The 60,948-nt window shown below is 42.0% G+C and overlaps 4 protein-coding genes across 10 annotated transcripts in view; 1 reads left to right on the top strand and 3 right to left on the bottom strand.

The window, feature by feature from the left end:
* Positions 1 to 1,663: 1,663 nt before the first annotated feature.
* mat2ab (methionine adenosyltransferase II, alpha b) lies at positions 1,664 to 6,771 on the bottom strand. The gene is made up of 9 exons (XM_037777741.1): positions 6,503 to 6,771; positions 5,785 to 5,862; positions 5,305 to 5,427; positions 5,097 to 5,209; positions 4,825 to 4,968; positions 4,515 to 4,733; positions 4,251 to 4,433; positions 4,011 to 4,144; positions 1,664 to 3,435 (listed from the first exon to the last, which is right to left on the bottom strand). Exons 1-9 carry the CDS (start codon positions 6,591 to 6,593, stop codon positions 3,333 to 3,335), a joined length of 1,188 nt encoding a protein of 395 aa, XP_037633669.1. The 5' UTR covers positions 6,594 to 6,771; the 3' UTR covers positions 1,664 to 3,332.
* Positions 6,772 to 12,190: 5,419 nt separating this feature from the next.
* inpp5jb (inositol polyphosphate-5-phosphatase Jb) lies at positions 12,191 to 32,576 on the bottom strand. 2 transcript variants are annotated; one of them, XM_037777723.1, is made up of 13 exons: positions 31,950 to 32,576; positions 25,513 to 26,048; positions 23,205 to 23,312; positions 22,868 to 22,976; positions 20,365 to 20,481; positions 18,334 to 18,509; positions 18,065 to 18,176; positions 17,494 to 17,603; positions 17,078 to 17,285; positions 15,843 to 15,980; positions 15,649 to 15,732; positions 15,454 to 15,558; positions 12,191 to 15,259 (listed from the first exon to the last, which is right to left on the bottom strand). In XM_037777723.1, the coding sequence occupies exons 2-13, from the start codon at positions 26,034 to 26,036 to the stop codon at positions 14,906 to 14,908; spliced, it is 2,145 nt and encodes a 714-aa protein (XP_037633651.1). In that variant the 5' UTR covers positions 26,037 to 26,048; positions 31,950 to 32,576; the 3' UTR covers positions 12,191 to 14,905. The 2 variants fall into 2 exon arrangements, with proteins under 2 accessions (XP_037633651.1, XP_037633649.1); XM_037777721.1 differs by having other exon boundaries at positions 31,959 to 32,573.
* A 5,340-nt stretch (positions 32,577 to 37,916) lies between these two features.
* On the top strand, positions 37,917 to 42,251 carry selenom (selenoprotein M). The gene is made up of 5 exons (XM_037777775.1): positions 37,917 to 38,176; positions 39,468 to 39,503; positions 39,699 to 39,733; positions 39,861 to 39,939; positions 41,472 to 42,251. The coding sequence occupies exons 1-5, from the start codon at positions 38,081 to 38,083 to the stop codon at positions 41,700 to 41,702; spliced, it is 477 nt and encodes a 158-aa protein (XP_037633703.1). The 5' UTR covers positions 37,917 to 38,080; the 3' UTR covers positions 41,703 to 42,251.
* A 171-nt stretch (positions 42,252 to 42,422) lies between these two features.
* Positions 42,423 to 60,948, bottom strand: part of smtnb (smoothelin b) — a 53,128-nt gene continuing 34,602 nt past the window's right edge. For 2 of the 6 annotated variants that reach the window (XM_037777700.1, XM_037777705.1), the window contains 12 exons: positions 58,977 to 59,588; positions 56,686 to 56,759; positions 49,760 to 49,945; positions 49,406 to 49,481; positions 49,132 to 49,164; positions 48,160 to 48,339; positions 47,869 to 47,931; positions 47,680 to 47,764; positions 47,419 to 47,595; positions 47,199 to 47,325; positions 46,866 to 47,017; positions 42,423 to 44,104 (listed from right to left, as the gene is read on the bottom strand). In XM_037777700.1, the coding sequence (XP_037633628.1) occupies positions 43,951 to 44,104; positions 46,866 to 47,017; positions 47,199 to 47,325; positions 47,419 to 47,595; positions 47,680 to 47,764; positions 47,869 to 47,931; positions 48,160 to 48,339; positions 49,132 to 49,164; positions 49,406 to 49,481; positions 49,760 to 49,945; positions 56,686 to 56,759; positions 58,977 to 59,588 (1,919 nt within the window). In that variant the 3' untranslated portion in view covers positions 42,423 to 43,950. The other 4 variants (XM_037777701.1, XM_037777703.1, XM_037777704.1 and 1 more) reach the window with 4 other exon arrangements.

Raw genomic sequence — 60,948 nt, 5'->3', positions numbered from 1 at the left:
ATGGCTTTGTAACCTTTTCCAGACTGATAGATGTCAATGACTTTGTTTCTCATCTGTTCTTGAATTTCTTTCGATCGCGGCATGATGTGCTGCTTTTTGAGATCTTTTAGCCAACTTCATTTTGTCAGACAGGTTCTATTTAAGTGATTTCTTGATTGAACAGTGATTGGCTAGTGAAATTGAACTCAGCTTTCCAAAACATGTGGTTGATCACAGTTAATTCATGATTTAACAAGGGGGGGCAATTACTTTTTCACATAGGGCCAGGTAGGTTTTGATAGCTTTTTCCCCCTAATAAATGAAATCATTATTTAAAAACTGCATTTTGTGTTTACTTGGGTTATTTTTGTCTTACATTAAAATTTCTTTAATGATCTGAAACATTTAAGTGTGACAAATATGCAAATAAGTAAGAAATCAGGAAGGGGGCAAATACTTTTTCACGGCACTGTATGTGATCATCTTGATTTCTTGCCAGGTACAACAGACACTGGTTTCCTGATTTATTTTACAGACCCACATTTATGTCTTTGTCAAGTAACCTAAAGATACAAAGACAGTATTTGTTTGCCCATTACTTACAGATAAGGGATAATGTTAAGAAGGACACCACAATATTCTCCAATCAAAGTATGTCATGCAGAGACAGTATTTCATATTACAGGTGGGCAAATCTATATGCTGTTTCCACTACAAAATGGGAAAAGGAAGTTAAGGGGAACACCACCTAAATTAAAAATTCCAATAGGTTACTCCCATGACCTAGTAAAGCTCAATCAATATTTGTGAACATGAGTTGCTCTCTCTCAAAGCCAGAAACCAGAGAAGTTTAAAACTTGTGATGTCATAGGGTATGAAGCGTGGAGCTGCTCCATAGACAATGAATGGGAGACTGATTTTGTGGACCCACAGAAAGTTTCATATGTATACCCGAATTAGCTTTATAATATTGTAGTTGTGAAACAGATGTTCCCATATACTCAGAACATTCCCCTGGGTGCTCTCAGTGTCATCTGTAACATTTTTCCCATTCATTGTCTATGGAGCAGCTCCACACTTTAAACCCTATGACATCACAAGTTTGAGTTTCTAGCACTCTAGTTTTTGGATTTGGGAAAGATTTGTTCATGCTTACTAATATTTTTTGGACCATCTCTTAACATGTATGAATTTCGAAAATGAGCATAGCTCCCCTTTAATATCTAGTACAGATGAGATGATAAATGGGATGATGCCTGGGATTGCAGGAAACTTAAGCATCTGCAATAGCAATAACAAAAACTATTCAACTCAAGATTTTACAAAGGTCTTACGTTTCCCCTTTCTAACGCCATAAGTTTGATGCCTCTTCTGTCTCAAATACGAAATAGAGACAGGTAATCTCACACATTGCCTGTGATCTTGCTGGGAAATACAGAGGTTTTGGCATATTATAGGGGAGGGCATTAACACAATCTAGGCCATAAACTATAAAGTGATCCAATACGCATGCTACCTAGGATACCAAATGGTCTTATTACTGATGAATAGAGGGAAACTTAATTAAATGTCAACATTGAACAAAGTGCATACTCCTAAATCGGATAACAAAGTTTCAACAAAATGTGTGCGTTTTGCTGTGAAAAATTAATATACACGTCTTTCACAAAAACAATGACAAGCATTTGAAAGGAGTAGTTGTTTATTACAGAGCATAAGGAAACTACCCAGTCTAGACATGAAGCACAATACAGTATGAACTACTTGTTCCTCTGGAAGTTGAGCGCATGTTGGAAGGAGGAGGGGAGAAAAGCAAAAGGGGAGTAGAGGAAATAGAAAAGGCACTCTTACACTTACTGTAGCCAACGGGATGACTTCGAGTGGTAAAAGGGAACAAAACCAAAACTGGAACCTAACCCACACATGGAATAGCCGTGTAAACAAGGCTGGTTTCTCTGTACTACACCAACCAAATGTTGCCATTCCATGGAGGATAGGTAAGAGCTAAAGAATTGCGTCAGACATTTCAATGGGATTTCAAAACCAACCCACTTAAAAATATGATCTATAGTCCAAAAATAAAAAAGGTTTTAATATTAGTCATCATTAACAGTAGCCAGTGACACTTTCTCGTTGAGGCGGACCAAAGCTTTTCTGTAAGACACTCTGGAGCCTCAAGCCAAACACTGAAAACTGGTCAAGTCAAAAGGAATTCAAGATTCAATAGCCAAGTGTGTTTAAAGCTGCCTTCTGAAACCTCAGCTTCTCTGTATCCACGCTGAGTTTCAGAGAACAAATAAATAGTGTTAAGGTTTGACTTCAAGCCAATAAGACTCTGTGGCAAAGAACGCACTCCTTTAAGAGTAAAGACGGGGATCAGGTTTCTCTGTAGCTACACCTGCCATCAATACACTTAAGGGAGTAAAAGGACCGTTAGTCACTTCAAACCATAAAAAAGCAAGTCAAACTACATTTAAAAAGGACTCATTTAAAATTGAATTTCAATGCATAAACAATCCAATTTTTGCCATTATCATCAAGTATAACAAATACCCCTGCAGACCAGAGCAGTGGCATAGCAGCTTCTGACTTTTCTGTAGTACGTCAGAAAACAGCAAAGGTCTGTCGGGGCATCGGAGGCTTCATGCTCACTTGAGAGCTTGAATAATTAGGATTTGGCTCGCCCATTAGCCTGCAATGCATAGCATTTTTTGTGAAGACAGCAACAACCCTAAAATTTTTAATTGTGCCATTCTAGCATCCTCCACAAAGATGTGGGAATAAAGCTAACAAAAAGGATAAAAACACTGACCGGGCCAGGGAATACTTTTACCAGACTGACAAAGGGGAGGAATGTTTAGAAAGACACTAAACCTGTTTGGGAAGGTGCCAGACCAGACGACCCTCGGACTATCAAATTATGCTTCTAAATGGATTTGAAAAATGTAGATGCCGCGCAGACTCCTTACATCAGTAGCACCAGTGAATTAAGAGGGGTATCGCATATAGCCTAATATGCCATCGCCATGACACCGAATAAAATATTGACGAGTGTGGAATGCCAAAAGGAGAACAACTGAACGTACTATGGAGTACTATGGTGCATGAGTTCATGGAACCCATCTAGTTCTTTAAACATCAAGTTTCCGAGGCATGCCTCCTATGACCCAGTATGATACTGCAACCAGCAGAAAACAGCAAGAAGACAAAGGAGGGAGTTTGAGTGAGGAAAGGGAGTCATGTGTTAAATGATACCATTAATATGAGAGAGATAAGGGCATTTCACCCCCGGTACCTTGGAGGCTTCTCTGTAGTATACACCAACAGGCCTGGGGGGGAAAAGCTTAACATGTTTAGTATTTGAGTTTTTTGGGCACCTCCCATGGGAAGGAGTCTCGGCCAAAGTGGCCATAGGCTGCGGTCTTCTGATACAAGGGCTTCTTCAGATCCAACTCCCTGGAATACATAATCAACATATTTAGCAGCAGTCATACCCAGCGACCTCAAATGCACACAATCATACTCACACAAGCATAACGCGCACATTAGCCGGTGGAGTGTCGAGAGCCAACCCCCCCCCAAAAAAAAAAATACAATCAGGTTTGTTAGGCCAGCTGGTAAAGAGAGAAACATGTGAAGCTTCGACACTTACCCTGACAACCAAACTCATCCCTGAGAGCAGTGTGGTGACTGCAGCTGGAAACCACTCTTTACAAGAGGACGCTTATCTAACTATGAGCTATAAGGCTTCATTACAAAAAAAGGTATCATACACATCTACCTCAATAAAATCTGACTTTTGCTCCCACATGTGTAATCTTTGATGCTATATAATTCAGTCGAATGAGATAAGACAATAATCCAAGCTTTTAATCACAGAAGCCACACAAAAGGCAAGCTGTAGCAAAAGGGAAAAAAAGAAAAAAAAGGTACTGGCTCTGCAGTTTCAAAATACATACAACTAAATAAAGAGACAAAACTAAGGCACAGGAATCACTGAGTAACAGGCAGCTTCAGAGGTTGTACATTACCTGACAATGACTCCAGGACGGAGATCAAAGTTCCTCTTCACAATGTCAAGCAGCTCCCTCTCACTCTTATGGGAGGTCCCATAGTGGAAGATAGAAATGGAAAGGGGATGGGCAACTCCAATGGCATAGGAAACCTAATACAACACACACATGTATTATATCAAGCATAAAAAAAAACTTTAGGTAGGAACCTCTTTCAGCCCCTCATTAAAAGGAAGACCGGTGGGTTCTTTTACACACCTGGACCAGCACTCTCCTGCAGAGCTTAGCCTTCACCAGAGACTTGGCCACCCAGCGTGCAGCATAAGCAGCAGAGCGGTCCACCTTTGTGTAATCCTTCCCGGAGAAGGCACCACCGCCGTGGGCTCCCCAGCCTCCATAAGTGTCAACTATGATCTTACGCCCCGTCAGACCAGCATCACCCTGTGATGAAGAACAGAGGTTACACAACTAAGTAACTCACAGGCTAAATATTTTCTGAAAGCCACACCCTCTGATATTTACCTGTGGGCCTCCGATAACAAATCGCCCGCTTGGCTGCAGATGGTAGACTGTGTCATCGTCCAAATAGATGCATGGAACAACAGCCTTGACAACCTTCTCCTTCAGGGTGTCTCTCATCTCCTCCAGGCAAATATCCTCGTCATGCTGAACAGAGACGACAACTGTGTGCACACGCACTGGAAGCATAGCACCACGGTCCTGGCGGTACTGAACAGTAACCTGCAAAAAGGTAAAAATATAAATGAGCTAAATGCCAACAATAAAAAGATCATGTAATAGTAGTTAATAACAGCAAGTATAACAGCTTTACCTGTGTCTTTGAGTCTGGCCTGAGCCATGGAAGGGTGCCATCGCGACGCAACTCAGCCATTTTAGCGTTCAGTTTGTGGGCGAGGACAATTGTGAGTGGCATACTCTCCTCGGTCTCATCAGTGGCATATCCAAACATCAAGCCCTGCAGAGCAAGAAACATTTACTCTGTGTTTAAAAAGCACACAATAAGAAAAAAGAGCAGTAATCTAATCTCAGAACACATGATGTCACATGTCACATTGACACAAAATGTCAATAGCCACTACTGACCTGGTCCCCTGCTCCAATGTCCTCCTCATTGCGGTCAATGTGAACACCCTGAGCGATGTCAGGAGACTGCTGCTCCAAGGCCACAAGAACATTGCAGGTTTTATAGTCAAAGCCTGTTAAAAGAGACAGACAGCAGCAGATCAAGACACAAACAACGACAGACAAGTCAGTGAAAAGCACAACCAAGAAATACAACAACATGCCACACCTTTGGAGGAGTCATCATATCCAATTTGGCGGATGGTGTCTCGGACAACTTTCTGGTAGTCCACCGTGGCAGTTGACGTCACCTCACCAGCCAACAGGATCATCCCAGTCTTGGCAACAGTCTCTGCACAAGGCAAGAAAGATGCAATAACAGTTAATAATCCAATGTAAGTGGAATTTCATTCATGTCATTCTCACTGTGCAATGTCATTTTCCACTTGTGCAATTTTGTTAATAGTCTGTTTATTGTCTATACTGTATATACTGCTCCTATTTTTATACTTCCTTCTATTTAAATGGTTCATATTTTGTTACACTTTGTTTAGCTCTTTTTTACTGTGTCAGCTGATGCATCTTGTTTTTTGCACTATCCACTTTGCTGCTGTACACTGCAAATGTCCCCACTGCGGGACTAATAAAGGAATATCTTATCTTAAACATGTCATTTGATAAACATAGAAAAAAGGAATTTGTTTCTTACCACATGCAACTTTAGCATCAGGATCCTGCTTGAGATGGGCATCCAGAACCGCATCACTGATCTGATCACAGATCTTGTCTGGAAAAAACAACAACAATGCATTTTTTTAAACACACTGCAGCAAAACCTATGTATGTATATAAAGTGTGGCACTGTTAGCACCAGCAGGCCGGTCTCACTATGCTCAGTGGGAGTGGCTCGGAGCCTCTTAACAGTCGCCATTTCAGCATGTGCACATGTGGTGGAGGAAAAGAGGGCGCGCAACTAGCCGGGGACCGGAAGCCAAGCATGATACACTACTAAACATTGAGCCAATTTCATCTGCAGAGGATAAGACGTTGTAAAAACACCCACTATTGTTCAGGCAATTCAAGTCATTGTGCCTCAGAAACAGCCCAGGAAAACGGTTTTACAATTAACACATATTAATATCATAATGAGAGGATTATTAAAGTCACATGTACAGTGAATGTGTGCTGAAGGTGTGTTTCTGTATGAAGATTAGCTAGATTAGCTAGCTAACTCGTGCTCTTGACAACCGGCCCAGCAACGCAATGATAGATGATATAGCGCTAAAAACGCAGTAAAAAAGATGTTTACTTCACATTTTTCTTATTAAAGTGAAGCTGGAAAATGTACAATATGTTGCCGTCCTAAAAATAGAGGTGTTCATTTAGCTATTTTCATGAGATAAGACTGAAAAGGATCGTTGTCTTACCGGGATGTCCTTCTCCGACCGACTCCGAGGTGAACAAGAAGCAGTCCTCGTCGATGAGGGAGTTATGGAAACCGTTCATCTGCCCGTTCATTGTCGCTCTTGTACGTCAAATGTTACGTTAATATCAAGCTAACTTTGTATGTCTTCTACTAACAGTGTCCTCTCTCCTAAAGGACAGTTCTTGTGAATGTATCTGTCGGTGTATTGATCCTCGAGTCTGAGCCTCATGGCGCAGAGCTCCACTATTTATGCTACGAAGTCAGACGCTCTGACGTCACCAGGAGGTGGACCGTACCATTGAGCCCATCGAGGGGGCTAGCCCGTTCTCTTAATGCATTACTTATGGGAATTACGGCTCTTTTTAGTGAGCCAAATCATTTGGCTCAGCTCACCAAGAAGAGTCGGCTCTTTCGGCTCCCAAACGGCTCTTCGTTTTACCACTTCTGCGTTTTTATAATTCAGCCAAATTCAGCTTTAGCTGTTTTGACCTATGATTAGTATGTGTGCACATATATCACTTAAATTATTCAATATAATTATAATAAACCTTATAATTTCCAGAATACCATAATTATTATGGCTTCCTTCTATTTTCTATTCTAAGCCATATTTCTTTCGCCAAGAAAACGTGTCAACAAGGCATCTACTAAATAAAGTTGCGCTCATTCATGGGTTTACTCACGGTTAGATGTCCTTTCTGTCATTGGATGCATATGATTGATTTGCAGCCTTTGTGTGTGTGTGCGTGTGTGTTAAACTACATAAACCAACCCAAACAACCCAAAACAGGATATGCCGCGGCAACCCAAAGTAAAGAAAAAAGATTAACTTAAACTTTGTCTTATTGAAATGAACAAACTATATTAAAGCCCGTTAAAAAACTATTTCGGCTCTTGGCGTCCTTAAACAGCTGCGCTCTCCACAGCTGATACTAAATCAGGATGATGGCAACAGGATGACGGCATCAACTGGTGCCAAATTTATAAACAATTCAATGCTGTGGTTGGCCACATGGGGCAAAAATACCAATTACTATCAACATAATGTTTCTCTTATAATAAGGAATTCAACTACTCCTTTCTTAATATTTGGCTCCTACAATAATTTTACATGCCGGTTCGTTTCCGACTGTCACTCATCTTGTCTGCTATTCGCGCACCACACTCTCTTTCTCTCCTCCTCTTCCTCCTGCTCTGTACCTATAGACCGTCAGCGTGCCGCACACCTCCACCCCTCCCTGCTTGATGGTATGATCCTCGTCTGTCATCACCTGATTGGTCGCATGGACATCATTAACACAACATTCAGTCACAGTCAGTGCATGGAGTGCACCTGGTGCGGAGAAAAGATCGTCCTATCATTCTGCTTTGAATTAATTAGAGAAAAAAGAAGAAAAAAAAGGCTCTTATCGTTCACTTAAAAGAGCCGGCTCTTTGAACCGGCTCGTCCGTGACCAACACATCACTATAGCATACTGCAACCAGCATGACTGTGTAACCATTGATGTGTGCTATCAAAACGTTACAGTGACACTGACACGAGAGCATTGCTCAATCAGCACCTTTTACCTCAATCACCTAAAGTCCGTGTGTGTGTGTGTGTGTGTGTGTGTGTGTGTGTGTGTGTCAAACTGAGGTATGAGATAAGAATGGTGATGTAATAATAGAGTTGGTTGCACCTTGTGTTGCGTTATCATTTACATGAGACTACAACCCTTTCCAAAAGAAAGTTTATTCAAGTGTGCTATTAGTATACACACAGTATAATGATCTTATACTGCACTATAACTTTTACTCTTGTGTGTTATACTTTTATAACACTTTTTAACACACTTTTATTTTTAGCTTGTTTTTATTTTCTAATCTTTAATGTTTTTATGTTTTTATAACTGTTTTAATTATGTCTTAATGTTCTTTTGCACTTTGTCGCAATGTTCTTGAATGTTTATGTAAAGCACTTTGAATTGCCCTGTTGCTGAAATGTGCTCTACAAATAAAGCTGCCTTGCCTTGCTTTGCCTAGTATACTTCTTTTGAACTTAAATTAAGAGAGTAGACTTTCAGTTTACTTTTTATGCACTTGTCAGAGATATACTTAACAAAAGTATACTTAAATATACTTGGCTCATACTGACAAGTATACTTAAAGTCAAAGTGCAGTATACTTGGCTTATACTGACAAGTATACTTAAAAGTCAAAGTATACTTGGCTCATACTGACAAGGATAAAGAAAAGTCTAAGTATACCCGTCTTAAAAGCCTACTTACTTAATCTTTTGATCAAGATATACATATAAGAAAAGTATAATTAGTTATTCTTGCCTTATGGGCCTACAGAAAAGAATATTTGGCTTGTAGCTGTGTGTGAGAGTTTGTAAAAGGATGTTTTGATATGAACTTACTTCAATTCATCAAGTTTTGGGATTATCACCTTAGAGGCATGCAAGAACAACACATCTTATTATTTTTTTAATCTTATCACAAATCATTAAGTCAAATAGCCAAAGAAGCAAGTCTCTTTATGTAATACATAAATCATTGGCTAAGCACTATAAGTTGAATAACACAAAGTATACTTTCATGAACTAAAAAGCAGAGATGCTCACAAGTTGCTCAAACTTTTTGTCCAAGTCAAGTTTCAAGTCTTAAACTAGAAACCCTACCAGTTGTTGAGTCATTGTTAGATCTGACTTGAAAACAGCTGGATTTGAATCATAAACTTCTCCACTACCATGCCACAATAGGCTGCACCCTCACACATTCTTCTTGTATTTCTTCATTCCCCAGCCTTGATACCATCAGTGCTACATGCCATACATTACCCAAACACAAACCTAATCTCCATATAAGATCAACATCAATCCTGAAACCTAAAATAGCTTATTTAAGAAGTTAGGACTGGTCAAGATGTCGCAACATACCTTTGCAACACAAAACAAGACAAAACAAGAGAGTGATTGATTCCTGCATAGATATGAGGATGTGGCCCGAATGTTTGACACTTGATGCCTCACAGGCTGACCATCCTTCCCTGTCCACTTCATGTCTTGTTTCACGTCCTGTTGTGTTTTAAGTAGGTGAAAGACAAGTAGAGCTGGCTGGCTGTCACACATTTTAATAGGCTAAAGTAAGCACAACCAGAAGCCAAGTATACCTTTCTGTTGGCCTATAAGGCAAGAATCCTTAATTATACTTTTCTTAAGCATATCTTGATCAAAAGATTAAGTAAGTAGGCCTGTAAGCCAAATATACTTAGACTTATCTGTATACTTGTCAGTATAAGCCAGGGATACTTAGACTTTTCTTTATAGGCCTACTTGTCAGTATAAGCTAAGTATACTTTGACCTTTAAGTATACCTGTAAGTATGAGCAAGTTATGAGCAGTATAAGCAGTATAAGCCAAGTATACTTAGACTTTTCTGTATTGTCAGTATGAACCAAGTATACCTAGACTTTTATGTACACTTGTCAGTATCAGCCAAGAATACTTAGACTTTTCTGTATACTTGTCAGTATAACCCAAGTGTACTTATGTATACTTTTTTTAAGTATATCTCTGATAAGTACATCAAAAGTAAACTGAAAGTATAATCTCTTATTTTAAGTTTAAAAGAAGTATACTAATAACACACTTGAATAAACTTGTTTTTGGTAAGGGTGTGCATACAGTTTAACATTCACTTTATTCGCTTTATAGCTTATAAAGGCCTAAAAAGTTCAGATGTTAGACGGTATTTGTTTTGTAAATTGAAATCCATAGCATGTGATTTCTATGTTCATGATGTTGTATAAAACTCTTACACTACTGTCTTTGTGTGTACCAGAAGTTTACCTCATAACATACTGTTTATATGTTTCCCAGAAACCATTATTTAAACCACCACTGGTATTTAATATGATAAATGACATTAATTTTAGCTATCACAAGAGCATCAGAACATGTGCTTCTCTGGTGAAACAACCAGATTCACCTGGAAATACATTTGCAAAGTAAAAACTGGACAGTGGAGAGAAGATCAGAGGCTGGGGAAATTATACCTCAACATAACTTGATTATTCTTTTCTCAAAAAGCTCCCCTCTCCTTCTTACCCTTCAGGCACGGCTATGTAATATAATCAAAAGCTCTGATTGTGAACATGATGTACCTTTGTAGAGAACAGATGGGTTTAATCAACGTCGCTACAAGGCCTGGTTTACCCAGGTTTTAGCTCCAAAGCAGGACCGTTTTATTCATTTGAGAAGAAGAGTATCTCTACTTTCAGTTCTGGCCAGAAAAGATAGATTCATCCAGAATCTGATGTTGAAATTGGGATATTGTGGTTTCAAAGTTTGTGACTCAGACCACTGCTCCACCAAAACATCTTTTTTCCTTGTCATTGTGAATATCTGAGATCATGCACCTATTAGTCGTCTCATTTCAAGATATTTTTAAATACGAATACATGGCTAGTCACAGTGACGATGCATTAATGAAGGGGTGGAGCACACAAACACAGTTGTGCTACAATGAAAGCCCAGAGAGACCTGATGTTCTAGATCTCACATACAGTGAGGAGATATAACATGTTCAAGGTGCTCAAACTGAAGTCAGTTGTCAGTCACTGTGAAGGTTATGTAACATAACAGAAGCAGTGACTGTTGGGTATTTTTATGATTAATGTGAGATAAAGAATAAAGGTACCATCAATATCCGGCAGTACTGATAAGGGTTATTCCACACACACACACACTGGCTCATAACACCAAAGGTCATAAAAGGTAAAAAATCAAAGTTTGCCCTCAGCACACACACATACTGATATTACAGTATATTATTATACACAGAAATTAGACCTTTCAATTTTGCAATTTTGATGGAAAATACAACAAAACAAACTCTTGACACTTATGGCATTACAGGGTCATTAGCATTGCCTGCTTGTACCCTTTTAGTCAGTTAATTTAATTATGTTATTATGCTGTTTATTGTCACTACACCAAACAACTCAATCCCTGACCAGTGTTGCATCAGGGCGGTACAGTCATTTGTCACCATGAATTTGCAGGGTGGACACTTTCTTTTCAAAGGGCAAACAGCATGATGCAAGATGCACCTGCTGTTGCCTTCTGCAGGATGTGATGTAGTGTCTGTTGGCCACATTTATTCAGAAAGTCTAAAATAGAAACCAACGTCTACTGCAAGGAATAATATATCACAAAGAGATGAATGGTTGTACAAAGATGAATGATAGTAGACTGGAAGTCCACTTTAATACTCACAATCATTGAAGTTCAAGATCAATTATTTGAAATAATTGAAGATAATGCATGTACAGCACTGTTGTTGCATTAATGACCTTTATAGTCATCATGTAAATATTACCTGCACTTATTTGAGTAAAGGTTTTAGCAGCACTGACTGCATTCTCTCTGGGAATTACATCTTTTATCTTCTTCTATCTTTTAAGGCCATCGCTCTTATTTACTTTGTAAACCCACATTATAAACTCAGTCACTGTTTCTGTATCTTTAGCGCTCTCTTTTACTCTCTCAGCAGAAAAACAAATAATATTTAACTCTACAGTATATTATGTTTTCACTTATTCTGATATATAAAAGTATCATACAAAACAATAGATTGCACTGTAATTAACCATTTTTCAAGCAATCACAATGAATATGAAGAGACTCAGGAAAAACACAGACAGCACAATTTAACGGGGAGTATATTATTTCTTTGGACAGTGTTGCACTCATTTTTGGGTTGGAGAACAAAACAAGCAACCCCTAAAAAACCTCCTCGCCTCACCGATCAGATGATTTCACAGAGATAAATCGTTCTCATAAGCCAACAATTAATATCTCACAGGCTTGCTATATATATATTTTTTGTCAATTTCATTCACAATTATACAAAGACCCGTAGACTAAACAATCTACACTTCAGACAATAAAAGCAACATCTGGATTTAAATGGAAACAAGAGAAATCAGACTCTCTCTTCATAGTTTTTCTAATAGAACAAGAAAATAATTATCAATATTCTGTAATATCCATTGAAATAATGCTCCCTCACTGGCCAGCAGAATTCAGGCTCATTTAACAGTTAAATAAGAAAATAAATACATAATTTAAGTAAAATAATCTTTGTGGCATAGATTGTCTCCTATTTTGTCTTTTATAACATACTTAATATTTGTCCTTTACATACATATTTCTTCTGTTTTAGCCACATAATTACAAAACAATAACATTCTGTAGACAGAGATTTTTTTTTTCAATAACATTTCACAATAGATAGTCACTGGTCATGACAGCAGAACCGACCATACTTATCTAAGTCACCTAAAGTAGGACAAAGTCGTACAATCTTAATGTTACTCTAAACAAAGGTCCATTAGATTTTTCATTTCAATGACAAGAAAATACATGAATGCACTATGAAATGATTGGAACAATTTCAGGTTGATGCAAGCATAACTGTCCTGCATTTTCTTCACCTAACACTTACACTGAAGTTAACTTTTTTTATACTGTCCTTACCAAGTTTTTCTAACAGTTTTCACATCCACGATTATAACAAAGAGGAGTCAAAAACAGCACTTTACGGCACAAAAATCACAGTACCGGAATGTACAGTATGTCCATCAACAAACCATGCAAACACAGCCACGCTCCATTCACTTTCACAGCGCTACACACACACACACACACACATTCAAACCACACACACGTCCATAAAAACACATACACACAGAAACTGATTACAGACACACACACACACTTACCTACAGCTACAACAGTATACACTGTCCTACGCTAACAGCCCAAAAGTACAAAGTGTCTAAGATGGTGCATCTGAGGTCACACGGTAACAATGCAACACGACTACTGTGACCATTGTCACGGTCATCTAACCACCAGAATCAGTACGGGGGGATCTGAGCAAGAGAAAACACAGGAACAGTGAACTGAAGAAAATCAAACAAAAAAAATAAAGCATTGGATAGGACCATTTCATCGATTTGAAATATCACATTATGATATTTCACAATAGAGGAGCTTTGTATCATACTACTTACAGTGTAATGCTAAGCGCTGTTGTAGCTCTACATAGTAGAGTTGCTGCTCACATTTGTCAGAGATATCCAGATTGATAATCAGAGTTTTACTTGCTTCTGTGTTGAAAACATCAAGCACAAACTTGTATTTAATACTTATTAAAAAATGGAATAAAACCTAATATGATTTTTTTTGATTTCTGGGTAAATTATTTCCAAAACTTTGCTGCTGTGAAAAGCAAGAGTTAGATAAGGCTCATTAACTCACATGAAAAGGTATGTGTGTCCAAGCAATATACTGTATATGTTACCTGGGTCAGATATTGCTGTAGATGTTACCACAAGCAGAGTTAGTGGCCAACAATTAATCAACTAGTTCTGGCAAGAACAGCTATGCTGTGTTAGCTGACAGCTATCCTCCCACACCCATCACATCCCACTGGCCCTCTATTTAAAGGCCTTTACGCTCACATTCACTTTCTAAGCTGACGTGTGCTGTGCTGCTGCCACGGCTGGTGGCCGAGCCCCCCTGAACCCCAGTTTCCAACCACTTTTCTGTTTTTTCATGCAGCCTGGAGGGACTTTATTCCCATTGGTGGATCATTTGAAATGCTCCCTGCGTGTTATGTATCATGTTACTGTGTAATGCACGCTGAATTTCCAAAGCAGGGAATGTCCACATGAGTAGGTCAATACCGCCAAAATGCATGGCTATCTCCATTTGCAGATTTGCAGAAGCTAATAATGTGAGTGATTTTTGACAGAGCTGGTGATGCTTATGTGGGATGTTTTGGGAATAAAAAGCCTTTTTTCACTATGTCTCTATGATCCTCTTGGTCTGATAGATAGAATAGATTGTTCCACAGCTAAAGCAAACTCTGTGAACTGTGAGAAATGTCTGTGTCAAGTATGTCATACTCCATGTCGTTTGCATGCAGTCTGCTGACATGACTGCTACGTCAGTGCAGAGTTTCAAATCATTGTCGGTATATGGAGAAGATGGTTTCTAAAAAGGTATTAAGTAACCACTCTTTTACTCTACATGACCAGAACATCCTTGAGTATTTCCTAATGCAAGGTGTCAGCTCCCTGTACTGTCCACACCTGAGAACGGACAAAGGTAGAAGAAACACAGGACAGAGTGAGAGGTTTACAAATAAAAAATATACAATGTGCACAGCTTAATAGAACAACTCAAGGCAAAGTAAGCCTTCTGGACAAACCAGTTGGCTGTTCCTGAAAAGGATGGCATCAGAAACTGCATATTTTCACTACAGAAAACATACAGTGTAGTGGATGTATTCAATAAAAGACACAACAGTTGGCTATGTGACCTGTGATAACAGCAGGACTCGGTTGTGTATCACACCCCTGAACCCTCCGTGTCTTTTTCTTCCTCCCCAGGAGCAGACACCTGGCTGCTGCTGCCCTCTGCTGGACGTCCTGTGGACTCACTCTCGGCTGTTGTGGTGGTGATGGATGGAGAACCATCAGCGACGTTGCGCACTTTGATTTTGGCCCGTGCGGGGCTGCCAGTGTGGCTGCCAGTGCGGCTGCCAGAGCGGCTGCGACTGCCACGGTTGTGGTGCTTGGCCTTGCGTGGACTGGGACTGCGGGACCTCGTCTTCACGAGGACAACAGTGCTGTCATCCTCTGAACTGAAGTCAGAGCTGTCTGAAGAACTGGCGTCCTCAAGACCTGTAGTGGGAAGCTGGATCTGAAGATGGATGAAACAGATGATAAGAGTGGGATGTAGGAGATTGGATATGGAGAAAGAGCAGCAAAATGTTGGTAAAGGTAACGAAAAGTGTTAAGATGCAAAAGGGAACACCTGCATTGATAGCATACAACAGATGTAATGTCCCTAATGCATTTAACCTCAAGAGAGCAGTGCCAGAGTGCCATGATTACCTGAAATGGCTCCGTGACGCCCACAAGGGTGCTCATGTTGTTGCTATAGTAACCCAAGATAAAGTCCCCTGAGCCTTTGGGCAATTCCTCCTCAGTAAAGGTTACCTGGAAAATGGTCAACAGCAGTTAGTCTAACATCTATTAAATGTGAAAGAAAATGATCTCTGGAGAGAGTTCAGCACGCAACCAGATCACCTGATGTTCTTGTCGAGTAAAGTCAGCTTCATCTTGCTTGGCCCAAACATATCCCACATAGTCCTTATGGTGCTTGAAACCCACCTGAGGGGGGGGTGAATTGGTAATGCACAGAAATATTTGTTAATATCTGATGACTTGCTGATTCTTCAGATGTAACACATTATTTGACCAGTAAAGGTGAGACTATTTACCTTGTACAGTCCGATCCAGTCCCAGGAGCTGCGAGGGTAGTTGGGCACCAGTTTGAATCTGGCTATGGCATCTTCAATACTATTCCACTCATCCTCCACCATGATAGTGACCAGGGGAACATCCACCTTGTACGGGAACTACAAAGAACAATTACCATAAACATGTAGTGCAGTGCAAAAATACTGTAAAGTGTCTTGATAAATGATAACGAGGGCTGATTATCGAACCTCAGCACTGATCGAAATGTGTCCACAGCATCAATTATCAAAAGCAGCTGAGAAGAAGTTTCCGGATTAAAATCATAACTTTGCTAACTTTAGACTTATTTTACTTTACTTTAGTTTTGAGTTTAAACGAGCAGTCTGTAGGATCTGGTGGCATCTAGTGGTGAGGTTGCAGATTGCAACCAACTGAAACTTCTCCCGTGGGCCAAGCGGAAAGGAGAACTACGGTGGTCGACACAAAAACGTGAAAACTAGGGCTGTCAAAGTTAACTCAATAATAATGCGTTAACGCAAATACGTTTTAACGCAACTAATTTCTTTTTGTAGCGGGCTCAGTTTTCAAGCTGGAGTGAAGATACTGGTATCATATGAAACTATAAAACCTAAGGAATCCATTAGTACCAACCATATCACCTTGCTGGTCATGAAGGAGGCTAAAAAATGCTCCAAACTTATGCTAAATTTTGGCGAGGAAAAACTGGCATGGCCATTTTCAAAGGGGTTCCTTGACCTCTGACCTCAAGATATGCGAATGAAAATGGGTTCTATGGGTACCCACGAGTCTCCCCTTTACAGACATGCCCACTTTATGATAATCACATGCAGTTTGGGGCAAGTCACAGTCAAGTCAGCACACTGACTTTGTCCCATGTTGATAAGAGTATTAAATACTTGACAAATCTCCCTTTAAGGTACATTTTGAACAGATAAAAAATGTGTGATTAATTTGAGATTCATCAAGATTAACTATGGACAATCATGCGATTAATCATAATTAAATATTTTAATCAATTGACAGCCCTAGTGAAAACACAAATGGCCCTAACCAGAACAGTGTTTGAATTGTCCGTTTTGTAGAAACATGGCGGCCGACTAGTATACTGAAACTAGTATTGTTTTGGTATTGTTATAGAAACTAAGTATTTAATTATTGTATTAGCATCAGTATCGAAAGATTTCAAAGATACAAGCCTTAAGTCATCTTTTCAAAGTACCCTGATGTGTCTCACCTGCATGGTAAAGATGGAGGAGACTGGTTTGTGGTCACTGACGGTGTATTCCATGTGACTTCGATAGTAGTGCTGCGTCACTTTGGTCCCACTGGTCAGCCCCGAATTGGAGCCACGCTTCCCTGCGCTGAGAGCAGCGCTGGCAGTAGCGGTGGCTCTCATGCGCCACAGGATCCGGTCGGTCCAAGCTGGTTTACGCTTCTTCCCACTGGGTGGGGAAAGGAAAGAGAGAGATGCAGCAAGAGAACAAAATACCAACTTGTTTAAAATCAGTACATGGAGAAAAAAGAGACACGATCATGCTCCCCCCGGCTAGTGAGGACCTTTCAGAGAGCGGAGTATACGTATTACTGAGCTGGGCTCTGAGTTATCTGGTCAGTGGCCTAGAAATTCACAACACCTCTGGCATTACCAACCTCGTGTCGTATGTATCCGTTCCAACATCAAACTTGTAGGTCGGAGGAAACTTCAGCGGCCCCTCTTGGAAACCCTCCAACACTGTCTCACTGTCTTTGGCCATATTGAGCTGTAACAGTGAGATTTAGTAGACATCACTCAATGGTTGGCACTGAATGACCTGACAACTCCTGTTGGAAGATAGTGTGTTTCTCTATTGCCCTCTAGTGGCATCACCTACACAGTAGGTGATGCACAGTCCACCAGACACAAGACAAGAGTTTTTATCACATACTTCATGACATTTTAACGCAATTTTAGCTATTGAAATGTCTTCATAAGAACTCTGATCTAAAGTTTTAGATTCAAATTCTTAGAAAGAAATATATATTTTATAAAGCACAGCTTTTTAGAAAATAAGTCTGGATAAGATTTCAATGTATAGACTAATTTTGTTCTTTATAAAATAAAAAATTAAATCAAACGTTGCTATGAATACAGAGGAGCTTGCCAGGAAGACCACATGCAGAGGAGTTCAATTTCACAGTCTTCTATCTTTACACAGTACATAAAACAACCTTTATCTTTTACCTGATCCTTTTCTAACAACACTAGATACTTGTTGTTATCGATGGCTGATTTCACCACTTGCATATCCAGGTCATCAATGCGAAAATTGAGATCTCCAAACCAGAACACCACACTGTGAAAAAATGAGTAATTTCATTTAAAGTGCAAGTACATAAGTACTTTTGTGATGCTGATTGTGACTCCATTTCCGTCATATAAAATGGAGAAAACCTATTCTTTGAGCTTGTTTGTCACAGATATATCAGAGTGCAAAGGTTGTGCTGACTTACTCATGGTCAAGAACCCCGGTGGCGGCCTGGCCCTCAAACTGCTGCTGCTGCAGGATGCTCTCGAAGTCCTCCATGCGCTGATCTGAGTTTTCCATGTGAGCCGGCAGGTGGCAGTTGAGGAAGCAGATGGTGTGGCCGAACGCTGACATGCGGGCGCTCACACCACCTTTATTCCCCTGTAACACCAACAAGCACAAGTCAGGTTAAATAAAAGAATAATAAGAGAGGAAGGCACACAAAGAGGAAGAAAGCTGTTGTATTAATTATCTCTGGAAGCAAAATTAAATGAATGACTTAAATGACTATCGTCAATAATTAAAAAAAAGTGCTTAAAGTCAGCGACTGGTCCGTCAGTCTTCTCACTGTATTGAGTGTTGCATGTGTCACAGACAAACAGCAAGTTTACTCATTAATGACCGGTGAAGAACGTCATCCATATTTAATGCTACCAGTAAAGTGCACAGCATGGGGACAGGATGAGTCTGCAAATTTCTTCCCGCTGTTCTCCCGACTGCTTTGACTCACTAAAACACAAAAGATGTTTCAGTGTAAAATCTGCAGAATGTGCTGACGCCTGTCTGAGTTCATACACGGAGGATTTTACATAAAACTGAGTGCTACATAACTTTTCAGTGAACAGGATCTTAGTTTTGCGTTTGAGCATGTAATTTTCTTTTAGTAACATATCGTAGCAAACATCTTTTTTTACCTGTTGAACCCTCTGAGACCCATAACAGATCGTGTCTTTGTCTTTTTCAGGAGGGTACAGGGGGTCTTTAGGGGGAGATAGCAGGTCAACAGTAGATGTCACATAAAAGAAAGCTGGGAACCTGAAGATTAATTTGAGATGCAGCGCAGCACTGGGTGTCAAGTTGTTCTAGCCATAAATTAGAAATAAACATGAATTAATTAATTGATTAATCATGCTCACGTATGTCTCATAAGTTGTTACAGCAATTTTGGGGTTGATACAACTTGTTACACAGATTTGATGCTAAATTTAACAATTTTTTCCACTTGAGAATTGATAAAAATGATTAATAATCCTTCTTAAATACCACATTAAGACACCAAGACCTCGAGTACCATCATAGTAAAAGCCATGCTGTGATTTGGTATAAAAAAACTTTTGACATTCGGGAATTTCTGCAAGAATTATATTTTCCAGCAATTGGATGGTGAGCACTTCTGTTCTGGAAACTGCTCAGAAACCCCCTTATTGTTAATCTACCTAGTAAAAGCCACCCATCCTCTGAATGCTCTAGGTCACTAGTTTGTGGCTGTAAAGTTTCATGAGGCTGTGATTATCGTAGAGGTCACCACAGGTCATTTTATACAGTGAGGTCAAATTTCAAAGAATGGTCTCACTATATGAAATGGCCATTATGGGGACTAACATCATCACACATGAAAACAACTGGGCTCATTGGATCCATAAGAGTCTCAGCTTTAAAGTGACACCCAATTTATGCAACTCCAAGACTGTTTAGGGACCCCAGTATGCAGTTTTATTCAAATACACCTGAATAGAATAGGCAAAAATAACACATTTATACTGCATGCAAAAAACTGCATACAATTATCATAAAGTGGGCATGTCTGTAAAGGGGAGACTCGTGGGTACACATAGAACCCATTTTTCATTCACATATCTTGAGGTCAGAGGTCAAAGAACCCCTTTGAAAACGTCTGTGCCAGTTTTTCCTCGCCAAAAGTTAGCCAAACTTCGTAACGTTATTTAGCCTCCTTCCTGTACCTTCACTCTGTTCCTTTGAAAGACAGTCTGGCTCAGATGGTTAAAAGAGCACTGGTCTATATTCTCATAAAACTGGATGGAACAGCATTTGACTATCAAGTAACAAGACTGGATAAAAGCAAAAGAAGTGTGTTAGTCTCTATCAGGGTATCAGTAATGCAAATGTAGTCATTCCTACAGGGATGTCGTCCTATGTACAGCTAGGCTTCCATCATGTGTGAAATGTCCATGATAACACAGCGCTGATGACAGAATGGTGTCGGTAGCCATCTCACCCAGTAACCCCCCAGGCCGGTGCGGGTGGTCTCAGTCTGTACTCCGCGGAGGAAGGGCAGATGGAAGTATTTGGCGAAGACCAGCAACAGCAAACCTTGCATCCTCTGGGAGGTCACCTGAGGGACAGATAAGTGAAGAGAGACGGACAGGATGACATGAATAGAGTTATGAGGAGGCACTTTGAATAATTCTGAAGAGAAAGCAGCTATAAAGTTCAGGGTAATATCATAAATATCTTGCACTAAAATTTCAATAAACAAATTCTCTGAGCTGAGTCCGGCTTTGCTGTCCGTCCATTTCTGCCGCTCTGCTTCACTTCCACTCCGTCCTCTTTCTACCCTTTTGCATTTCCATTTCTGCCTGCAGGAGCCAGCAGCCCAGCTCTCCCACTACTTTACATGAAGCGCTGCACATTAAGGAGGCCATAGCTTGTGGTCTACCCTCGCTGTGGCAACAAACCACTCTGTGGCGGAAACGTGATGTACACGCTGTAGGCACTTGATGGTCAGACCTCTCCTTTCTCCAAGCCCTCCACCACCATCTCAAACGCACTTGTTCTGCTACATAATGAGATGCAGATTTTGACATTTGTGCACCACTGGTTTAAAAAAAGAAGTGCACTTATTTTTGTACAGCACAAGAATAAGACACGTGCATTGCGGAACAATGTCGAGCCCCTCACCAGATATTTATGTTCACCCCTCCCCCTCCCTTCCTCCAGTGGTCCACACATCCCAACCCCCAACTGTAGGCCGAAGAAGCACGATCACACCCCGCCTGAAATGCCCTGTGGGCAGTAATGGAGGCACACATCTTTGCACGTGACATAAGACCCGCTCGCTTGTATACTAACCGGCTATTGGAACAACTTTGTTGCGTAATGGATTCTAACTGAACCGTAACATGGACTGACTTTATTTTTGGTACGTGTGTGGACACAGACAATGAATGTGTGTATCTGTGTGTAACGTCTGAGTGAACACACCTTTGCCTGCACGCACTGTGGTTGAAAAAGCATTTCTTATCAACATCAGTGAACATTGGGAGAGCTCCTGAAGGCTGCCATGCTACATTTAGGCTTCCAAGAGAAAAGACATTTAAGCCCAAAGACAAGTGTGTGTGTGAGTGAGTGAGTGAGTGAGTGAGTGAGTGAGAGAGAGATAGAGAGTGCACAGCGGTGTATGTTTGACCTTGTGTAGCACACACATGACTAAAGACTGTTCATTACACAATATGTACATTAGACATCATTTGCTGGATTTTTAAAGAAACCTAAAGTTAGATTGATTTATTGACATATGGGCTTGCTTAACAAGTCTTTTAAATTACGTGGTAATTACTTAAACACTGTGGTAGGCAGTATATTTTCGGCATCATTGGGCAAAAATTCCATAATAACCCTTCAGCATATTGTAATTCAAGTGTTCTGAGAGAAAACTAGACTTCTGCATCTCCTCATGTCAGCCAGAAATAATGTCCTGTTGGCTCTGTCTTTCTGCAGTAAGCTTTCCTGTGATTGCAGCAGTTACAGTTTGAACCTGACAATGGTGAGCTGACTGTCTCGGAGCAGAAAGAACCGATGGGGTGTCTCGTTACTACGCGTCTGTCCACCATGTCATGACTAGACAGATTCTTACTGACAACACCACGCATCTCCCTCTGCTTAAGACAAACTCCAACTAACCTGTTCGCAGCATTAATATCCACATGAAGTACACAAAAAGGTCACGTGGAAATGATTTTAACGAGGTTTAAGCGAACGTAGCAGACCATGACGTAGCTGGGGGGCAGCATCAGTCTCACTGTCAGAGGCCCATCAACACTGACAACAACGTGGTCCAAAAATAAAACAGCATCCTGGGAGACATTTGTCTAGCTCTTTCAGCTCGACAGCTGATTCACGCTCTCTGGCTCACCATGCCAACAAAGCCAAGCATCGCTTCACATGCAGCCAGACGAACACCGACCACAGCTGCGGTATGCGCCCTAAAAAACATACAACCTGGAAGATACCAACACACACGACAGCTCTTGAGAATATAGACATTTGGCGATTTCTATTACCAGTTTTTAATGTGTTATGTATGGAATACATGTTAAGAAGTATTTGCTACATCCGATTCAATATGGGCATTACCTGAAACCTATTGTATTTCTTAGTATACTATGTTCCCATATATGTGGAGGCATTGTGAAATAGTAAGAAAGAGAAAAAGGGGAAGGTATGCAATCACTAAGGCCCACCGAAGGGAGACCGAGAGACAGTGAAAGCTGGACTTCGCGTTATGAGCTTGGCAGACAGCGGAAGACAGCAGATACACTGACATTACACGCCTGTTATGAATTATCACCCCATCCGTTGCTCAGGGAACAAAATGAGCCGAAACAGCAGCGGAGAAGCAGAGATCTCATCAGCGACCATGCAGTGCGCATGAATCTAAGCTGTTTAGCATTTTACTATGAGTGCGTGCATATGTGTTGATAATAAAAGCCATTACTGACCAGTACGTAACCGAAGGGGCTGAGTCTCTCCATGCAGACTTCGCTCCACTGGTCTGTGAAGAGGACATCTTTCAGCCTTTTGTTAATCATTGAGTTCACTTCCTGCAGCCTTGAAGAAAAATGACACACGGCAACACGCAGGGGTCAACAGCCGACAGAGATGTAAGAGGAACTGATGAGTGGGAGCTTTGATAATGTAATGGTGGATTAATAGATGGAGCCATAAGAAGAGAGACATCACTGTGGTTCAGAACTGACTGCTCATTAGTGACATTGTTTAAAGTGTCAATGTAGGAAAGAGCGTACTTAAATGGACACCGCATCACAAAACACTCACCCGATAATGTACATGTCTGTGTTTCCATCACCCACGTTTAGCCCCAGCAAGGAGGTGATGTCATCAGGTGGCGTGGCCGAACCCACGTTCCAAGTGATGATGTGCAGCCTGTTGGAAAAGCATGTTAGGTAATATCTCTTATAAACTCTCATCTCCTACACACTTCAGGGTCTTAACATCCAGACGCTGAGTGAGACAGCACAACCCTTGTATTAATAACCAGAATTACCCCCTCTTGGTTGTATGCCTCCGCCAACCAGTCAAGTTACAGTTTACATCCATTTCTGTCCAAAATGTCACCACGTCATCATTTTAACCTGTTAGACATTTGTGTGAAATTGTCATAATTAGCATATGAATTCTTGAGTTATGGCCAAAAACTTGAATTGTGAGGTTGCAATGACCTTGACCTATGACCTTTGAATCCAAGTGGATGTTTGTTCCTAACTTGAAGAAATTCCCTACAAGCGTTCCTGAGATATCGTGTTGACGAGAATGGACCAGATGGACCTACATACGTACGTCCGTACATACAGACATGGGTACGACAAAATGGGTTCTATGGGTACCAATGAGTCTCCTCTTTACAGACATGCCCACTTTATGATAATCACATGCAGTTTGGGGCAAGTCATAGTGAAGTCAGCACACTGACACACTGACAGCTGTTGTTGCCTGTTGGGCTTGAGGTTGCCATGTTGTGATTTAAGCATAATTTTTATGCTAAATGCAGTACCTGTGAGGGTTTCTGGACAATTGTTAATGGTTAATTGATTTCCAATAATAAATATATACATAAATTTGCATGAAGTAATAATATTTGCCCACTCCCATGTTGGTAAAAGTATTAAATACTTGACAAATCTCCCTTTAAGGTACATTTTGAACAGATAAAAAAAATGTGTGATTAATTTGAGATTCATCGCAATTAAATATTTTAATCGATTAACAGCCCTAAATGTAATTAATTAGGAGGACAATATTAATATTAAATAAAAACAACATACATTACAAAACTGAGTACAAACTGACTGTGTTGACTTCCAGCAGCTACTGTTTCCATTAGGTTAATTATCACCATTAATCAGGGCAGACAGTATCGGTGCAAACCAGAGGTTGTATAAGGAATTGTATTCACACCTTGTATGTTTTTAATTCATGCAATGTGATTTTATATATTGGGCAGTTCAGCAGTTAAAAATGTCACTTAAAAAAAAGAAGTCCTGGCTTCAAATCCGCTGGCTCTGAAAGCCAAGCTGACTCTGGACCAGTCTGAAGACATGTAAGTTAGGTAAATTCTAAATCAGCCATATAAGTGTGAACATGAGGGTGTGTTTGTCTGTATAAATACAGTATGTTGGCTCTCTGATAAACCTGTCAGTGTTTATCACTGGGACAGGCTCCAGCCACCTGCAACCCTGAACGGGACAAGCAGTTCAGAAAATGGATGGAATTAAATTCTGTGCAGTAGTTATAATGTATTTGCGGGGAAGCTATTGAATAATTCCCCAAATGAAACATGTGAATGAACACGAAGCTCCTCTCTATTTACTGGCCAAAGGCACAGGACATTTAAGGGCCGATGTCACAGTTGTTCCAGAGCACTTGAGGTTCAGCTCCCAAGACAATTCCAAAAATGTTCTATAAAAAGCAGAGAGCTCACTATGCGCGCAGTGTTATCGTTAACCTTCCACTTCCAGCAGACCCTTCTCACAGCCACGGCATGCTGTAGCTGATACAACTGCATACATGGTATTTAGGTTTGCAAGTTTTCTTGTTGATTAACAGTACATGACATTAAATCACAGTTCAATCATTCAAGTTTCCTGTGCTGCGACACAAAAAGGTTCCCATTATTTTGCAACCTAATCAGTTCCAGGAATCCAGTTTACTTTACAGTGATTCACTACCTACTAAGCAAGGGAGTGGTTAGAGACACACCCAGAGAAAAGAGGGAACCTCCAGTAGGAAAGAAAGACACAAACCTTACACAGGCCATTTAACTGAAAACATGGAAGCGTAATAGTCCCTAAAATGGATCAGATTATGTAATTTAGAAATACACTAAATGCAACCCATGTATCCTGACATCAATTGGGATATTGATATTATTACGAAATAATTACTTGACTTAGACTTAGCCACAATGTGGCTACATGCTCACTCTAATCATGTAGCCTTGCAGTGACTGTCAGTGTACGTTAATAAATGCTATGTGTGCCAAGCTTGTTTCTCTCAGCTGTGTGGGAATGAAAGGCGAAGACATGCTGAGACATGAACGTTGGGACACACGGATGCGGGAACTTGCCTGAAGTCTTCCACAGCCTGGGCCGGCGTGTCGGCTGTACCTGCTACAGAGAGGGCTCTCTGTGACTGAGGGTTCAGGTGAGGAGCCATAGGCCTGCTGGCAGGCGCGTGGGGGACTGAAGCAGCCCTGACCGGGTGGTGGCCCGATCCTTTAGGACCAGCCTTAATGCTGGGCCCGGTGCATTCTCCTAAGGGTTTGACTGCTCCGGGGCGCGAGGGTTTGGGGCGACTGGCCACAGCGCCATCAGGAGTGCACTGGTCCTGGGGAGCCACTGGGGCGGGTTCAGCTCTGGGCTCAGCTCTGGGCTCAGCTCTGGGTTCGGAGATGTCTACAGAGCCCTCTACCCTGGCACTCCTCTGGGGCCGTCGAGGCCTGGAAGGAGCTGCAGGCTGGCCAGCGGTGGGATCTGTGGCTGGAGCCGCTGGATCTGATGGCAGAGCTGGAGTTGTTGTTGTTAAAGCTTCTGATGCTCCCTTTGGGTCGTCTTCTTGTGTCTGGCTTTGGTTCGGATTACCTCCGTCCATTTCTTAAGATTTCTGTGACAAAGAAAAAGAATAGAAATGTTTCCACTTGCAAGATGCACATTATGTTTGCATTTCAAGGAATTTAACTCATACTTATCCAGAGCATTAATTAGGGATGCACCGATACCAATACTGGATCTGATATCGGGCCGATACTGACTCAAATAGCTTGATCGGATATCGGTGACAATGGGGCCGATCTATTCACTTCAATTATTTGAATGCCGTTTTGACCAATTAGTTCCCGCATTCAAAAATTTTACACTTGAATTGTAATTACTGTTAGTTTTGAAGATTTTTTTTGCCAAGTTGCTGGTGTACGATTTATTATTTTAATAATAAATAACAATTCACTAAATGTATATCTATGTATTTATTTGTTATATTTTGTTTTACAAAGTTAAGTCAAACCTGTTGTTGCCTTAAACATAAAAGAATGATCCCAGTCACTTCCACACAGTGAGGCATACACTGCATTTAAACACTGGTATGGGATTGATACTCGGTATCGGCTGATAACCAAAGCCCAGTTATCGATATCTGTATCAATATTGGGACTGAAAAAGTTGGATCGGTGCATCCCTAGCATCGGTACAAAACTAAACTAACCCTGAAGATAACATTCTTGTGTAGCATCAGAATTATATGGAGGGATTCATGTCAGGACCTCTGTGGCTATAAAAATAGGACAAAATGTATTAGGAAAATGAATTAAAAAAGTAGCTAAGAAGGTACAGAGAAGATTTCTACCACTGAAACACTGGACAGCACGACATGCAGCCTCTTTCATAAATAACAAGTCAATTCAGCTGATGAGTGCAGGACTGTCATAAGACCCTATTGACCCAGCAGGACAACGGAGTGAGTCATCCAGGCTCCCACCATCGTGATGTTTCAATTACCTGCCTCCTCATGGCCTTGAAAACAGATGAATACAGCTGCACGTATTAATAGAAGAAAGCATTTGAAAAACCAGAATACAAAAAAATATCATCTAGAGAGCAGGAAAAGACAAGGAGAGACGTATTCTCCTGCTGTCGTAACCTCTTAGAGCTTTTGGATGGGAGATTTGGCGAAAAACAAGCCCGGACACAGTTTATCATCCTCTCTACTAAGCAGCCCGCCAGTCCTCCAGTAACCAGGGAGATGCTCAGTCAGTTCATATCAGCTCAGAGCACCTGCCACACACTAACACGAGGAACCGCTGCACGGTCCAGAACAGCAAAAGTCAACAGCACGGAAATAAACAACAACACAGAGAGAGGGAGCTGCAAAGAGATCAGACAGACACAAAGAGCAGAGGAGGACAGAAATAAAGGAGCAATTTAAACCCAATCCTTTCAAGTATTGCGTGAATAAATGACTGCTTTGCTTTTCTCTATTGCTGATTGATAGTACACAACAGCAATTTAAGATACCCAGTTACATTTAAAAACGTCTGATCTAAATGCAAAACATGTGAAGCATTTTACATCAGAGGCAACTGCGTCAATGAACTGGTCAAAAATTAGAGTGCCACTTCAAATTCAAACTTCCATGGAAAAATATGGCCATACAATTAATGGAAAAAAATAGGACTGAACAATTTTGAAAAAATATCTAATTGCGATTATTTTGACTGATACTGCAATTGCGATATGATTTGCAAAACTAGAGGGAATGATGATTTTTGATGATGATGAAAGTAGACTTCTGCACCTCCTCATGGCTCTGTTTTCAGGCTTTAAATAATCTAGCCCGTGATGTGAGACTTTGGCCAATCACAGGTCATTTCAGAGAGAGCGTTCCTATTGGCTGAGGCAGCTGTCAATCACTCACAAACTTCAACCAAACGGTCAAACTAGGCAGCGCTGATCAAATATGAATCAATATTCTGTTACTGCAATGCCTATTTCTCGCCTCAGATGTTTCCAGAAACATCTTGTAGTGTACTGTTTAGCTGTAAAATGAGAAAGTTTACTCCGGCTGGTGGGCGGTGCTTGGTATTTCCTCAACTTATCTCAACATGGCTTTATCATTTTACAGCTAAACAATCAATATGATAAGTTAAGTTTAATAAAAATGACTTTTTTTTATCATATTGGCTCCAATCTCACCTACTTCAGCTTTAATTTTGCAGTCCTAAAAATATATATATATATTAGTCACACTATAGTTCATAAATTGTTCATCACCAAAGATGACACCAAAATAAAAACAAGCCAAGACTGCTCGAATGTTAAAACAAAAACAAAAAAACAGCCACATATAGTAGATGGGGACATGGTCTTGTGCTTGTGGTCATATCTGATCCTCAAAAAGAGCTGATTTGGGCACAAAACTGTGTCAGCCCGACCCAGATCCATCCGTCAGTGATGGTAGGAGTAAAACACGTGAGAAAGGACCGAAAAAATGTCTCACTCTTTTATGAGGGTGAAAGGACACATAGTATTTCGTTATCAGGTGGTGCACAGCCAAATCATGGCAGCCATTAACCCATTATATTCTCTACATGCTTGAAATGAGGTCCTGTACGTTAGGGACATATTTTTGGTCAGTAGGGAGACAGAGTTATCTGCTCTGGGGACAGAGAAACAACAGAGCTCTCTCGTAATTATTCACATGACCTTGAAGAGACGGGAGGCCGTGATTTACACGCCGAGAGGAGGGCCGCCACATGTGCCCAGAAACATGCTGGTCTCTCAGTCCACCAATGACCTGGAGCCTGGCTGGGCATAATGTATTCCTATGGTCCATGTATGGCATTTAGCGGGGGGAGTGTTGGAGGAGGATGGAAGGGGAACACGTGGGAGTGGGTGGGTGCAAAACGAGCCAAGGGAGAGCCGAGCGAGACAGCCCATTCAGCGCCCAACACTGTGTCTCTTTGCAGAATGTCTCTAAATTGATCCTCTCACACTTCCCTCTGGCACTGTCTATTTTTCCAAGCTTTAATCCCCCCTCTCTTTCTCTTATCGTCCTGTTTCTCTAATCCTTTCTCTCTCCTCATCTTCTCCCAGACTCTGTTGTTCCAGCTTCACTGCATGGCCATTGAATTGCTACACCACCACCACCGTCAATTTCCCATCCTATATTTTTCCTTTCACATCAAGCTGAGCGCCTACACACTATTCCCGACCTAAAATCTCTCCATTCCTTTCCTCTTTTATTCCACCCCCTGCGCTCCGAGGTGACACTTGTGCTCCTCCAGCGACGTGCTCTGTATTGTTTCCATCAGCCAACCACCTCACAGTCACTATCAATGACGTCAACACGCCACAGTCCCAGCGGCCATAACAACCGGACATTGATCATAATCAGTGATAATGTGCTCGGGAACATGGGGAAAAAAAAACTGAACATGTTCAAACCATGTATGAGAAAAATAGCAGAACTTAGCGGAGATGATAATGAAAGAAGGAAATACTAAAACATGAGATGGAAATGGCACATGCAGAGACAGTTTTACACCAAAAAAAATGTTAATTTTCTTAATGTATGACAGAGCAAGAGTTAATTTTTTGTCATTACGAGAACAGTGACGACAGACTACCGCTTTTTATTCCACTCACGTTCACCGAGGAGAGACTGGAATGATTTGATAACAACAAATGTGTCATGGTGTTTACATGTGCCCTCCTGAGGGGGGGGGAGAGCTGAGAGAGCCAGGAAGGATGTAGTGAAACCCAAACATCAGGCTCCAGCCAGCCTTCTTGGCTCCTCTGGTGGGATTATTTGACAACACAGATAGTTTTGGATGACCGAGTCCGTTCATGTCTTCCTTCTTTAGGGGTTAATCTAAAAGGAAGTCATCTATATCCTCACTTATTTATCTTAAATCCTCGGCTCTCTCTCCAGTGATTCCAGCCATAACGTTGATCACATTTTGCTCCCCTCTGTTGAAATTACAGCCAAGCAGAGTGTTGGTGTTCGGGGCCTCCAGGGCCATATGCCCCTGTGACAGGGATACTAATGATGACCCGGACAGAAATGACTCGGCCAGCTGCTGCCACAGCTGTAAACGGCTCCTCCAGGTCCTAGCGCCACTGAGTATCACTCCCCTGTATCCAGGGGGCCTCGTCTTTCTGATCAGGTCACAGCCGAGGCTGTAGGATGTCAGAGTGATTCTGCTTTTACAGTCGAACACTGAAGACATGTGCTGACCACAGAGTATAATGTCTGCACTGCAAAATTATATAGTTAAATTGCAATTTCCGATTCTGTCAGTTAACGATTATAGAAATCAGCCAAATGGAAACATTCACTTCATTCTGCTTAAAAGGCCTCACCGTAGAGGAGTCACCATGTTGTTATCAGACGCAAAAGCAGCATCTGGTTCACCAAATAATTGACATGCATACATTGCACAATGTCAAGTAATTGGGATAAAGATTTTCATTCAGTCCAACGTAATCTGTCTGTGAAGGAATCTGGTTTATGACAAAAACTCATTAGGGATGATAAAAATAAATCCATTGGGCTTGGACTGGCAAGCTAAATAGGCCTGCTAACGTCTGCATGAAATAAAACACTATTTCATAGAGAAGTCGGTTCATTGCTCACATGCTCCTTCCTGTCCAGTTACTGGATTTTAATGAAAAATATGTGCAAAGAATTGCAACAGCAGCTTCACAGTACAGTAGCTGCTGTTCCTGTATACTGTGAAAACCTGTTAGGTGAGTAATAATCAGGGAATTTGGACTAAAATCAGCGTTTTGGAATCCAATGTGGCAACAGATTATTATGATTACAGCTGAATCCTCCCTCAGAGCAGCTATCACATTATATTACATTATTGCATGCAACTGTATGGCTGACACCATTTTAGCAGAGCATAATGACACACTTTTGAGTTAGTTATCTGGAACAGCTTCTGACCGCACATAAATATGCTCAAAACCAAGAGACAGGATGTGTCATTTGATACCTAGTGTGATGGAATATTTGATACACAAGTTAACTTAAAGGAAGGAAGAGGTCCCGGAGCTGATGATGTCTTACAAAGAAGGTTTATTGAAGCTTGATCAAGGAGCAATTGTCTCCACAATGAGGTGCTCTCTACATGAAGGCCTCACAACTCTGCCCTTCATCCCTGGTGCTCAGTGTCTTACCCTTATCATGTTTTGAGTTACTCCATTCCTCTGGCATCTCTGACCCTGGTTGCCCTAGCGACTGGCTCTACGGTCCACAGCTGTACAGATAACGGTGGCTCCTCTAGACAGGGCTCCAACCCAATAATGTCAACAGAGGGACACTCTGACAAACACTCTGACCTTTCTACCAATAAGAGAGGAATTAATGGAAAATTCCATCACACCTAGTATACTCTGTTATGTAAACACCAGAACACAAGTCCTACATTGCACTCTTTCAGGGTAGCACCGGGACACTGGTATTTGTACCATGCAGGTAGATGCATACATTTGCATATACTGAGACAGAAATGACTGAAATGTCTTGGCTGAAAGAGGACAGCAGTTATCTGGCCTAATTACACTCCTGCTTCAAGGACAATGTTTTGTCTGGATGAAAAAGAGGGATGAAGGTCATTTTAATTCAGTGTTTTGCCATCAGATATTAACTCACAGACACATGGGTGCATGCATGTGTGTGCATTCATGTGTGTGAGATGAATATCAGTGCTTGTGTCTGTGTGTGTACACTATAACTGCCTGTTTATGATTCATCAGCATGATCTCTAGCATTGAAAAAGGTGAGAATTTTGAGTTAATTATTATGGTTTTAGGTTGTAAACACACATGCATCAATGACCACCCACAGTATATCAATATAACACATGCACAGTGTGAGGATCAGCTGGCACAGGTGATGTCAGGATGACACTGAAGTAAACAACATTATTTCCTGTATTGATGTTTTTCTGCTGTCACCCACATCCACCACCACTAGTAGTGATTCATAGTCATTAATCATCACCTTCTTTACCTGTGTCGGTTCTTCTGTGTTGAGAGGTTTTAACAGCAGATGGATACAGATGTTGTAGCAGTCTCGGTCAGCCTCGGTGGAGGATGGAAGAAGAAGTGAACCGTTAACCGAAAACACACTGAACTTTCCTCTCCTGTCGCCTCCCAGATGAAAGCATCGGCATCCCAGCAGCCTTCCTTCCTTCCTTCCTCGGCGAGGAGATGACAGAGAGGAGGAGGAGGAAGAGGAGGAGGAGGAGCAGGTGGGCTCGAAGCGATGCAGGCGAGAGATTTTGCCAGGCAGGCTACATCTCACTAACACTAATGTCTCCTCCTTAAAGACACAGGCTGTGTGTGTTGGTCCTGTGTGGCTTCCTCCGTGCCCTTCAAATTAAAACAAGGCGTGAGAGAGCGAAAGCGAGAGAGAGAGCTTCCGTAAACCAGCAGCCACAGCTTGATTACAGTCACCGGCGCTCACAGAGCTGCAGCAGCTAGACAGGAAACACGGCAAACACACATAACAAACATGGCTTCCGGTTGCGAGCAGTTATCTCTCGACACCAGTTTCCATAACAACAACAACCGTTAGCCTATGTTAGGGCGCGAGCCAAATTACCTATTAACTATTCAACAGTGGAGATTTGAATGACCGTTCTATGGAGTCCACATCTGTGATGATGACGCACTGCTGCCGCCTAGTGGTGGTGTAATTACAGAGCAGCAGTGAGGGTTGGAAGGTAGAAGCACCTGCATCTTTTTAATTGGCACTTTGTAGTAATTATTTGTCAGAAAATGTTATTTTATTTATTTTATTTTATTTATTTATTTATATTTATTCTTGTACACTTGTTTTTTTTGAGTGCCCTCTGGGTATTGTCATGGTTGGGGGGTGGGTGGGATATCTATCAGTCCAAACATGTTTGTGCAATGGATTGTTAGAGTTGTATTAATAAAATTCAGAAATAAACTCTGTTTAAAAAAAAAAGAAAGACATTAAATATCAATAGTTTTATCACTTTTATTTGCTTGAGGAAAACCTGAACCCACAGGAGTTTAGGTGTCCCATATTAGGCAGTGTCCCACTTTATGGCAACTCACCCTACAACAACGTTATCCAACTGCACTGCTATTCAAATTGATGGAATATTCTGATTTTCTTGAGCCAGAGATTCAACTCTACGTGTTGAGACTGTCTTCACAATATCAATCAATAGTTGTTTTAACAAAATTCTGAAATAATCTCTGAATGATGAAAATATATGACTGAAAAAATAGCCTTTTATTCAAAAGACATTAAATGCAAAACAATGCTGTTGTTTGCCTTATGGTTCCATTTTTTATGGTATCAGCCCTGTCCTGTCCTCTGTCCTCCATCAGTCAGTATCAGTCCTTCCTCCTGTCCTCTGCTGATGTCACTCATCAGGTAACATTAGGGCTGGTAGTGGGGGGGGGGGGGGGGGAGGGAGGGGCTTTGTCTCAGCTAGCTGATAAGTTTACCAGTAAGATATATGACAAACTAACCTAAACATATAAAAGGAAATACTTTGTACAAGGCATATTAAGAACATATACATATCAGGAAGTATGAATGTACATATATAACAAATACTTTGTACAAGGCATATTAAGAACATATACATTAAGAACATGTACAGTATATACAGTATAAGATATATGGTTGAGGTACTTTTTGTGTGAGAAGGTGTCGTATGAATTATCTATTTAAAAGATTTGATCAGTTTCAAAAAGAGCAAGAACGCCATGTTGGGTCAAGGGCCAGGGTTAGATTTGCTTGATATTGTCTTGGCAAAACTTTATACTGTTACTAATTAACTTAATTTATTAACTTGCCAAGGGAGCCATAGGCAAATATTTGCTGTTCGGCCTCCATTAAGCCCCCACTGAGCCCTGTCCTCATCAAATGAAGACATGCTTACTATAGACTTTCTCCAGAGCACATCGGTTGTAATAAAATTCCAATATATTAACTTATTATGCACTGAAAATGTAACTTCTATGGCCTTCGCCATTTCGACAACGTCAACAAATACGTCACAACTCGTGAACTCGGAGCTTTCAGAAACTTTCCACTTACGAGGTCATGAATACCACATGAGTGAATACGGTAAATACAACCCCGTTCGAAGGCACCATATTGTACTTAAATGGTGCAAATTCCCTTAAAGGTACAGTGTGTAGGATTTGGCAGCATCTCGTGGTGTAGTTGCAGATTGCAACCAACTGAATACCCCTCCTCTCAGTCCTCCTTTTACCACAGTCTTGGAAACGTGAGCCGCTGAAAAATCGTGGTAACGCCGTTCACCTCACTCAGAGGCCATCCTTACCATAATAACACTACTTTAGGAGCAGCGGAAGTCAGACAGCAGCTGGCGGTGATGAAATGATACACACTGTTCCTTTAAAAGAAATGTAATTAATCAAATTACCAAAGCCAATTCACATGCAAAACACTTTTTTCTTTCATTTCCAATTCATACTATGTATATCTATGCTTGTAATTTTAAACATTTGTCATGTATCACACACGCAACTTTCTGTAAAAAACAATTTTACAAAGTAATGATAATGAGTAATTAGAAACAATGACGCACTTTTCAGTAAAGTTTATTCATAGCTTGTAATTTGGAAGATTGTAACTGAGCGATGCTCGTTCATGCCTGTGTAGAGCGAGCAAAAGCGCAAGCAAAAGCGCGAGCAACAGGACACTGACTTTCGTTGACTTAACAGCCACAGGTGTCGCTGTTAACAAGCAATTTCTGATTCTTACATAGAGTCCCTTTTTATTATAATAAATATATTAAAACAGCAGTTTAATTTGTTTCACCTTCCATCAGAAAAGTTTAATGGCTGATTATTTATAACCCAACATATTATTATATTTACTACACATAAAGATGTCTAAATAAAGACTTAACTGGTATGCCTGATGCCTATTTTGACACCAGTTTACTTCTAGGAAGCTAAAACACCTCTGAGCCAAAGCATGGGATAATATGTTGCCATGGCAACACCTGAGGGTGCCTCATCAGTTTCCATGACCTCTTAAATGCCTGTGGCCTTTATAAAATTAATGAGTCAAAAACTGTATCCTGGTGTGTGTGTGTGTGTGTGTGTGTGTGTGTGTGTGTGTGTGTGTGTGTGTGTGTGTGTGTGTGTGTGTGTGTGTGTGTGTGTGTATGTGTGTGTGTGTCCTTTACGGCCAAAGCTTGTTGGGAAAAGCTGTGCAGTAAATGTGGTGAAGATGTTCGCCTGAAGCTACTGGAGGTACAGAAGTAAATAAAATACTGCAGGATGTGTTGAAAGCTTACGGCACTTACAACCATTAACCCATTTATACTGTATCTTCATATGATGGAGAATGACTTATAGCATATCTATCGTACTCAACAGTGATATAACATTGACCGTAACAAACTATAGTTTACGGTCTTTGTTGTTTCTTATATAATATTGGTGATATATGTATAATAATGAGGCATTTCCAATGCTGCTATATAATAAAAAGTGACTAATTTCTAAGCATACTCAATGTTGTTGGGAAATCATGGGAAGTATGTAGTATAAAGTACATAATAAAGTGATGTAGTCTTTTGGCCCAATAGCTATAGAAGTAAGCTAAATACTAAAATATTATTTTTTTAAAATCTTTTTCATCCATTCAATGGCCCTGTTCTAGTGTGGACCAGCAGTGCTGTATGTCTTTCTCTTCTGCAATGAATCACACTGACAATAACACAGGTTTCTGTGCAGTATATAGGTCAGTGTGTGTGTGTTATAACCTGCAGTCGTGGTTACTCTTTGCTGCTTTCCTCATTATATCCCTTCAGTGTTCCTCTACCTTATGTTCCTTTGCAACTCATCAAATTCACATCTGATGTTTCCTGAAATGCTTTCGAAATCTTCTACTTCGAAGATGGCTAAAATCCTGTCTCTTGGAGTAATAATAGAAATACTTGCACACAATCCAGAAGCCCTGCAGTAAACCCTTTCCACAGCAGACATTTTGGCTTGTCCAAGCAGGAAAAGCACAGGTGTAAATAATCACATTAACGATGGCTCCATTCCATTAAGTGCACCAGCAAGCCATGTCAGCGAGTCAGCATGCACAATGCCAGAGCCCTGGAGCTGGCTCACCTAAATGGAATGCAGCCGTCATTAATGTTATTAATTCCACCTGTTTTCCTACTTTGGCAAGTCCAAATGTCTGCTGTAAAAAGGGTCTATTAACACTGCCTCTGTAAATCTTATAATGTCCAGTTGAAACTGTTTCAGAGGTATTAGAAGCTTTAGTTAAATGCTGTGGTCATAAAGCTTGTGGTGTCGCATTACACTGAAATGTTGACATCGGGATTCAATTGTGTTCAGCCACCACTATATATGTGTTTGACATAATATTGACAGAATACAAAGTTCTTAGGACAAAAGTCTTAAGTGAGTAATTTGGTCAACAATTGCCTCATGGTTAAAGACACACACACACAAACATCATCAGTATTCTGATAAAATGTACTTCAACTCGACTCGGGTCCCCATGTGTTATGCCAAACACACATACTTCCATATGCTATTGATACTACTAAATATGGTCTGACATTATATTATGACCTCTATAGGCCTATGACTTTTTTTATGACATTTTCCGACATAGTCTACTATATTATGACTTTTTTTGTGGCATAGCCTACTGTAGGCCTACTATGACATTTTCGAGGTGTAATACTGACTTTTTATGAATTTTTTCCACATACAATACTATGACTTTTTTTTTATTATCACAGGTAACTGATCACATGATCCATAGCCTAGAGTTTTTCATGAGTGTCTCATTATACCCACAAGATCAATGTACCACATTCCCCCCTACATGCAGGGACTTGTAATTATGGAGTTTATAGTATAATATCTTTATTTCAGTAGCTGTCATTACTGTTTCTGAATATAAAACAGCACAGCTGCCATCTTCTGCTTTGCATGATCTAAAAATAAACATAGAGAGTATGTTATATTTCATCTTGTGTAAAGGGATTTCTTTCCTTTTAACATTTGCAAGGATTAACCATAGATTGCAATCAAATCTATGGGATTAACTGTACACTGTAAACCATTGCTATTAATTTACAGCAGGATTTCAACAGTAGTAACCTGTTATTGCTAAAAACAGTGCTTTACTGTTAATACAAAAGAAAACCTGTTTCATAGGCCGTTTTTTGACTGAACTACAATGCATTCTTAAAAAACAGCACTTTACTGCTGATCAACTGTCTAAAGTATCATCAGTAACAGTTTCATGCAGTATTTCTTGAATTCTGGGACCTGATCTGCACATGTGAGGCTTGTACGTTGTACATGATTGTAAAATCAGTGAATTAGCTCTGTTCTTCACTCACATGTTGTTATGGTTTGCATTCTGTGCTTGTAGCCAGCTATAGACAGACATTTTGGGAAAAGTGTCAACAAGTCTATTATAGCCTTTTTCCTAACAAGTGCCTTTAATTGTATTTAGTGTGACTATTCCTATGTCTATAACCTGCTAAGTCTATTCATCTAGGCAAAAAAATATGTTTATTAAAATGTATGTAAAAAAAATACAACCTAAATAGTGCATTAAAACAAATCAGTAAGATAATGTAAAAGAAAGGTGGAAAAACAGCTATATAATGTATCTTTAAACAGTAAATTACCTGTAAAATACTGTGAAATTAATATTAATAAAAAAAAACAGTTCAAACTGTATTTTTCATTAACAGTACAAAGCTGTAAATTTCAGCGACAGTATAATAATGTTAATTTTACAGTAACATAAAGGCAACCCTGCTGCCAGTTCTTTACTGTTATTTTACTGGGAAATTCTTAACAGTGTATGTTAATAATAGAGATCTCTCAGATGAACCAATGAGCGTCCTCTCCGCGCCTCCCTCTCTCTCTCCTCCTCTGGGAGAAACATTTGACGTGGCAAGAGATCCGGACGTGACATAACTCTGCACATCATCATCTCTCCTCCCATCTTCTTCAGCTCAGTTAAGGCTACGTTTACCTACAGACAGACAGACAGACAGACATCCTGGTCCCGGAGCAGAGCAGAGCGAGTCCTGGTCCACGATCTGAACCAGTAGAGGAACAATAATGTGGCTGCTCGTGTTGGCCAGTTTGCTTCACTGCGCCTCGGCCTATGATGTGGACGTGAAGAAGCTGGAGGGGCTGGCAAAGGCGAGGGTGGAGGTACAGTAACACACAGCAGCTGTATGACACTACACAGGTGGAGGAGGAGGGCTGTATTGACAGGGACGGTGGGCCGAGGCTGTGAGGAGAGGAGACTATATTTATGAGTCAGATCTGGTTTTAAATGTGTGAATGGATGCATTTTATTTCTTACATTCTTTTTTTTTTTTTTTTTAATCCATGTTTTTTTTTTTTTATTGTGTTATAAAGTGATTACAAAACAAGTGAAGACATGTGCAGGGACATATATAAAAAAGACCAAAATATATTATACAGAGAAATACAAATAACAAAGTACAAAAACGAAACAAAACTAAACTAAACTAAACTAAGACAAAACAAGGGGATAAAAGCAGGTTGAAGTGTGATGTGGATAATGGGTGTGTGTTTGGCATTGAATGAGGCTAGATGGTCATATATGACATATATCTACTCTTAAACACATACAGACATCCTTCCTTTTATGTGTAGAGCATAGGGGGAGCAAAAACAAAACAAAAAGAAAAGAAATGTGTAATATATATATATATATATAATACAGTATATACACATACACATACTGTATATATTAATAATATGAATAACAATAAAGATGATGATGATGATGATGGTCATGATAATAATATCAATAACAATAATAATACCAACACTTACAATAATAAGTGAGATAAATAAATAAGTAAATAATAACAAAAATAAAGACAAAAAAATGTTTTAAGTTAATTCGAAGGTCATATATAATTATAACTGTGTATGTGTGTGTATGTGTGTTTCTTACATTTACGCGCTGGGTGCATGCGTCAGTGTTTCTTCCAGGAGGGGAACAGGATGAATAGAGGCTGCACCTGTATGCATTTTATGTAATAACAATACAATTGATAAAAGGTGACTTAGGCTAGTTGTAATTCAGCTGAAGGGCGTGTAACTGGATGGTCTGATTCCTTGCACAAAAGTTTCTGAAACTCAACCCTTGTTTTTTTGTGAGAAACCATGCCCTGTTCCCCCCAGGGTGTCACCAAATCCCCACCCTGCCAGCACCAGTTATCTGTTTCTATTGTTGTGTTATTCACACCTGCTACTCAATACCTGAGGCTCTGCAAAAATGGGTTCTAGGCATCCATCCCAGGAGCCTTTCTAAATATGTGCTCTCAAAGGATGCAACGCTGCAGTGAGACTTTCAGCTCTATAAAGAAAAATATGCATAAAGACACATTTCAGTGTCTAATTCAGGTGATGTCCAAAGCATGAGAGCTGCTTATAACCATTTCCTGTATCTTCTGTCTCCCTCCAGTCGTGTGGTGGATGACAGCTGAACAGGCTCAGAGAGGTGAGTTACCCTCCGTCATGTCATCAACAGGAACAACACACTGAGAGTCTGTGTCAGAGGCAGACTGTGTTTGCTCACTGAGAAACATTTTAACACAGTTTCACGTCTAGAGTTTCACATAACCCCCCCACAGATCTGTCACTGAAACCAGCCCTGAGTGAAAAACATTAACCCCACCTCTGTCTGTCTCTGCAGGTGAAAGCCTTTGTGGTCCAGGACATTCCTCTTTAGTATCCTTTGACTCAAGTACACTGCTGTTACTTACTTATTCTTCAATATGTCTGTTTATAAATTGCACACTGTAACAAGTACGGCATAGTTTCTCTCTGTGCCAGTCCTTGACCATGACTACCTCAGCCATAATCTGGTGATGAAGCACATTCCTGGGGCCGACCCTGAGCTTGTCCTCCTGAACCACTATTTTGAAGAGCTGGATGTAAGTCTGTTTTGCAGTGTATTTACATTTGCATTGTATTTGTTTAACAATATATTAAAAAGGACCTATTATGCTATTGTGCTTTCTCCCTTTGTGTGTTATATAAATTTTTTGTGCATGTAAAAGGTCTGCAAAGTTACAAAGCCCAAAGTCCACGCCAAAGAGTTACTCTCCTCCACAGAAACACTGATCTGAACTGCCTGAAATGCTTTGCTTGAAGTCCCGCCTTTTATTCCGTAACATGGTGATGTAAACTAGTGACACACCTTGCCTAGCGGCTAGTTTGGCACACCCTCAAACAGATAGTTAGACCGGAGCTGGAAATTGTAAATCTCTATTGTAAATCAGGGTCTATGTGTTGTTTTCAGCCCAGTCCTGGGGATAGATCTGTGGAAGTGAGAGGGTAGGATGGGTCTAAACCCGTTACTACTGCCAGTTTTAAAATTCTACACACACAGGGGCTTTGAGCATAATTTTAAAACAGCTTTTTTTAAAATACATTTTTCTTTACTTCATTTTCCAACAGTGAAATAAAGGCATGATGGTGTAATTGATAGCTGCATTAATCTTTTTTTTTGTCCACTTGGGGGCACAACTCTACACCAAGCTGTAAACCCACATCTGACTTCACCTTTTAAAGCTATTATGGCAAATTTCCTAGCAAACTTATGCCAATTAACACATCCAGCAGACACAGCAACATTAGCATTAAAGGTGCTGTATTTGATATCCAGATCATTAACAAAGCAGCAACAACTATTTACTATGTAAAGATATAATGGAGTAATGTCTACCTGAGCAAAGAATGTAGTCAATCTCCCTCTGTGTGTGTTGTAATCTGAGCTTTTCTGTGCTTTGTTGACATAGCCGGGCAAGCCACGCGTGCCTTTTAGTGTATGTGAGCGTGTCCCACACAGCCGCCGCTCTGCACTGCTTTCACGCGGCGGTTACACCTGATAACGCCGTCCTGACCAACAGCACTGTTGCGGACGCGTAGCACCCGCCCTCTAATTCGCGATATTATGAATCCTACTACAGTGAAGGCATGACCTGCCCTACTCTGCCTCTGATTGGCTTACTATGATATCCTTACCAAATCTCACTTCTCATACCTAAACCTAACCAATCCAACCAATGAAGGCAGCGAGTACTAGCCAATCAGAGGCAGAGTAGGGCGGGTCATGCCTTTGCTATAGCAGGATTCGTAATTTAGCCTCCGTTTCCCCCCCAGGTTAACACTGTTAGCTCTGTCAGCAGTGTTGCCTTTGTTTTGTGTAGCAAGCTGCTGGATCAGCTGTCGCCATGTTGAGAGCCGTGCAGAGGCAATAATGATGAACCCAATCTCGCATTTAGCACCTTCAATGTCAAATTGTGTTTTGGGGCAAGTGATGTCTAGTTACATACTGCCGCACTGACTATCTATCACAGTGAACAAAATGTGTAATGCAGTTTTTCATTCAGCACCAACAGTGAAAGAAAAGTAAATTTAAACTGTGATTATAATTTAACCTTTATGTCTGTGTCCTCCACAGCGTATCGCCCTGTCTGACATGACCCAATCTGAGATCAACGAGCTGCTGGAGAAGCTGGGCTTCTACAAGAAGGCTGAACCTGAGGACGAGGTGCCCGAAGAGTTCCGCTTCTCTCCTGCCAAAGACAGCCCGTTTAAAGACGAGGCGCCGTACAAATCCGCCACTGCCTCTCCCACCACAGAGAACGCCTCCTCAGAGCCCAAAGCAGAGGCACAGCATACTGACCTATAACCCGTCAGAGTGGAGAAAAGTAGGAATCTCACAGTACCACTAAGCCCCATAGCTGCTCCACGACCAGCTGGTTATTGATGACAGAAATGCTTGTCATTACAAAATAAGACCAGCCGATCCTGGATCAGCCTTTGGGCAAGGACACAATCTTAGCATCAGCAAAAGGCCTTTAAAAGGTCCACAGTCTGAATTTGCACATTGTTCTTCTTCTTGCTGTTTGTTCTTATTTTTGCAGCGATAATAACCTAACAAGCTGCTTTGTGAGTGCTTTTCTACTCTCTACACAAAGACTGGAAGTGTGTACGTCTTATTTTGTTTTGCAGTCCATCATGTGTCAGCTGTCTTCAGGATCCTCGCTTCTCTTAAGTTCTCTTGTGTGTCTGATTACTTCCTACCTACTGTGAAACTGAATGAAGCCTCAGGCTGAAAAACTGTCTGACTGGCCTGAGGCTGATGCTACATGTTCTGGTGGGTTGGACTGATGCACACAGGAGGACTCAAGTGGAAGCGTTGTAATAGAAAAAAATAATAAAATCTTTGAAAACATAATCTCATCTCCTGCCTGTCCTTGCTGTGTTTAAAGTTCATGTTCTCATGTCCGTTTCTTTCAAAGGTTAGATTTGGCAGACTCTAAATTGCCCAAAGGTAGAGTATAAATGTAGGCATGTTTGACACTCCATACAATGAGACAATTCCGAGCAATAATCCCCAACAAATGCATTCATTTCTCAAATTGGTTTAATCTTAATTCACATTTAACTGTGGTGCACAGAAACATGAAATTATAATGTGTTTAAGCTCTTATTTACAGCACTCACTGCTCCGTGGAAGGTATTCGTTTTTCAGTTGGCAGCGGTGGAATAATTCTCAAATAATTTCTCTAAATCTTCTAAAACAGAGCTTCCAGAAATAAGTTTCATCAAGCTCGCTCAGCTCTGAAACGATCAGATTTTCAACATCTTCTTAAAGAAATCTTAATTTTACAAGTGGAATAAAAATTATTTAAATTTTTTTCTTTAGCTTCATGTTGTAAAATACACAATTGGCAGTTATGTTCTGTCATGATTAGTCGCGTTTAAACAGAAAGCTTATTAACTTCTCCAAAAAGTGACCCCAATCAGTTTCACAAAACATCGTGACAGATTAAGCTTATTGACTCAGCTTTAAACAAAGCTTTTAAAAGCATAATGTACACACTAACAAAATAAAAAATAATATATTTCCAAAAAATCTACTGGAGCATAAATAAGAAGCCCTCTAACAGAGCTGTGTGTGAGTGTGTTTGGCAGGGCAAGTCAGTGATGCTGGGGGAGGATGGCAGCACTGCTGTACACACATTATTATTATTATTATTATTATTAAATCAAGTAATGATACAGTTCAGCTGCATGACATCAGACTACAACCCACTCCTTGTTTTCTTTCTACCTGAATTAAAAACGTGTTTGACTGCAAGCATTTTGCGGTTAAAATAATGACACAGTGATGTAGGAGGGGTACAATGTTCTCAGTAGCACTGCAGAGTTCAGAAAGGTGAGATTACTCAAACATTGAACAATGAAGAAAGAACATCCCTGTGCTCATGTATTAAATAGTAATATGCTCATTGATTACATCAACATGAGAATAACTTAATTCAAATACGTCAAGCAGCGAGAGTTTGGCAAAAGTGAAAAAGTACCGAAATGAAAACCCAAATAATGCATCATATGGTTGGATGTATTTTTCTTCTTCTGTGGAATTACCAACAGAAATGCCAGCAAATTACAATAAGCAGAGAAAAATGTAGGTATAAATAATTTAAAAGGGGAAATACTATAAAAATATTTTCTCTTTTCTGTCTTGATGTGTTTTTCAGTCCACTAGTGTACTGACACAGTTAAATATTACCTGATACAAAGCTGAGTACAAAAAAAAGATGTAAAATTTTAAAGCTTAAAAAGGTAGTCTTATAAAACCTTTGGCGTTCTCTTGCTGGTGAAATGTGGACTTAATGAAATAACGAATACACATCACCACTGCCAACAAAGATAATAAGCAAACTGACACACACACACACACACACACACGCACACACAATCCCCAACTTGTCCATCAGAGATGAGCACCTCTGTGACGCAGCCTGTCAGTGTGGAGGCCGTCATCAGGTGAAGATGGAGCTGGGGGACGGGTCAGGGCTGGTGAAGGGACGGGGAGGGCCGGGGGTGACGCCACGTCACTGAGCACGTCACTGAGCACAGGTCAGAGGTCAGAGGTCACAGGGCCGACCCATGGACATCTCGTATCTGCGCAGGTGGTTGACCAGGGACTGTACGTAGGTGAAGACGCATTTGGAGTCGGGTTTGTTACCCATGATCATCATGTCCTCCACTTCCAGCAAAGGCATGCAGTTGCAATAGGTCCTGAGGAGCAGCATACAAGAGACAGTGTGTATGAGGAAGAGGAGGATGAACAGACAGAATGGTGGAAGACCAGAGATGAAGGATATTCTCTTCACATGTTCAGTCACAATTATTCATATGTACTTTTCACTTTGTACTTTCTCATGATCATTAACAAAACTGGTTGAACAGGAACAGCACTGATTAACTCAGGCCCTTCCTTGTTGTGATTATACTCTACTTCTTCTTCTTTTTATATCCTTTTTAGTCTCTGTTTTCTCTAAAGCCCTGTGTGGAAACCCTTTTAAAAGCTCTCTATAAATAAACTTCAGTAATGCAGCGTGTTTCAATAAACAGTTTTAGGAACAAAGAGCTCACATGTGAGCTATGCAGGGAGTGACCACAGGGTGGCATTATATCTCCACACACTGTAAACCCTCTGAGACGTCCTACACAAACAAAGTGTAGAGTAACAGGAACAGCACGAGGGTAAATCTCTCCCGCATGAGAAAATAAATGTCAACAACATAAAATCGTTTTTGTTATTTAAAGGAACTGCAGACACGGGATCATCCTGCACTTTACTATTAAACTTTAAAACGCAATCTTTAAAAGGCTTTACAAGCATAAACGCCTGTTAATTCACACATGATAAAAAGCCAGCGGACAACACAGCCTTTCCGTTCCCTGCTTTGTTTCTTAACTACTCTGTTTGAAACATTGTGATACAGCAGATCCTTTTAAAGTGTTGCAGATGGTCCTGGCTCTCTGCCTGGGCCATAGTCTGACTATGCAGAAATGCACACATGGACACACACACACACGCATACCATGTTTGGTACTTTGGACCTCGGTAGCTTCAGATTAACATGAAGGATCAAATATCCAAAAGCGGCCAATAAAGGAGTTTTCTGAACCACTGCGTTTGATGTAAATCCTAACAGCTGCTTAAAACATGCAGGTACACACAAACACACACACACACACACACTCATACATACACACTCCCTCTATCCCATCTCTCAGAACCAGAGTGAGGTTCCTTCGTAGGTTGTTGCCCCCTCTCTCACCATGGGTTCAGTTTTGGGTGCGACTCTAGGTGGAGTTTTTGGTTTTAACCAGGCCCTTCGTCACCAGACCCCTGTAGAACTCCTGCAGGTACGTATACACACACTTCCAATCCGGCTCGCGCATCTTCACCATGTCGTCCACATCCAACAGCTGGGGACAGTCCACTAGTTTCCTGTGTCCGCACCCAGCAGGGGAAGAGGGGAGAGACGGGGGGAGGACGAGGACAGGAAGGAAAGGCAGACCCGAACAGATAGAAACAAAGAAGAGGAGGAGGGTGAAGTACAGATAAGAAGAAGAGAGAAGGAACAGGACAGAGATAGTGGACAAAGTGTGGGAAAGAGAGGAAGGAGGAGGGGAGAAAAACAAACAGATAAAGCAGTGAGCAGCCAAACGTAAAAAGATTCAGGGTGAAAAGACAGAGGGAGAGAGAAATGACACAAAAAGAAACAATAACATTACATTCTCTGTGGTCACAAATATATCCATGAGTTGACATGCTTCATGAACATCATGATACATACAGTATGTGGCAAACACACACACATAGACAAAACAAAACGTCAAATGAGCGATGCTCATTTAGCCTTTTTGTTTGTTGTTGTTTTTTTCTGTGCGACTTTTGAACATTTCAATACGACTACATTCTGTCAGAAACACAAAAAAACAACAGTGATTCTGCAAATAAAACACAAAGACACAACCATATAGTGACTCTAAAAACATACTGGTGCACACAGGATGGAGTGTGTGTGAGAGTGTGTGTGTTCAGATAACAGCAAACTGTTGGGAGGGTCGGGAGTGCCCAGGGAAGTGAGTGATGGTGCAACATAGAAGGTGGGAAGACTGGGGCTGTGATTGGGTGACAGTCCGGTGTTGAGAGCATAAATAATATCAATATCAGCATTGACATGATCCTACATGTGAGGACGCACACACACACACACACACACAGGTGGGTGGGGGGCATCACAAGTGAGAATGGTGTGATGCAAGAGGGATGAGATAGAGAGAGGAAAACGGAGAGATTAGGATTAAAAAGGAGGGGAAATGTTGGGGACATAGCCGAGAGCTCGTCCGTTTTTTTTTAACCTGGTTGTTTGGGGAGGGTTTGCTCATGGCTCTCTGGTTTAGAGCAGATGGAGGGTGTCACAGCAGTTACTCATAGTAGAGGACAGATGGAGAGTGGAGGTTTAGAGGTGGAGTAATTAGAGTTGAGGTGGTTCGATACACCTGGGAGAGATAGGGAAAGTTAACACTGGGACATCAGTCGAGGAGCTTCCACGTGTTTTTGGTCCGTCTCTGTGCTTCAGGCTCAAGTTTGGCAAAGAGCAACACTGAATAAAAGCTAGAAGTGGATTGTAGAGAGGAACAAAGAGAGTTGTCTGTATGAGGCAAAGAAAGGGAAATGTGTTGATTGGATTGTTTGATTTTCATCGTGTATTCACTCCACGACAGCCTTGGTTGGAAGATAATGTCTATTACTTTAACCTTAAGAGGAAAGTTAAGCTTCTTCTGCTGGTTTCTCCTCATATGCTTCACATTTCCTCTGCCAAGCTTAACAAAAAAACAAAGGTTCACCGCAGTTGATGTGGTTTCTCCAACACAGTCGGTTGACGCTCTCACTTGCAGTCAAAACGTAACAACAATAAGAGAACTGATGTGGTTAGTGGACATGTTACTGAGGCAAACGTGTTTTCCTGTGTGTACTCACTCTGCAGTGCTGAAGGCCACCTCAAAGTTTTGCCTGCGGTTGCTGGGGCTCAGGGACTCGTATTCAAAGGATTCGGGGAAAAAATTGTGCACCAGGGCACAAAATGCCATGCCGTTACTCCAGCTGGATGAAAAATTCTGAATGTCCACATGCTGAAGGAGAAGACAAACAGAATAGATATGGAAGCGGTGATAAAGACATGATGGAAACATTCCCAAAGTAGGGAAAATATTATCTAAGCCTATCTTGTCTTAATCATCAGATTACAGATTCACTGGCTGATTAAAGATGAGCACTAAACACACAGCGGGTTGCCGTGGCTGCTTTGCTCACCTCATAGGAGCGGGTCTTGGCGCGGCACCAGTCGAGCAGCATCTGCTTAATGGAGTTCGCGTTGGGTACACCAAAGCTGGTGGAACGCTGGACCTTGTTTACCTTGGCGACCGCCTGATTTCCAGGGCTGAAAGAAAAAGTCTCGTTTGTGTTAATATTTACATGCTTTGACCTGCTCCTTTTCTTTCTTTGGTAGTAATACCTCTCTGTTTATGCTTACCCGCCTCCCTCCTTCTCCAGTTTCTCTATCATGGCTTTGCGGGCCTGCATGGCAGAGGTCTTCGGCAGAGTCTGAGCCCTCATCAGCTCCTTGCGCCTCTCCGCCTGCCTCCGCTCCACCGCAGCTAATCCGCCGCTGCCACTGCGAGACGATGTGTCATCCTCGCGGTCAAACACACTGAGGCGGAGACACAAGTTAATTAGTAAAAGTGAAGGGATTTAAAATGTAGTGTAATTACTGTGATGAGGTTTCATGACCTACCTGCCCACTTTTTTGCCCGTGTTGGAGGAGGATGATGATGATGTGGAAGAGCTGTAGCTGTATGATTTGGACTGGAGTGTCCCTCCTAGATAATAAACACACAGACATATGAATGCTATCGGTGATATGACTGTAACGACTATGCAGGATTGTAAAAGAGCCAGAGAGTGAAATAAAGTAATGACTCACTGTCTGTTTTCTGCAAATAACTGGCCTCGACGACAGTGCTGCGTGTTGATCTGCTCCCATCATCTAAAAACACAAACACACACTTTAAATTATACTCATATTGGACATATCTGTTTCAAGACTGTCAGTATCAATATAATTTATTCTTCATCTGCTTTTACTTTCAACTTTTCCTCCCAAGATGATGAAATAAGAATCACTTCTTTGTTGACTTCAGTGGTTAAATGCAGGTTCAAGAAAGGTTTAAAGAAGAGTCAGAAATGCACCGGAAAAAAGAAAAGTAAAGGTTACCAGATGAAGCGAAGCGGTCCGTCTTGGTGACTTGACTGTGACTGGAGCCATCCGCTGACTTCTCCACCTTCCTCATCACCAACTCTCCCGTTCCGACCCCAGCACGGCCTTTCTGTGCTCGTTCTTCTCTCTGCGTCCGGAGCTCCTGCAGACGGGTGTCGCGCTCCTTTTCTCTCTGGTCTGAGGGTGGAGGAAAGGAGGGGAGAGGAGAGGAGAGAGGGGACGGAGAGGTGGAGAGATGATGTCAATGGAAAAAAGAGAGGAGGAGGAGGACAAAAGGTCCTAAACAAACTGACAGCACCTCCTCATCTGACTGCCACAAAGATGGATTAAAACGGGGCTTCCAAATTCGAGGCGATGTTTCCACAGTACCGTAAAATTCCTCTGAACACACAAACACCCACAGGTGGGAGACTCGCCGCCGAGCCAAAGCTGTCAAGTCATATGTGCTGCACAAACATCACAGATCAAAGAGAGCAAACACACTCTGATCGTCTTCTGTGGAGGGCTGTGCCAAGTTCAGCAATGTCCAGAATACTGATACCTTAACACCTGCAGTGCTTCCTCCAGCTTTTACCTGACAGTGTACAGGTATTTAAACACATTTTGTTTTGCTTTTTGTATGCTCCATGCCTCTGAGTGCACTGAACTTGTACAGGTCTGGGAATCAAATTAGGTTCAACTGTCAGCTCAATGCAACCAGACGCCTGGTGAAACCATACGGTGAGTGCTCACTGCAAAACAGAGAATACACTAAATGTGACAGACGTTTCAGTTTGCAGCACACTGAGGTGAGTTTGAAACCAGGATTCATGCACGTTAGCAAAACTGTCAACATATCCTTTATCATCCGCCACAGAGGTCTGAGAGATACACTGTTAGTGGTCTGACGGTGACAGGATGGTGCACACAAAAAGACAAAAGCAGGCAGGTATCAACTGTTAATGCACACTGCACACCAACCTGCCCTACCTATTTCCTCTTGAGTACATCCCAGCTTGACCTCTGAGGGCAGAATGGATAGAGATCATGTGGAAATTGCTTAAAATTTGTAAATAAAATAATAAAAATAAATACTCCTAATCATGAGGGAGGGAAAGTGAATTCAAAATCATCAGGCTTGATTATAATAATGCAGTGTGTTTACCTCTGATGATTTGTAAGAAAACAGGAGTCATGACAAAATGGAGCAAAAATGTTCATGTGGTTGGAGTAACAGATAGGACATTTTGCTTTGTTCCGTTACCTCTCTTTCTCTTGCGAAGGTCTCTCATGGCTGCGCGGATCATCTTTCTCTCCTCAAAGTCTTTTGACTCATCGAGCTGTGGAAGAAAAAAAACAAACAAACGGAAACAATGAGGTCATTCCTCACAAAAAGCCAAAGTGGCATGGCTTTATTTATGAGTACAGTTCTAACATAGCATTGTGCACACACACACACAACACCAGGCTGTGACTTTTCCAAATATACCCCTCACATAGCTGGCGAGATTTATTGTTAATACAACAAACTTTTGGCATGACTGAAGCTGCTGTATTCGTTACAAAGTGGTGCTTTCAAATCTAAATCATCCAGAATTGGAACTTGGGTGTGAAGTACCATTTTGTCAAGGAGCTCTTCGTCCTCGATGGCAGCCAGCTGCTCGGCAGTCAGTTTTCCGGAGCGCTCGTCGGGTTCGGCCTGAGTGCTGGAGCCGTTGGGGATGGCCGGGACGTGACACGCCACCTGGGCTGACGGTCCAACTGAAAACACCGGCTCAGAGGCCACGACGGGCTCTGTCTCCATCTGCACACAACACATAACACAAACACACACAGTGTGAGCAGCACACACAGACCGACAGCAAAATGATGCACAGTTACATTAATTAGTTTCACCTTAGTTGGATATGTGCATTGCCATCTGAGAGCTCCTGCAGGAAGAATCCCCTAACCTGGAGCTCAGGCTTTTAAGTTGTAGACTTACACTTACAAAAGCATAACTTTTAGGACATAACAAGAACAAGGGGATTTTAGTTAAACACACTGAAGCCATAATAGGCCTGCGTGTGTGAAGTAGGCTCCCTCTAATAATCTCTTTTTGTAACGAGACTGCCAGCTCACCACATCTCATCATTTCTTCCATCCCCTCCGCCTTCCAGCCGTGCCAGAGAGGGTGACAGTAAGCACATGAGAGCGAGAGCAACCCTGCCAAGTTACTGTTAACGTAGTTCATGGAGTGTGACTGACACACTGAGTGTCCAAATGATACTGAGCTGCTGTGAAGCAGGAGTTTATGTGACAGGTACGGTACACCATTACGGCTGGAGGACTGGAACAATGCATTAGCAGATATAAACTCTGGGGAAATGGTATGTACACCACAGAAGGAGCGAAGGAGCATGCTGAGGAGGAAGTAGAGCACCAAGAGAACAAACGGGACATTATAGGTTGTTGATGTAAACCTGGATGTCTACCAGCATATGTGAAGTGAACATAAATCCGACAGAAAACACCTTTGTCACGTCACATGATGCTGAATGCCTGTGGCAGACTATGAACTCTAGCTGTGGCTTCAATGCTTTTGTTGTAACTGAGTCCAGGTCCAGATATAGCTCAGACAGCTGGCTCTGTCCCTATCCACAGCCGCCCGGGCCCCAGCAGGGCCAGGTCTCATCATGGAGGGACAAGGCCCGGCGCAGCCACAGCACTGTGTGATTAAGGGTGGCCACTGGTTTTAAGACTTTTCTGGACATGGGACAGACTGGACTGAGAGGCACTTGACCGGCGAGGAATGTTTTGGGATACAACGCAGCCAAACAAGGGCTCTGATTCAGGCAATGAGGGAATGTGAGTGGGGTGAGAAAGTTCCAGATAACCTTAGTACTCGAGTCGTGTGTAATTCAGCTTCAGGACACTTTTCAGCATCTGAGTCATTGTGGCATACAAACGCTCTTTTTGTTTAGTTTTTCTCTAATGGAGGGAGGGCTAAACATCCTTCTGAGAACTTTTTGATTCATCACTTAGACCTGCAATACAGTCTCCACAATCAGAATTATGAAAAGCTGACATAGGAGAAATAGCTGAAATTGCACAAAGGCAAGATAAGATTATCACAATCATCTGAGTAACATTTAAGAGAAGTCCATCACCTTTACTGGTTGAGTGGCAGACCCAGCTGTCTTTGCAGGATTAGACAGTAATATGAACACTGGCCGCTTGAATAGCTGAGGATAATGCCGTAAATACTCATTATCCCTCAAAATGTCACCAGTGCACACAAACACACACAGGATTTGTTATGGGATTTGTACGAGAGTACATAGAGGTTAAAGATGAGGTTTATCCTGTCAGTCATGAAACTGTGTTGACAAGTGAACATTGTGGATGATCTGAAGATGGCAAACTATAGGCCAGGGCTGCTGTTACTGTTAAGACATTGGTAATTTTTCCTCCACTCAACAGAACACTTGCACACAGACACACATGAATGCTAGCCAGGATCAGAAACACATGGTGTTGGAGGATTGGAATACCTCCCTGACAGACTGTGGTAAACACAATCAGTCAAAACTGACTGACAGCTGGGATGTTTAACCTTTTTTTAAAGAGGAAGTGAGAACATAATGTAGGATTAAAACCAACGGAAAGCTAAGAGAGATGGTACTTGAGCAAGAACACAGCGTGTCACTGGCATGGCACGTAAAAGTACTCGTGGCAAGCTGATCCACATGTATTGTCAACACTGGAACAAAAAGACATCCCCATTCTTCACGCAGCTTATCTGAATTAAAAAAGGGGTCATGATCAGAACCATTAACAGAGAGCAGTACCGTGCTGTTGTCGGAAATGTTTGCCATCAAAGAGGGAGCAGAGAGGGAGCGGCGGGTTGCAAAGGTGGGGGGGTGGGGGACAGGTGAAGGCTCTGGTGCGTTTGTCCCAGCAGATACAGACTCTGAGTCCTGGGGGCATGATATTTGTTCCTGGGGTACACTTGATGGAGTATCCAGAAGAGTGCTAGCTGGAGAATCTTGGAGAGTACTGGATGAAGCATCAGGTGCTTCGAGTGCAGTGTCCTGGGGTGTGCAGGCTGGAGGATCACTGTATGATGTTGGAAAATCACTGGATGGGGTTTTCTTTTCACATGGAGCTGTAGGTGAGCTTTCTTTGCTGGGCAGTACATGCAGCAAGGCATCAGGCAGCCCCATCACCTGGCACAGGGCCTCCACTTGCCTCACCAGCCTTTCTTGCTGAACCCTCAGCCTCAGGTTCTCCTCCTGCAGCCCGGCAATGGCCGCTGCCAGAGGAGCCACCTGAACTGCTGCCTCCTGCAGACGGGCATCCACTCGCTTCCCGAAGGCCTGCAGGTCACTGTGGACCTCCCCCACCGCGCACTGTAATGTTAATTCAAATTCCCTCTTGCAAAACTGCTCCTCTTCATCCTCTGCCTCCTCCTGAGCGAGCAGATCACCAATCACCTCCTCCAGGCCCGACTCGGCACAAGCGCTGTCTGGGCTGCCCAAAACCTCCGGAGCCTCTGAGGCTGGGAGGAAGTCCAGGTTCACTCCAGGCATGGCCAGACCCACTGCACTCAATGTCACACCAGCGAAAGTCCTTTTAAGTTTAAATCTTCTTGTGAGTGTCTTAAAAACTTTGGGTGTAAGATCAGAGAAATCAAAAGGTTGTGGCTTCAGATGTAGAAGGTAGAAGGTATACACTCTGTCTGTCTGTCTACAGAGACCTTTCAAAACAATGCATGTTCTTTATACCCCCCAGCAAATATCCCCTCTTTACCGGCTGACACCCTGGCAGCCAATGAGCATGCAAGGAATTCAGTTTCCCAGGCAGCTGTAGCCCCACCCCCTTATTTCCAGGTGCCGTGGACGTGTCTATCTATCTCCTGCCCCGCCATTATCCCAATGAGCCAGTCAGTCCTGGGGCACTGGTGGAGGCCAGAGGAGGAATGGTAGTGGCAACAATTCAGAAAACTCACCCCTCCCTCTTTCAACGTTCCTTTTATTTAGAGCCGCTGCCCTTCACACCTCGCATGTCAGGCGACGAGGGTTTAGATGTGGCTCTAGGCCTGAGCTGAGGGGAGCGACACGTTAGTGTTTCACTCCACATAAAACTGCTTTCCGTCCAAATGCTAGGCGTCGTGACTAATCAGGTCAGTTGCGTTGCATGACTGTGATCCATGGCAGACCTCTGGAGGGAAGGACATAGTGTTTAGGACCATGACACAGCAGACTGGTCGACCAGTGAGGGTGAGCTGGGGCCCAGTTCTCCTCTCCTCTGGGTAAGGGTGTTGGGAAGGACATCGTAGCCCTTCCAAGATTTTGTTTTTAGGCTTACTGACAAAGCAGCACTGCTCATGTGGATGCTTCAAGTGCTTTTGTGATAAATGAAGAGCTCTCCAAGAGCGCTGACAGAGGTGTGTGTGTACACTGTTCATAGTGTAAAATGCACAAATACCTCGTTTAAATACCTACTGACGATTTATTGCCATATTGCAGAGCATGCAGAGAAATCAAATGGTACTGCACATACTGTACTGCTGAAGGCAGTCTGATTAGAAGAATCACAAGCATTAAACTGATTTTAAAAAAGTGCAATGGAGAACAATGTGTCAAAGGGCAACAGTGGTCTCTCCTGGGATTTACAGGTAAGCAAAACAGTTCCCAGGAAGAAACTGGCCTCGAGGGAGAGTGGAGAGAAATGTGACTGGCAGCAGGGAAAGTGGGTTAAAACCCAAGAAGGACATGGCTCTAGTCTTACCATGCATCAAAGCACTTTACCCACAGCAAAGCAAAGTGATGTTGAAAGACAAGAAGCACGACAAATAAAGACTCTTTTCTGCATGTATATAGGTTTGTGTTTCTGATTATCGTGGCGGAAAATGATGTCTTATGTGGCAGCGTCTGTGGCTGTTGTGAACACTCTGTCTTTCTTTGTCTATTCACAAGAGTTTCCAAAAATAATGTAGTATAGCTTGCAAAAGAGGTAAAAAATAAAACAATGCAGAGATTTTAGCTGAAAGAAGAACCAGCATGGCAATAAGGGAAACAAATCTAAATCTAAGCTGGCAATAAAACATCATCCATCTTTCCCTCCGCAGTTTGCACCGAGGTCTGCAGACGAGGCTTCAATCCGTGACACACGTGAACTGGTTGTGTAACCAGCATGTGTCATGGATCAGCAGTATGTTAACAATGAGGTCCTTCTCCCTCTGTGTGACAGTGGGACAATCCTTCATTGACTGTGTGTCCATGTTCACGCAGCAGCACTTGACCAGTGTGCCTGTCCTGTCATCGCCCTGGTAATAAAGCTAAGGCATTATTTATATTTGTGTTCAAGGCTGGGCGCAGTGGTCGGCACGGACGGAGATGAGCGGGAGCAGCTGCGATCACTCGGAGCATCAATAATCAGCTGCTGGCCTCACCTGTCTGACATGAACGCTCATCGCTGCACTGAAACGCTACGAGCATCTTGACCTTGCCATTAACTTTATCTTAATCCTGCTTTTATAATAAATAACAAGGAGCAGCTCTCTCACATTTGTCCTTCATTGTTTTAGAGTCTTTCCATTGCTTATTTTATCTAAAATGTTTCTCTCCTTTGACTCTCATAGATCGTAATTTATAGGCAATCTGCTGCTAGAACGTGTTTTATTGGAATTAAAACAAATAAGGGAAGAAATAGGGGAAGTTCTGAGTGCTAGGTTAGACCACCGAGGAGAAGCCCAGACCACCCAAACAGATCAGAGTCCCAGACAGGAACCACTGTGTTCAATAAACAACAACAACCAACAACGCTAAACAGGAAGATCTTATAAAAACTCCTGTTTCACCACCTTGATATCTGTACACTTCTTCTTCTAATGGACATAAATGTGAAAAGTATAAGCTACTTCAATGTGAATCCTCCCCTGACCGCTCACACAACCTTGAACTTGGACTAAACCAGGGAAAGTCGTAGAACAGGTGGTCTCTGGATCAGTCTGAAGGTAACCGAGGTGCTGGTTGATGTTAACCGACAGTGTCTGCTGCTGTTTTTACAATCTCATTAGCCAACGAGTCACTCAGGCTCAGTGTCCGTGTGGGAAAGCAGATCCGGACGAAGCATGACGAAAAGAGAGAGAGAGAGACTTATTTATTGTCATAGCCTCGTGGTTCATCATGATGATGTTACGGTTGTTTGCATAGCCAAGTATGTGAATCACAGCCTAGTAGTGCTAGCATGCAGTCACCAGCATAGTAACAATGTAAGGTTAATGATTGGTGATTGATTGGCTATAATCCATACTGGTGGTCGTTGGAGGCAAATAAACTATTTTAAATGAAAAAAAGAAGAATTTGTGATGCCGATTCTTTAACTGCACATATTTCTTTTAGCATAATTTAAAACACATCATGTTTAGTAATGTCATGCACATGTTAGGACACATGCAAAGACGTTACCTGCATGCCGTTACGGTAAGGTTGCAACAGCACTCAGCTCAGACATGTATAAACCTCATCCCCTGCAGAATCTGGGTCCTCTTCCTGCAAAATCCCTTTTCTACAAGAAACGCTCCGCTGTGGTATCTTAGTTCGTACCCGCCCCTGTGTTTGTGCTTCTAAACAAGGGCCTAACTGATGGAGACGGTCTCATTCCAACACCTTAAATTCACCCCGCAGGCTTGCAGAGCCTCCTCCCAGCCCTAATTAACCAGCTCCATGATCCCATAACCAGATTACAGCTGCGCTCCACTCAGGGGGTGGAATACACAGCCATTAAAGAGTAAATAGGACTCGCCGTTCCTCGCCCTCTCAATACCCCCGCTCTCCATTCACGAGGACACTTCCTTTCATGGAGGAGCAAGGAGGTTAAGGAATGAGGCAAATGGGAGTTTAGCCATTCTTCCTAACCCCAGAGGTCACTGTGAGACGGGAGGGGATTGGTTAGACTCGGACCATTTTCAGCCCGATTAGAGTGCACAAATTAAGAGTTGAATCTCTATGTTTTAGCAACCCTAAGAAAAGACACGATGAAGAACTCGTGTCAACATGTGTTTCGTTGCAACTGGACAGCAATCAGTGTGCATGACGACAGACAGGTGTAATTTGGGAAACATTTCCCAGATAAATCTCAGTGGGCATGGCCTGCCGAGAGAAAACGAGGAATGCCCGGAGCACCTCCCTCTCTCTCCTTCACATACCCTACAAGGACAGATGTGACTGGCTACCCACTCTGTGTTTGATAAACACTGCTCTTCCCTCTCCTCCCTCCTTTTCTCACACTCTGTCTGTCTTTCACTGTCCCGGCTCACTTGCTTTTCAGGCCTTTATAGGTGATTGCTGTGACAGGGACGCAGCAAAAAACATAGTGGAATTCAATTGAGTCAGCTGGGAATGAAAGAGTAGATGAAAACAGAGCGTTAATCTTTAATTGGAAAGGAACTGGGAATGTGGTTTTGTCGCATGTTTGACAGGTTCTGTCTCCAGATTCTGCAGAGCCTCAATGTTGTGATCATTTCCCAGAAAATTGTTTTTAAAAGGCGGACTGTACCTTGATGGAGGATCCGGAGGAGAGGCTGGATGAGGAGAGCTTGAACGGTGTAGCTCTGAGGCCAAGGGTCAGCTCTGAAAACAGACACAGTGAAGACACAAATTTACATTTTAATTTCAAGTATAAGAAAGTTTAAATTCAGGTCGATATATATATAGTCCACAGCTATGGGTTGAATAGGAAGAAACTGTAGAAGGCCAAGAAAGGTCCTGGCGCCTAGATGCATGTGTGTACAGTTTAAATGTGTGCATGGTCTTGGTGGCAGTCATTAGTCAGTTACACAAGCTGCCATAGTGTCATAAACAACACGCTCTCATGTCTAATGAGACAAGCGAGTAAATGTAGATGACGCCACCTTTAACATAAACAGCCCTCTTTATTCCCTTGCAAGAGTGTGCACATGCATTTCCATTGTGACCTATTGTCAAACCCCTCAACCCAATCCCTTCACTCCACACACACACACACACATGCACAAATGCTATATCGTAAAATACAGGATTGATGCACACCAGTCCAGCACAGTGTACATTTAAGACTCTTGGCAGGTACTTTTGAGAGAAACCGGAGACACAATCTAAGCCCGCCTTTGGTCAGTGGGAGACAGGCAGCTTCCCAAAAAAGGAGCCCAAAACCATTAAAGCAAATTGAGGAGCCCAGTGGGGCTGCCAGAATGTGTCGGGGGGTGCTGGTTGTAAGAGGTGTAATCGCACAGGTCCAGCTTGAGTCTTAAATAAACTGTTTGGGTTGGAGGACCCGGTTGCTGGGAAGAGCTGAAACTTAAGACGTCTTGTTTGGACAGACAGTAATAGCAGCTGTAGCAGCTCTGCTTCTGAAACAGACGGAGATTCAAGCAATTCATGTTTTTTGTTTCATGATGCAATTAATGAATCCCTGCTGGTGCTGTTTTGCACTATGAGTATGTGCTGTGCTGAGTATGTACATTAAACGTGCTTTTACGAGACTGTCCCGCTGCTTTACGTGCCTTTTAATTATTTCACAATACAGAAACTCGCACCATTTAAGTATACCTCGTTGAACACTTGCTGTGTTTCTCTAACACCAATAAAAATGCTACATATTTTAGTAATTAAAAGTTCCAAGTGGATTTTTCAGTGTGACGGGTATGGAGGTTCACTAATGTAGAAAACGCAGATACTGTTAGCTCAATAACGCTGGATTATTTTTGAAACTATTTCAGGTGAGCGACCATGTTTTGATCTACTGCACAGTGATATTTATAGATTTTATTCTTCCATCAGCCACCATGTTCCCTTCTTAGAAATCAGGGGGAGACTGTCTAAAGTTATTTTCGCGGGACGCCCCGGTGGCCGGCCTAGAGGTTAAGGTGCTGATCTATGTTACATGTCCTTTCCCATCTCTCTTCCCTCATTTCCTGTCATCTACTCTACTGTTGTCTCACTAATAAAAGGTGTAAAATGCATGGACACCTTTTCTTGGAAGTTGACAGTAGAGAGAGACAGGAAACAAAAGAAGGGGTTAACATGCGTCAACGCTCTCCAGCTACATTCAAAGTGAGGATCTCACGGTGTCTAAAACTGCTGAGCCACCACTGGTTGAGTCATGACTTTGGTTTCTATGTTCTCATTGTAATAATGAACTGATTTCCCAAAAATGTTTTCCTCATTTAAATGCACACCTAAATGAATGATGGAAGAAAGGGTCATTTTAGATACAGACAATATCTACAGCATGGAACAAACAAAACACAGCACTGTGTGGGCTAGCAGGCTTATAACAGTATTACTGTTCAGTCTGGCCTGAGACAGACAATTACTGTTTTCTTTGTCCCAAATATACTCGCTTCTGTTGACTACTGACCTCACCCCCTCCACACTGCAGCAACTTGCCCACTCTATAACAATACCCTTCAGTACAAATAACGCTGTTTCATATTCAGCCCTAACATCCATCCCCACTCATCCACGCGCTTTGCTTGTCATCATCCCACTTGTGACCGATTCCTTGGTGCCGGTCGCCTCCCACAACGACTGGGATTCCATTGTGATGTAAGGCTTGATGTTAGTAACAGTCGCTAAATTAAGATTCATGCACAGTAGGCTGCAGATCTGCATAATGCACCAACTCCATATAGAGCTTCCAATATAATCAAGTTTCACCTAAAAAGCATGGTGCATGAAGTTGTTAAGCAAACAGAGGTGTTCTGTCATCCTGAATTACTACGTTGGAAAATACAGCATCATGTTTAGTGAGTTATTTGAGCATGAGATTGGTGAGGTTGGTGAGGTTGGTGAGGTTGGTGCTCCTACCTGCTCTCTGTCCCAGAGCATTAGTGGTGGTGATGCGCGGGGTCATGTTGGTGATGGGTACCATGTTGCCCCTAGGGGTGGCCGTAGAGGAGGAAGTGGTGGTGCGCCCATCCTTGATCTCGATGGTGAGGAAAGTCTTCATGTCCGGGTCTGCCTCTCCCTGGGTGACCTGCTGTCCAGCTGCTCTCCCTGGGGTCCTGTCTTCCTTTGAGTCACTGGAGGCATGCACATCTTTTTCAGCTGGATGCCTCGTCCCACCCATGGAGTTCTGCCATTGGCTAGCAGAAGACAGAGGTTTGTTGGCCACGCCTCTTGGCTGAGGTACAGCCTGACTCTGGGATGCGCCAGAGGTGCTAGATGTGGAGTCCACACGTGGCCGTGCTGGCCTGTCTCCAGATGTGCTGAGGGATGCTGCTGTGTGTGTAAACAGCTCCGCGGCTCTGGAGATATTCGTCTGGCCACCGCTGCCGGAGGTGGTCCCGTTCCTCAGAGGAGCTTTCTTCAAAGCGGGGACATTCGGGCTCTGGCTGGACTCCGTGAACTTGCGCATTCGATCACGCACTGAGTTGGTACGGTTGAATTGTTCCAATACGATATCTTTCTTCTCAGGTGCTGTAAACACATAATGCAGGAGGGGAGTTGAAATCACAGAAAAACACTCAATACAGCAGAGACACAGAAACGAGATCCCTTCCACTGTTCAGGCTGAATTTAGCACACTTAAAGTCTCTTGCTCCCATCATCTCCTCCTCCACCTCATAAGCCCTCTATAAATCCCAATCCTATTTTCCTCCTCTCTCTAGGTTTTGTTCCAGCCCCTTTATTGTGCTCGACTTAACCTCCCCCGTTTCACCGCCTTTCAGTTTCTATCTTTTGGACTTTTCAGGACATGTTTCTTCCACTCATGGGTATTTTTTCATTCTCTGATCCTTAATACCGTCAGATAATGTGTACAAAGCTCATGATTTGGCACAGACTCTCGAACGGAAAAAAACACTAGTGATTAGAGGAGAAGATATTCACTGAGGTCATCCTAACAAAGAAAAAAAAGATGTGCTGCTCGGGAGGAAAACCACAGTTTATAATGCATCGGACACAGTAAAGAACACTGTCTGGTAGAAAGAGAGAAAATGGGGTATAGTATAACCATCACTCTCTGCTGTGAGTGGCTCTATACGATCACATTAATGGATGTCATTGTCTCCATATACTGGAGTCCTGCAGGCTATGAGCCATCTGGTGTGATATCATTACTTTTAAATGCAATGTCCATAAAGTAAACCAAATGAATCTATGCATATAATAGAGGTGGGACCAAGTCATTAATTTGCAATCTACAAGTAAGTCTCAAGTGTTTGCACTCAAGTCCTAAGTCCTAAACTTTGAGTTTCAAGTCCTAAACAAGTCACAATGCACTCTTCAATAATCCAACACGTTCTCATCCCAACTCGTCACATACCGAAACTTTGTCAGACCCCTCAGCATCACTTTTTCCATCGCACTAAAGACGTGCTTAACGACCGCTCTGTGTCACTTTTCGGTCGCCGTTAACACGTGTTAAATGTTGTGAATTAAATAAAAACATTTAGTTAGGTTTAGGAAAAAACAACATGGTTGGGCTCAAAATTACTTTGTTTTTACAGTGCAAATGTGACTGGACGTTGTTAACACGGGACACGAACGATCAGCTGATTGTAAAGTGAAAGTGAAAGGTAACGCACAGGATGCAAAAACATGGATGAAAGCCCTGTGTTGTTGGACCCATCCACCACTGCGGTCTATGTCTCTTTATAATACATCACCGCAACACTTTCCCTGAGCATTTACTGTTGCCGCGGATGGGTTTACATTGTAGTTAATGGAACGCCCAGTGCGTCTCCTACTGCCGCTAAAGGGTGCCCTGTGCGGCGGTATCAAATGCCGACAGCCATGACAAAGCGTCGGTATTTGACGCCCTGGGAATGAGAACAGG

The sequence above is a fragment of the Sebastes umbrosus genome, chromosome 8 (genome assembly GCF_015220745.1).
Source record: "Sebastes umbrosus isolate fSebUmb1 chromosome 8, fSebUmb1.pri, whole genome shotgun sequence".
Classification (NCBI taxonomy): domain Eukaryota; kingdom Metazoa; phylum Chordata; class Actinopteri; order Perciformes; family Sebastidae; genus Sebastes; species Sebastes umbrosus.
This window is presented reverse-complemented; position numbering and strand designations above follow the sequence as displayed.

Excerpts from the sequence above, each read along its gene's own strand:
- mat2ab (XM_037777741.1), bottom strand. The coding sequence starts at position 6,593 with ATGAACGGGCAGATGAACGGTTTCCATAACTCCCTCATCGACGAGGAC. Across the intron at positions 4,969-5,096 it reads ACATTGGAGCAGGGGACCAG|GGCTTGATGTTTGGATATGC; the intron begins GTCAGTAGTGGC and ends CTTGCTCTGCAG. Across the intron at positions 3,436-4,010 it reads CGTCCTGGAGTCATTGTCAG|GGAGTTGGATCTGAAGAAGC; the intron begins GTAATGTACAAC and ends TATGTATTCCAG.
- inpp5jb (XM_037777723.1), bottom strand. The coding sequence starts at position 26,036 with ATGGACGGAGGTAATCCGAACCAAAGCCAGACACAAGAAGACGACCCA. Across the intron at positions 18,177-18,333 it reads ACCGGGGTTCTTGACCATGA|TGTGGTGTTCTGGTTTGGAG; the intron begins GTAAGTCAGCAC and ends ATTTTTTCACAG. Across the intron at positions 15,733-15,842 it reads ACTGGATCGGACTGTACAAG|GTGGGTTTCAAGCACCATAA; the intron begins GTAAATAGTCTC and ends CCCCCCCCTCAG.